The 72,089-nt window shown below is 38.5% G+C and overlaps 1 protein-coding gene across 3 annotated transcripts; it reads left to right on the forward strand.

Moving 5' to 3' along the window:
- The first annotated feature begins 8,327 nt into the window (after positions 1 to 8,327).
- On the forward strand, positions 8,328 to 48,468 carry GYPA (glycophorin A (MNS blood group)). Of its 3 annotated transcripts, XM_021938826.2 has the most exons (8): positions 8,328 to 8,517; positions 26,459 to 26,582; positions 30,472 to 30,570; positions 31,275 to 31,370; positions 32,304 to 32,342; positions 34,130 to 34,215; positions 36,289 to 36,367; positions 46,360 to 48,468. In XM_021938826.2, the coding sequence occupies exons 2-8, from the start codon at positions 26,573 to 26,575 to the stop codon at positions 46,410 to 46,412; spliced, it is 462 nt and encodes a 153-aa protein (XP_021794518.1). In that variant the 5' UTR covers positions 8,328 to 8,517; positions 26,459 to 26,572; the 3' UTR covers positions 46,413 to 48,468. The 3 variants fall into 3 exon arrangements, with proteins under 3 accessions (XP_021794518.1, XP_021794517.1, XP_021794519.1); XM_021938825.2 differs by lacking the exon at positions 26,459 to 26,582 and having other exon boundaries at positions 8,333 to 8,517; XM_021938827.2 differs by lacking the exons at positions 26,459 to 26,582; positions 31,275 to 31,370 and having other exon boundaries at positions 8,338 to 8,517.
- Positions 48,469 to 72,089: the final 23,621 nt, after the last annotated feature.

A 72,089-nucleotide genomic window follows, 5' to 3' on the forward strand; every position in this document is an offset into this window, starting at 1 on the left:
TGATGGACATTTGGGTTGATTCCATGTCTTTGCTATTGTGAATAGTGCTGCAATAAACATACGTGTGCATGTGTCTTTATAGCAGCATGATTTATAATCCTTTGGGTATATCCCCAGTAATGGGATGGCTGGGTCATATGGTACATCTAGTTCTAGATCCTTGAGGAATCGCCATACTGTTTTCCATAATGGTTGAACTAGTTTACAATCCCACCAACAGTGTAAAAGTGTTCCTATTTCTCCACATCCTCTCCAGCACCTGTTGTTTCCTGACTTTTTAATGATCGCCATTCTAACTGGTGTGAGATGGTATCTCATTGTGGTTTTGATTTGCATTTCTCTGATGGCCAGTGATGATGAGCATTTTTTCATGTGTTTGTTGGCTGTATGAATGTCTTCTTTTGAGAAATGTCTATTCATATCCTTTGCCCACTTTTTGATGGGGTTGTTTGTTTTTTTCTTGTAAATTTGTTTGAGTTCTTTGTAGGTTCTGGATATTAGCCCTTTGTCAGATGAGTAGATTGCAAAAATTTTCTCCCATTCTGTAGGTTGCCTGTTCACTCTGATGGTAGTTTCTTTTGCTGTGCAGAAGCTCTTTAGTTTAATGAGATCCCATTTGTCAATTTTGGCTTTTGCTGCCGTTGCTTTTGGTGTTTTAGACATGAAGTCTTTGCCCATGCCTATGTCCTGAATGGTACTACCTAGGTTTTCCTCTAGGATTTTTATGGTATTAGGTCTAACATTTAAGTCTCTAATCCATCTTGAATTAATTTTCGTATAAGGAGTAAGGAAAGGATCCAGTTTCAGCTTTCTACTTATGGCTAGCCAATTTTCCCAGTACCATTTATTAAATAGGGAATCCTTTCCCCATTTCTTGTTTTTCTCAAGTTTGTCAAAGATCAGATGGCTGTAGATGTGTGGTATTATTTCTGAGGACTCTGTTCTGTTCCATTGGTCTATATCTCTGTTTTGGTACCAGTACCATGCTGTTTTGGTTACTGTAGCCTTGTAGTATAGTTTGAAGTCAGGTAGCGTGATGCCTCCAGCTTTGTTCTTTTGACTTAGGATTGTCTTGGAGATGCGGGCTCTTTTTTGGTTCCATATGAACTTTAAAGCAGTTTTTTCCAATTCTGTGAAGAAACTCATTGGTAGCTTGATGGGGATGGCATTGAATCTATAAATTACCTTGGGCAGTATGGCCATTTTCACGATATTGATTCTTCCTATCCATGAGCATGGTATGTTCTTCCATTTGTTTGTGTCCTCTTTTATTTCACTGAGCAGTGGTTTGTAGTTCTCCTTGAAGAGGTCCTTTACATCCCTTGTAAGTTGGATTCCTAGGTATTTGATTCTCTTTGAAGCAATTGTGAATGGAAGTTCATTCATGATTTGGCTCTGTGTTTGTCTGTTATTGGTGTATAAGAATGCTTGTGATTTTTGCACATTAATTTTGTATCCTGAGACTTTGCTGAAGTTGCTTATCAGCTTAAGGAGATTTTGGGCTGAGACGATGGGGTTTTCTAAATATACAATCATGTCATCTGCAAACAGGGACAATTTGACTTCTTCTTTTCCTAACTGAATACCCTTGATTTCTTTCTCTTGCCTGATTGCCCTAGCCAGAACTTCCAACACTATGTTGAATAGGAGTGGTGAGAGAGGGCATCCCTGTCTTGTGCCAGTTTTCAAAGGGAATTTTTCCAGTTTTTGCCCATTCAGTATGATATTGGCTGTGGGTTTGTCATAAATAGCTCTTATTATTTTGAGGTACGTTCCATCAATACCGAATTTATTGAGCGTTTTTAGCATGAAGGGCTGTTGAATTTTGTCAAAAGCCTTTTCTGCATCTATTGAGATAATCATGTGGTTCTTGTCTTTGGTTCTGTTTATATGCTGGATTATGTTTATTGATTTGCGAATGTTGAACCAGCCTTGCATCCCAGGGATGAAGCCCACTTGATCATGGTGGATAAGCTTTTTGATGTGTTGTTGAATCCGGTTTGCCAGTATTTTATTGAGGATTTTTGCATCGATGTTCATCAGGGATATTGGTCTAAAATTCTCTTTTTTTGTTGTGTCTCTGCCAGGCTTTGGTATCAGGATGATGTTGGCCCATAAAATGAGTTAGGGAGGATTCCCTCTTTTTCTATTGATTGGAATAGTTTCAGAAGGAATGGTACCAACTCCTCCTTATACCTCTGGTAGAATTCAGCTGTGAATCCATCTGGTCCTGGACTTTTTTTGGTTGGTAGGCTATTAATTATTGCCTCAATTTCAGAGCCTACTATTGGTCTATTCAGGGATTCAACTTCTTCCTGCTTTAGTCTTGGAAGACTGTAAGTGTCCAGGAAATTATCCATTTCTTCTAGGTTTTCCAGTTTATTTGCGTAGAGGTGTTTATAGTATTCTCTGATGGTAGTTTGTATTTCTGTGGGGTCGGTGGTGATATCCCCTTTATCATTTTTAATTGCGTCGATTTGATTCTTCTCTCTTTTCTTCTTTATTAGTCTTGCTAGTGGTCTGTCAATTTTGTTGATCTTTTCAAAAAACCAACTCCTGGATTCATTGATTTTTTGGAGGGTTTTTTGTGTCTCTATCTCCTTCAGTTCTGCTCTGATCTTAGTTATTTCTTGCCTTCTGCTAGCTTTGGAATGTGTTTGCTCTTGCTTCTCTAGTTCTTTTAATTGCGATGTTAGACTGTCAATTTTTGATCTTTCCTGCTTTCTCTTGTGGGCATTTAGTGCTATAAATTTCCCTCTACACACTGCTTTAAATGTGTCCCAGAGATTCTGGTATGTTGTATCTTTGTTCTCATTGGTTTCAAAGAACATCTTTATTTCTGCCTTCATTTCGTTATGTACCCAGTAGTCATTCAGGAGCAGGTTGTTCAGTTTCCATGTAGTGGAGCGGTTTTGATTGAGTTTCTTAGTCCTGAGTTCTAGTTTGATTGCACTGTGGTCTGAGAGACAGTTTGTTATAATTTCTGTTCTTGTACATTTGCTGAGGAGTGCTTTACTTCCAATTATATGGTCAATTTTGGAGTAAGTACGATGTGGTGCTGAGAAGAATGTATATTCTGTTGCTTTGGGGTGGAGAGTTCTATAGATGTCTATTAGGTCTGCTTGCTGCAGAGATGAGTTCAATTCCTGGATATCCTTGTTAACTTTCTGTCTTGTTGATCTGTCTAATGTTGACAGTGGAGTGTTGAAGTCTCCCATTATTATTGTATGGGAGTCTAAGTCTCTTTGTAAGTCTCTAAGGACTTGCTTTATGAATCTGGGTGCTCCTGTATTGGGTGCATATATATTTAGGATAGTTAGCTCTTCCTGTTGAATTGATCCCTTGACCATTATGTAATGGCCTTCTTTGTCTCTTTTGATCTTTGATGGTTTAAAGTCTGTTTTATCAGAGACTAGTATTGCAACCCCTGCTTTTTTTTGTTCTCCATTTGCTTGGTAAATCTTCCTCCATCCCTTTATTTTGAGCCTATGTATGTCTCTGCGTGTGAGATGGGTCTCCTGAATACAGCAGACTGATGGGTCTTGACTCTTTATCCAGTTTGCCAGTCTGTGTCTTTTAATTGGGGCATTTAGTCCATTTACATTTAAGGTTAAGATTGTTATGTGTGAACTTGATCCTGCCATTATGATATTAACTGGTTATTTTGCTCGTTAGTTGATGCAGTTTCTTCCTAGCCTCGATGGTCTTTACATTTTGGCATGTTTTTGCAATGGCTGGTACCGGTTGTTCCTTTCCATGTTGAGTGCTTCCTTCAGGGTCTCTTGTAAGGCAGGCCTGGTGGTGACAAAATCTCTAAGCATTTGCATATCTGTAAAGCATTTTATTTCTCCTTCACTTATGAAACTTAGTTTGGCTGGATATGAAATTCTGGGTTTAAAATTCTTTTCTTTAAGAATGTTGAATATTGGCCCCCACTCTCTTCTGGCTTGTAGAGTTTCTGCCGAGAGATCTGCTGTGAGTCTGATGGGCTTCCCTTTGTGGGTAACCCGACCTTTCTCTCTGGCTGCCCTTAAGATTTTTTCCTTCATTTCAACTTTGGTGAATCTGGCAATTATGTGTCTTGGAGTTGCTCTTCTCGAGGAGTATCTTTGTGGCGTTCTCTGTATTTCCTGGATTTGAATGTTGGCCTGCCCTACTAGGTTGGGGAAGTTCTCCTGGATGATATCCTGAAGAGTGTTTTCCAACTTGGTTCCATTTTCCCCCTCACTTTCAGGCACCCCAATCAGACGTAGATTGGGTCTTTTTACATAATCCCATACTTCTTGCAGGCTTTGTTCATTTCTTTTTCTTCTTTTTTCTTTTGGTTTCTCTTCTCGCTTCATTTCATTCATTTGATCCTCAATCGCTGATACTCTTTCTTCCAGTTGATCGAGTCGGTTACTGAAGCTTGTGCATTTGTCACGTATTTCTCGTGTCATGCTTTTCATCTCTTTCATTTCGTTTATGACCTTCTCTGCATTAATTAGTCTAGCCGTCAATTCTTCCACTTTTTTTTCAAGATTTTTAGTTTCTTTGCGCTGGGTACGTAATTCCTCCTTTAGCTCTGAGAAATTTGATGGACTGAAGCCTTCTTCTCTCATCTCGTCAAAGTCATTCTCCATCCAGCTTTGATCCGTTGCTGGCGATGAGCTGCGCTCCTTTGCCGGGGGAGATGCGCTCTTATTTTTTGAATTTCCAGCTTTTCTGCCCTGCTTTTTCCCCATCTTTGTGGTTTTATCTGCCTCTGGTCTTTGATGATGGTGATGTACTGATGGGGTTTTGGTGTAGGTGTCCTTCCTGTTTGATAGTTTTCCTTCTAACAGTCAGGACCCTCAGCTGTAGGTCTGTTGGAGATTGCTTGAGGTCCACTCCAGACCCTGTTTGCCTGGGTGTCAGCAGCAGAGGCTGCAGAAGATAGAATATTTCTGAACAGCGAGTGTACCTGTCTGACTCTTGCTTTGGAAGCTTCCTCTCAGGGGTGTACTCCACCCTGTGAGGTGTGGGGTGTCAGACTGCCCCTAGTGGGGGATGTCTCCCAGTTAGGCTACTCAGGGGTCAGGGACCCACTTGAGCAGGCAGTCTGTCCCTTCTCAGATCTCAACCTCCGTGTTGGGAGATCCACTGCTCTCTTCAAAGCTGTCAGACAGAGTCGTTTGCGTCTGCAGAGGTATCTGCTGCTTTTTTGTTGTTGTTGTTGTTGTTGTGTAGCTGTGCCCTGTCCCAAGAGGTGGAGTCTACAGAGACAGGCAGGTTTCCTTGAGCTGCTGTGAGCTCCACCCAGTTGGAGCTTCCCAGCAGCTTTGTTTACCTACTTAAGCCTCAGCAATGGCGGGCGCCCCTCCCCCAGCCTCGCTGCTGCCTTGCCGGTAGATCACAGACTGCTGTGCTAGCAATGAGGGAGGCTCCGTGGGCGTGGGACCCTCCCGGCCAGGTGTGGGATATGATCTCCTGGTGTGCCTGTTTGCTTAAAGCGCAATATTGGGGTGGGAGTTACCCGATTTTCCAGGTGTTGTGTGTCTCAGTTCCCCTGGCTAGGAAAAGGGATTCCCTTCCCCCTTGCGCTTCCCAGGTGAGGCGATGCCTCGCCCTGCTTCAGCTCTCGCTGGTCGGGCTGCAGCAGCTGACCAGCACCGATCGTCCGGCACTCCCCAGTGAGATGAACCCAGTACCTCAGTTGAAAATGCAGAAATCACCGGTCTTCTGTGTCGCTCGCGCTGGGAGTTGGAGACTGGAGCTGTTCCTATTCGGCCATCTTGCTCCGCCCAAAATTCTTAAAAGATGTGGAGTTGTCTAATAATTTGCATGATATAGCTCGTAGGTAGAATTTTATGATAACTCTGAATGTGTATTTAAGTAAAAATATTTTTGAAAAATTTAAAGAAGATTGGGGAATGCCTGAAAGAGAAAAATGTAATCTGATGTATTTTTTTTTCTGTTGCATTTTCAGGGCTCACATTTTCCCTTCCATTATGCAGATATGCCACTAGAGGGCACTGTAAGGCGCTGCTTCCTTACACCCTGTGTGAGATGCTGAATCTGACCTCTAATTTCCCCATTGAGAACCCTCCAGGTTTTGCCTTATTTTAATAGGGCCAGGTACTCTGTAGGGCATTGTGCCAGGTGCTAGAAACAGAACAACAGAGACAGGACCCACAAATACAAAGGAACGGATTGTTCAGAACAACCTGAGACAGGTGTTAATAAACAGGCATGTGTCAGCACTATAGGAATTTAGAGAATAGCGTTATAACGATGTGATTCTGCAGAAAGGGAAAGTGGGAGGTCATAGAAGAGAAAGCACTCTCAGACTCTGACCAGTTCAGGCTGAAGAAGGTATGAAAGCTGAATTTTCCTTTTCCTTTTCCCCTTCCTGCCTTAGCAAGGGACCTCCATACTGGAGGGAACCTGAAGTTAGGATATGACATAGGTTACCCACAGTATATATAAAAAATGATCAGCCTATACACCCCAGGACTGCCATGGGAAGTTGCTTTCCTCTGCACTGCAAAATTCATTTATCATTTATTGATTTGAGAAATATTTATTGCCAAGTGTGCCCTAAGCACTCATTGGGAAACAAGATAGCCATAGTCAGAGTGTGCCCACTTAAAAACTGTAGTCCAGTGGAGACACAATGACTGCAATGTAGTGTAACAAGTCCTATGATAAGGGAAGAAGACGGAACCATACACATATAGAGCAGGGGCACCTGACAAAGACAGGAAGTCAGGGAAGGCTTCGTGGAGGAAGTACTATTCAATTGAGACCCTAAGCAGAATTGGAGGCCACCTAAAAAGGAGTGGGTGTAATCCAGGTGAAGGTAGCACAACCCAGAGGAAAAAATAATCAAATAGGATTTTATTTGTGTATATACAATTTTGAGATCTTGCTGTTTTCCATTTTATCCTGAGTTTCCATATCTTTAACTATTTTTGAAAATATGGTTTTAATAGTTGCTCCAATAGTCCATTGTAAGAATGGTGACATTTATTTACCCATTTTTAGAAATAGCATTTTTAAGACTCATGCTAATTGCTCTCCCTTTGTCAATATAAAGCCATATGAAATAATTCTTACTGCTTATATGAATATCAACAACATTCCTTTAGTTGGCTGACTCTTGAGCACAATTCCTGCAACACAACCTGATATCCAGCCATAACAAACACTGAATTTATGGAAGGTATTAATTTATTGCCTATTGTTTAATTTTAACTTTTTTATAAAATGTGCTGCCGTTGTTTTACGTGAATTGGCAGGGCTTTGAGAGGCACTCTGGATCCTTGTCCTGCTTCTCAGATTACCCCCTCTGTGTCATTCATTGTTCCGTCTCCCCCAAGTCTGCATCTCCGCTCCCTCCATCCACTAGTCCCTCAACCTCAGGCTCCTCCCTCTCTGGGATGCTCTGCAGATACTTATCTCCATCTTTTCTCCAGTAAATAATTTTTTTTTTTCTCTGTGGCCCAGTTTCCTGAAGCTGCAAACATTAACTTCCTAAATGATTTTTTTAAACCACACTTTGGGTAAATATGTATGATATACGTGGCAAATTGCTCCCATAGCAAATTGATTTTCTGGGTCAGGCAGGAAAGACTTTCACAAAAATCTTACAGGAAGTAAGATTATTTAGATGGAGTATCCAATCACCTTCTGTTGAACCATTTCAGACCTAATTTATATTTTTTGTTCTGCCTCCCTTTAAAATTGAGCTTCCTCACGTTTCCATAGCCTTCACTTTAACCTACTTTAATGATAGGGTTTTTGGTGTGTTGGGTTTTGTTTCTGACTGTTTGCATTTATTGTCTTGGTATTCACTTATGCTTACTTAGCAAGGTATATTTCAGAGAGGAACAGCTCACTGGCTTCATAGCTGTGCAGGCACTAGCTCTTCAGTTCAAATTCTATTTTCAATGAAAGATTTGTTGCATCTCACATCTCTTACATTGCTGTGTGACTCACCATGAGTTTGGGAGTCTTTCAGAACCTCAGAACACTCAAATGATTTAAATTTCTCAAACATGTTCATTTCACGTATAGGAAGTCACTTTTGTTTGGATCACAGGGTCTCGACATTAGAAATGAGAAGCTCCATGGCTCCACAACAGCTGCCTCAGCCTGGCACGTGCCCTGGCCTCAGAGATTCACAGTCCAGTTCTTTGTCCAGTTGGGTGGCACCTGTCTACCACCTTGCCATGCCCACTTAACTTATGCAAAGTTAATATCACAAGTAGAAGCCTGTTCCTTGCAGTGAAAATTTTACTTGCCACTTTCATAGCCCCAAGATATCCGTGTATCTTTATTAACAGGCGCTTAACAACTTGCGTCATTTAAAATGCCTCCCCTGCCTATCAGCTGATGATGGCCGCAGGAAGGTGGACCTGGAAGATAACAGCTAGCAGGCTAAGGCCAGACACTGACACTTGCAGTTGTCTTTGGTAGTTTTTTTGCACTAACTTTAGGAGCCAGCTCATGATCTCAGGATGTATGGAAAAATAATCTTTGTATTACTATTGTCAGGTAAGTGACTTTATTTCATCTTGGTTCTGTTATATTGGGTATAAGATCATAGAATAAAAATATAAACTACGCTATTTTAGTTCTATCTTATTTAAATGAATGAATGAGTAGTATTTCCTATTCCAGTCTGGTGGATGGATTTTACTGGAACTCAGCTACCAATGTGGGGAACATGACACAAGGGAGCCCGGTATTTACGGCTGAATCCAGTTGTCTAGTATGAGAAGTTTACTTCAATTCTAAGTCTAGCTAGAATGAAAATAATTTTATCAAATGCTTTGAGAAATACCTCTGTGTGAATAAATGTATTGCTTTGTTTGAGTGGTAAGGAGATTCATTTCCAAACTAAAGAGTTATTAATGAAGGTGTTGGTAGCTATATGGCTTTTAGTTTTCAAAAGGTGTAATTTCCTCCTTCTGCCCAATGGTGAGAAGCCAAAAGCATGAACACTGAAACCATGGGGAATTGTTCGCTTCTCTGTGGGTCCATTACTAAAGTGTCACATAGGAAGAAAAACAAAAACAAACACAATTCTTACTGTCTTAGGTGTCACGTGAGTTTTGGGAGAAATCTAAATCCATTAAAATAAAGAAATATCCTAGGGTTATTATTAAATTGTATTAATTCAATAATTTGAATTTAATTTAAATTTAATTATTAATTTAGTGTATTAAATTAACATGATTTGGGCCTCTTTCTGAGAATATTATAGTTAAACCTCCTCTCAAGTGCAGTGTTTATGTGTTAGCAATACTAGTGCCCACCCAGCGCACAGGGGTCAGGCAGTTGCTTGAAACATTCTGAGTCCATTAGACATTGTTGTAACCCAAGTTAGAGCAAGCATCAAGGATCTACTGAGCACTCTGTAGCATACAGGGTAGAGAGGTCGGCATTTTCTCAGATACCCCAGGGGAGGATAAAATAGTGTAATAGTTAAGAGCACAGGCATGAGGAACAGACAGAACTGGGTTCAAATCTAGTTTTACTTCTCAAAGCTGGGGAACATTAAGGCAAATGATATGCCCTCATTTTTATGTGTCCTCATCTGTAAAATGCAGGCAATGCTGGTACTTGCCTCATGTAATAAAGACTAAACAAAGTATTTAATGGAATACACTTACTGATGCCTGAAACAAAGTAAAATGTTAAGCTTACTGTGCATTTTCTATGATTAGAATTAACTATCATGATTAGTAAGTATTAATAATATAAATGGTATTAAAATAAGTAGTAGCTACCGATAATTATAGACTAGGGAACAAACCTACGTATGTGATTGGTGATTTTTGAAAAGTCAGAGAGAAAAGAAAATTACAGAAAAAAAAAAAAACCCAGAAAACAAACATAGTTACTCTAATTTTTTAATCAGAAAAGTATGAAAATATTTAGTTTGAAGAAAAGAAAACAAGTGAAAGGGATGTAGTATAATATTTGTATATATATTAATATATTTATAGTGCTATTACACTAGCACTATAAAAGAGATGTATTCTTTGTGTTGCTCCATGGGGCAAACCATACTGGGTGTAACTCAAACAAAATTGAACACTGCATACTCTACTGGGGGTGTGCCCAGTATTTGGGAAAATTCTGTGTGACTTACAAGTGCCCTAAATTTGGAAAGGGTTCCTGGCAAAGAAATGATTTTTTTTTTTTTTAATTTCTACAACTACGCAAGCAGATAGTGTGAATTAAAGCCTTAAATGGCACTTGATGAAGAGGTCATTGGGGCAAGATGACCCTGAAGGCTACAGTGGTCTCCAGTACCCAAGCTGTTATCATCTTCGTAGCGTCGGAAACCCTCCAAGGAAACTCTCTTAATGTGGCTACTTTATAGTATAACAGAAAGGTCTAAGAGCAAGTTTTTCCCCCATACTCATTAGCTGAAGAGAAAACATACATGGTGTGGTCTTTTTCCTTTTTTTTTTCTTTCTTTCTTTTTTTTTTTTTTTTTGCTATGAAAAAAAGATGATTGCCTTGCTTTCTCTAGGAATCTTAAGAATAAAGCCAATATTTCTAATTCTAAACTTACCAGAGATCTTCTTCCAAATGGAGAATCCATTTTTTCTAATATGACTTGATTCCCAGTCCCTGAATTCCTGCACTCATTTGATGATTCAGTCATTACATGTCAGATTGTGAACCAGGCACTGAGCCCACAGCAGGAAGACAAATGGGCTCCAATGGAGGATACTTGGAGGGTGGGCACAGTGGGTGGTGGGAGGGAACACAGATAGTAAACAGAACAACAACTATCTTATTAAAATAAGATAAAAACAGTCAAAAATAACACAAAGCATATAAAACCAGGTAAGATGATAAACATGAATGCCGAAAACTGCTTAAGAAAAGGGTAGCAGGGAATTATTTTCTGAGTAGATGATATTTATGCTAAATGTAGAACAAGGAGACAGAGCTAATCCCGAAAATTTTGGGAAAAGAGGACAGATGGCAGAGGGAAGAGCAAGAGCAAAAATTCTGAGACAGGAGGTAAGTTAGTGTTTTCAAGGAAAAGCTGGAGCTTTTATCTGAAAATCAGATTCTGAAGCTAAGAACCAATTTGAAAATACAGTACTATATCACTTCAACTAGGAAATTATGGCATAAACCAGGAGTCTCCAAAAGTTTTGGTTTTACTTAAAAATTCATACAAAATTTGCATTCTAGATCATAATATACTAATTTAATGGGAGGAAACAAAGGGACTGGTATGATATCATCATGCCTACTTTATTCATCCGTGTATCCCCAGAATCTAGCACAGTTCCCGATTAGGACTTATAGTAGCATATTGGTTGAGTAAGCAAGGAAGGAAGTGAAGGGAGGGAGAAGGAGAGATAAGCAGAGAGGGAGAGGAAGGAAGAAAGAAAAGAAGGAAAAAAAGAAGGAAGGAAAGAAGAGAGGAGGGAGAGAGAGAGGGAGGCAAGAAGGGAGAAGAGAGAAGGGAAGGAAAGAGACAGAAGGAAGGGGAGGAGGAAAGGAAAGAGGAAATACTTGTTTTCATCTGGTTAGACACAGTGAGTGCTCCGCACAGACAGATCATTATTACCCTGTGCATCTGATTCACACCCCTGCAGGTACATCAGTCTAAAAAGCACATGTTAAATGAAGAAACAAGGTGTCTCTCTTTTTTTTTTTTTTTCAGGGATCCAAGAAGAGAGCCTTGCTAGCCTGTCTATTTAATTGGTACAGGAAAGAGTTACAGGAACTGTATGCCAGGGAATACATGACTATAAATTCTTTAAAAGAAAAACCTGTGTCTTCACTTATGTGTCCCACACATTGTCAGCCACATAGTAGACAGTCAATATCAACTACTCAAAATGACAAATGGCAAATGACCAGAATTTTGTGGCAGACTAGCTTGGCCATGAAAAATCATTTAACACTTGTGGACCTCAGTTTTCTTATGCCTATTTTATAAAGCACCGAGTAGATGGTATCTGCAATCATTTTTCATCTGTAAACCCCAACAAATCCCCAAAATTCAGCCTGAGATGAGCTGGACTAGTTGCCAAACCTATAAATATCTTTTGTATGGTGTGAAATAGGGTTTTTAGAAAGAAACGGACACCCACTGTGAACTCCTTTGCAGACAAGGTCTGAATAGAGGAGAAAGTAGGGATGGCATCTCAAACTTACTTTACAGTTATTTTAAATTAGGAAATTTAGCTTAACATTCTTGTGATAAATTTCTTTTCACCTTGGTTTCTAGAAGATTATTCAAAACAGCTGTGAGCCTATTTGAGCAGTATATTTTTGAGGAATTTCCCCCAAGTTATCTTTGTAGGTTATATTTTGACACCAACTGCAAATGTAATATCTTTTGCCCAAAAAAAAACCCAAACCTACTTACGTGGTGCTGACAAAATCAGGCTGGACCTACCTTTTTACATCATAGATTTCCAGCCATTATTATCATATCCACATCTCTAGTAAGTACCTATCTGTGTAGTTTTCTGTGATAAATGAGCTAGACTAAAACTAAGCAAAAATGTTGAAAAAAAAATTCCGGGTTTATCTCTGGGTGTTGGGATTGTAAGGTATTTTTTTCTTATTTTAAATACTTTCTAAATTTTCTGCAAAGAGAACCATACAATATAATCAGGACAAGTTTCAATATGTTTTAAAAAGTAAACTGAACAAACACAATCTCTGCTTTCTAAGAAGTCTTTAATTTTTGTACATTGGTCATAGACTATGACCTATACAATTTATTTGGGATATTTATTAAAATTTCTGTCTAGCCCAAATTATTATATAGAAGCACTAGAAAAATGATGTCATCTTTGTTTGTAGTGTACAAAGTTCTATAAATAGCTATTTAATCAACTTTGGTATTTCCATCCCTGGATTTATATACAGCAGGTTGGATTCCATACATAGGCAGGTTCTGAGTAATAATAACCAACACTGATATAGCACTTACTTTGTGCCATGCACTGTTCTAAGTAATGTACATACACTTAATTTTTAAAACTGGAGTAAAATACACATAATATAAATTTACCATTTAAACCATTTTGAAGTGTACAATCGGTAGCATTTAATGCATTCAAAATGATGCACACCCATCATCATTATCTAGTTCCAGAACATTTTCATCACTCCAAAAGGAAACCTCTTACCCATTAGCAGCCACTTCCTCCAGCCCTTGGAAACCACTAATTTGTTTTCTACCTCTACAGATTTATCAATTTTAGATATTTCATATAAATGGAATCATATAATAGGTAACCTTTTGTGTATGGCTTCTTTCACTTAAAATAATGTGTTTAAATTTCATCCATATTGTAGCGTGTATCAGTATTTCATTCCTTTTATAATGAATATTATTCCATTGTGTTGGTATATCACATTTTGTTTATCCATCCATCATTTGATTAAAATTTGGGTTGGTATGTCACATTTTGCTTATCCATCCATCATTTGATTAAAATTTGTGTTATTTCCACCTTTTGGCTGTTGTGAATAGTGCTGCTGTAAATATTCCTGTACTAGTTTTGTTTGAAAGCATTTTTAATACTCAAAGATGTATAGGGGTAGAATTGCTGGGTCATGGTAATTTTATGTTTAACTTATTAAGGAACTGCTAAACTCTTTTCCACAGGAGCTGCACCTTTTCACCAGGGCGTATGAGGTGCCAGTTTCTCCAAAATCTTGCAGAAATTGTACTTTGTCATCTTTTTAATTATAGCCATTTCAGAGGGTATAAAACGGTTTGTTGCATTTTCCTAATAACTAATGATGCTGAGAATATTCTCATGTAGCTGTTGGTAATTTGCATTTTGCATATCTTTGGAGAAATGTTGGTTCTAGTCCTTCACCCATTTTTAAATTTATTTTTGTCTTTTTATTGCTAAGTTGTAAGAGTTTTTTCTGTGTTCTGGATATAGAGTTTTATCAGATATACTATTTGTAAATATTTTCCTTCATTCTGTGGATTTTTGTTTTTACTCTTGATAGTGTCCTTTGATGCACAAATGTTTTTCATTTTCAAGTCCAATTTATTTTTTTCTTTTGTTGCTTACACTTTTGATATCATATCTAAAAATAATTGCCAAATTTAAAGTCATAAAAATTTCTCCCTATGTTTTCTTCTAAGAGTTTTGTAGTTCTTCTCTTATGTTTAGATCTTTGGTTTATTATCAGTTAATTTTTCTATATGATGTATGATAAGAGTCCACCTTTGTTATTTTCAGTTGTCCCAGCACTATTTGTTGAAGAGACTATCCTTTTCCCATTGAAGGGTCTTGACACCCTTCTTGAAAGTTAATTGGCCATGGATATATGAGTTTATTTCTGGAGTCTCAATTCTATCCTAAGAATATGTCTGTTCTTGGAGCAAAATCACACAGTTTTTATTGCTGTTGCTTGGTTATAAGTTTTGAATTCATGAAGTGTGATTCACCAAACTGTATTCTTCTTCAAGATTGTTTTGGCTATTAAGATCCCTAACAATTTCATAGAAATTTTAGGATTAGGTTTTCCATTCTTGCAAAAAACAAATTATGTGCATTTTAACTTAATCTGTTCAACAACTCTGTAAGGTAGAGACTAGCCCATTGTATAATGGTGGAACAAAAATATAGACATTAAGTCAATTTTGCAAGGTCTCAGGCAGTTGCTAGAGGAATTAGTTTGAGTCTAGGCAGTTCCACTGCAGAATATGTGCACTTAGAGAATACGTTATGTTGCCTGTACCATACCTAGTGATGTTCTAGGATTGACTCCGTTACTCTTACAATGTTGTCACTCAGTGTTCTGCTTGTGCTTTAACCAAGCTGAAGACCTTAATGAAGGTTGATGGTCTGTCTTCCTCATGTGGTGCAGCTAAGGAACTCTGTGTGGCTGTCATGTTAGCCTTTTGCTCCTTTTTATACAGGCTATGGAAAATGTTTTTAAATTCTGGAGGCCTCCTTTTGATGTTATCATTTATTTCCCAGTCATAATTATATTTTTAGAAACCAAAATAGAAGGAAATAAATAAAAAACATAAAACATGAATAGTACAGCTATTTGAGGCAACCGAGAATGTAGATCATGGCACTGAAATTGCACTTTGCTAGGTAAAAGACCACAGAAGTTCTCCCCTTGCTACCTTTCCTGAACTATTCTGTTAGATTCAGACCTCAAAAACATTTTATCAGGAAATACAGAAATGTTCTTTCAAAATAAGTGTATGGGAATGTGGGAATGCCTAATAAAATCTGTCCTCATTGGTTCATTAGCAAAATATCCTATAGATCAATAGCTTGTGATTGCAGGAAGATATATTTCAGATCCTTGCTGTGTTTGTTTTTGCTTTCTTGATGTACCACAATTGGAGAAAACTTAAAATTTCTCAGTGGTATTGTATTCTTGCCAATTTGTTATTCTGCTTTATATTTCTCGTTGCTATGTTATTGGGTCATAACGGTCCATAATTACTTCAGAATCATTGTGAAATATATTGCTTATGGCACAAGTAAATCTTTTTCATTGTTTGTAATGTTTTAGCTCTTAATTCTACTTTGCCTAAGATTAATGCTGTTATTCCTGTTGAGTTTTACATGTATTTATTTATTTATTTTGAAGATGGAGTCTCATTCTGTCACCCAGGCTGGAGTGCAGTGGCACGATCTCGGCTCATTGCAACCTCCGCCCCCCGGGCTCTGGCAATTCTCCTGCCTCAGCCTCCCGAGTAGCTGGGACTACAGGTGCACAACGCCATGCCCAGTTACTTTTTTGTATTTTAGTAGAGACGGGGTTTCACCGTGTTGCCCAGGCTGGTTCCCAACTCCTGAGCTCAGGCAATCCACCTGCCTCGGCCTCCCAAAGTGTTGGGATTACAGGCGTGAGCCATTGCACCAGTCCTAACCTATCTCTTTTGACTCAATCTAAAAGTCTTTGTCTTTTAATACAAAACCATAATCCATATGCATTCACAACTGACATTTAGTATCTTATTTCTGTTACCTTATTTCATATTTTATGATTCCTTGTTTCTGCTCTTTTGATATATATACTATGTTTTATTTGCCCTTATCTTCTTATGTGTTTCTAAAGGTATATAGTCTACTTGTAAGTGTCCCATTAGCTAACTTTATGGTTTTGAAAGCATTTTCTTTCAGAATTCCCATTTTAGTGGTGCAGCACACATAGAAAATCTAAGTGCTTTCTGGAGCTAGATAAGCTGGATAAAGGTGTGCATGAGCCACTGGTCAATGGCTTGTGCAGGCCGTGAGTGCATTTCAGGTATGTCATAGGCTATTGATTGCCTCAGCCCCTTTGGCAGCCAGGTATTCAGATAGGGTATAACCTGGTTCATCAGGCTCAAAATATACTCAAGTATTATTGAGACATAGTTAATGTGCACTACCACTCATAGCACACAGACTCACACACACATTTGTCTGAAATAAAATTCCACAAAATAATGCCTTCCCTTATTATGTGTGATATACTTTGATATATTCTCTTCCATTTTATACAACTTAGTGTTTTTTTAGAGACAAGATTTTGCTCTGTGGCGTAAGCTGGACTGCAGTGGCACAGTCATAGGTTACTTCAGTCTTGAACTGCTGGATTCAAGTGATTCTCCAGCTTCTGCATCTCAAGTAGCTGAGACTCCAGGTGCACATAACCACACCTAACTAACTTTTTTGTCATTTAATTTGTAAATATGGGGTCTTGCTATGTTGCCCAGGCTGGTCTCAAGCTCCTGGCCTCAAGTGATCCTCCTGCCTTGGCCTCCCAAAGCACTGGGATTACAGGCATGAGCCACCACACCCAAACTACAACATAATTTTTTAGTGCCAGTGACCACCCACTGGACTGATTTCATAGCCCATTAGTAGAGGAATGCACCATCTTGACTGCATGTTGGAATTGTCTCAGAGAATCTATGTAGCACTGATGATTGGGTTTCACATCCAGAGATTCTAATTATGCTAATACATGGGCCAAGCAAACTATAGCCTGTGAATGGCTGGCCCCCTAGTTTTGTACACCTTACAAGTTAAGAATGATTTTTACTTTTTTAAGTGCTTAAAAAAATCAAAATAGGCTGGGCGTGGTGGCTCAAGCCTGTAATCCCATCACTTCGGGAGGCCGAGGTGGGCGGATCACGAGGTCAGGAGATCGAGACCATCCTGGCTAACACGGTGAAACCCCATCTCTACTAAAAATACAAAAAATTAGCTGGGCATGGTGGCAGGCACCTGTAGTCCCAGCTACTTGGGAAGCTGAGGCAGGAGAATGGTGCAAACCTAGGAGGCAGAGCTTGCAGTGAGCAGAGATCGCGCCACTGCACTCCAGCCTGGGCAACAGCACAAGACTCTGTCTCAATAAAATACAAAAGACAAGAATCAAAATAATAATAATAATATGTGAATATTTTACGAAATTCAAATTCTACTGTCCACAAATCATTATTGGAACATAGTCATACTCATTTATTCATGCTTTGGTTTACATATTGTCTGTGGCTGCTTGTGCACAGTGACAGAGCTGAATATTTATAATAGATGGTCCACAAAGCCTAAAGTAGTTATGGCCCACAAATCCTAAAGTAGTTACTCTCTCTCCCTTTACACAGGAAGTTTACTAACACTTGTGCTAAGGGATCCCCACAGACAATTTGATAAACTTAAGTTTTAGACTCAAGATTTCCAATCTAAATTCCTGTGGAGCTTTCTGAAGCTGCCAGGTGGAGATGGGCACAGGATGTGAGGCTCCAGGCCAAACACTCAGACTGGCTTCCACCAAGCAGTTCAACTCTGTCTGTTTCACACACTGAGGAGCTTATCCTTGGAAAGTGATTAAAGTAAAATTAAATGCGATGTGAGGGAGGAAGTGGGGGGGATTGTGGCTCTAAAACAAAATCCTAAGAAACACCAACATTTAAGATGGCAAATAATGTTATTTCTAAAGTCGTTCAGGCTAATATCCCATACTGTAGCTGTTCACGTTATAGATAAAGGTGACGCTAGAACCATAGAAAATGTAAGAATGGACCTCAAAACTCAGGAAAATGAAGTTTACATATATTAATCATATTACCGACTGGAGCAGTTGTTCTCACTGCTGGCCGCACATCAGAATCCAATGCCTGGATACCACAGATGATTCTACCATGCAGTCAAGGATGAGAACGAACTAGTTTCATTTCTGCTGTTTTTTATTATTCAACCAGTGAAAGGAAGTACCAGTGGTGCGAAAACTTTTGGATAAAGTTTTTGTTTTTAATTAAAATTATTTTCATCCCGCCCAACTTCCTTAAGCCCAAAGTTAATGTATGTGAAGTTCAGCAACAGAAATACCAATATCTTAGACTAAAGTGGACACAGGTAAAGTATGTGAAACCCCCTTTTGTTCTGAGGATTCTTTAGTAGGCAGGAGTGACCAGACTGGAATATGCTTGGCTGGAAAGATTAAGATTCAAGTTAACAAACTGTTAATAACCAGAACCATCTGCTCTTCCGTAATGTGGATTTGCCACTGCAGGTCACCCTACAATGCTATGTTAGACATACAATACTCCTACCCTCAGGCTATGAACAAGGTGAATTATTATTTTTATAGATCTTCATTTAGCCCTGATTTGTTGAAGTGAAGGCTTGCTTGAGAGTTAGCTGCATCATAATTTGGTGAGAATTTAATCTCTCAATGACACTTATTTGATTCTCTCATTCTCTTTCTGCTACATAGATCACAGTAGACCTTGGCAGACAGTTCTGTAGTTACACAGGTCTGAATTCAAACTCCAGGTCTGCCACTTAGCGGCTGTGTGAACTTGGGCAAGTTAGGCAGTGTTTCTGATGTTTTTTTGTTCCTCTTCCACAAAGAATAATTAATATATAACAATAGGGTCTCAGCTAGTTGTTTTAAAAATGGTTAGAGAGATGTGTGGAATGAAGTAGGTGTACAGTAAGTGTTAACTACAAATATTATTATCTTAGACATACAGATTTCCATGATTCATGAATGGTGAAGCATTTTAGAAGACATCTATTCCAGGCCGGGCATGGCGGTGAGCACCTATAGTCCCAGTTGCTCAAGAGAATGAGGCAGGAGAATTGCTTGAGCCTAGGAGTTTGAGGCTAGTATGGGCAATATGGTGAGACTCTATCTCAAGAAAAATGCAAAACTTTTTTTAAAGTTTAAAAAGAGAAACATCTGTTCCAGTACCCTCATCTTAGAGGCCAGAAAACTGAGGCTCAGATAATTTCAGAGACTTGTACAGATCCCCCAACCATTTGGTGGCAAAGCCAGGAATAGAACTCTGCTCTCGTCTCCCAGTGGGACAGTGGACAGAAATTCATCTTGCTTTCCATCTGTCCAGGCTGAAGAATGTGCACTGGCCGGGATGACAGAGTGACTGATTTTTTTCTCCACCTCTGCTGTCTCAGCAATGGTTTGGTACAGTGTGGATGACCAGAAGCTGGATAGTACAGAGCCAGGCTAAAAAGTTCAGGCTTCCTGAAGGGAAGCTGCAGCCTCCTAGGCCACGACACCTTTGAGACAGAATAGATAAAGCACCCTTCTCTACCAAGTCAGGAAAGGAAGAAGTGTAACCAATTAGCTGCATGGGGACTGCCAAAGCACGCCAGTCTGAAGATGAGCAGAGACTGCGTCATTCCATTTAGCACCGAGCACACTAACTGTACCAGTTAATAGGCCATGCTTTTCTCCAGAGCCATTGGCTGAAGAGTTCAAACAAAAAGTATTGAGAATAGGCTATCCAAAACAGTAGGCTCAGACGCTATCACACAAAGCACTTTATCCTTAAGTTCAATTTTTCTAAATTGTAGTTGGCTGCTTTGGCTTAATAAAAACCTTCCAAAAAAGGAAAATGAATGGCCACAGACAGTATGGGTGTCTAACTATATTATCACAACTTGACCAAGATTGAACTTGTCAATCCTTTGGTTCAAGAGCAAAACAAAATCGTTCCCTTAAAATATTGCTTCGTGGGAACCGTCTTCTTCAAACAGCTTTTAGCACAGTCAAGATTCCCATTTATACATTCATTCTGTCCAAGACAGTGAGATCTGGCAGACAAGGCATTGAGTTGGAAGTCAATGGATATGAATTTTTGTCCCAGTTTTACCACAAATTAGCTGAGCATGACTTCTACAGATGCATTTATCAAGCAGTTTTCATGGTCATTGCAATGCCAAAAAACTGTAGCATTTAGAAAATTTAGTTTTCAGACTTGGAAACTATTTAAGGCATTGCATATGAAGGGTGTGTCCTTGTAAGAGTTTGCTTATGCAAGATAAGGATTCTTTCAGCTGCAAGTCAGGAGGGAACCAAAACTCAAACCAGCAGCTGCATGAACTGACTTTATCACATCTTGACAAGAGCTCAGCCACTGGAAGTTTTGGCATACAGAAAAACTCAAGGGTACTTGTACAATATCACGTTTTATTTTTATTGTGTCTAATAGCATTTCATGTTAGAAATGTCATTTATTTGGAAAAACTGAGTGGTTTGATGGATAAAGCATAAAGCAGAGCGCTAGGAGGCTGGCTATTTCCAGTTGTATTCCTAACATGTCTTGGGCCCCCACGTCACCCCACCTCCTTGGTACAATGAGAACAGTGACAGAAGTCCATGCTCTCTCCCCCAACACATGGGGATAAAAGACAAGAGAGGTGAAATGTTCTGGAACATATCCAATGTTATACAAGTATAAGCTGTGAGATGATCCAAACACAAATTTTGCGTATTTCATTTTCTAGAAAGTATACCAATTCATTCCACCCTTCAAACCTAAATTATACAATTCAATTCAGGTCACACAGACTTACTTTGTACTAAGTACCATAGCAAATGCCATTTCAGTGCCTGAAAACTGAAAAACATTTAAAGCAGGAGTTTGAGGCCTTGCTAATATGACAAAACATACTATTATATTTTATTTTGCACTAATTTGCCACTTAAACATTAAACTCTTTTCAATCTGAGAGATTTGCCAACACTTGCCTGCTAGGTGCCCTAAGCCTCCACATCAATGCACGTTATACTCCCCTTTCTCCATATGTTAGCCCATGCTATTTCTTTATCCCTCCTCCTCTGCATCTTCACCTAAAACTCTGCCCATCCTTCAGGGTTCATCCAGTGATTCATTTGCAAGTAGGCATGGAGTAAGGTCTTGACAGTATGTTTTTCAGAGGCCCATGCAGCGAGAAAATGTGCAGTACTAGCACAAGGTCTGTCCATTCCTGGGTAGCCAGATGCTGGACACATCTTTCCTAACACCACAAGGTAAATATGCTTCACTTGGAGAGAGCGCTGAAATTTTTCAGGTATAGACTGGATGTGTTCCTGCCAGAAGATGTGAAGGGATTAAGAAACTGACTCTCATCCCAGTATTGCTAGAGCAAAACACAGTTTCTCTCAGTGGCTACAGTATAAGGACAGTGAGGGCTAACAGATATAATCTAAGTAATATAATAAATTAGTGTGGAAAAAATCATCAAAATGAAGACTACATGGTTTTTTATTAAAATTCTAGCTTTTAGGATATCCAGGGAGCTCAGGAATTTAGTTGTCCTTTGTTGTATGTACAATGTGCCCCAATGCTTGCTGACTAATGTAATAAAACATCAGAGAAATCTCGCCAGATCTCAACCAAGCAGTGAGATCTGGAAGGTGAGAATAACATCGGGGGTCAGCAGAATTAAGTCTCAGTTCTGTCTCTTACCAGATATGCTCATCTGAGCTAGTCATTTAATTTTTGTGAGACCAAATGTCTTATCTGTAAAGTCGGCAAGTTGGATTAGATGTTCTACAACGGTTTTCTAGCTTAAATGTACCTGAACTCAACAGGACAATACTTAAACTGGCCTTTAATCTAGGAATGACACAAGTAGATTTTTGAAAGCTAATTTAGCTATAGAAAGCTGAGAGCTCCAAAGGCAAAGAGATAAAAATAACTGGAGAGCCATCTCTGAATCCAGTCCCTAAGCAGTTTTGGCAAACTAAAGTTTGCTGTTCAATGGTTACGAGTTTGCTTAAACGCTTTCTACCCAGTTTACTGAACTAAATATGCTATAGTAAAAAGTCCTATTCAAACACCATCTTCTTGCAGATATTTTGCAGGTTTTCAGAATTGAATATGTCCACAGATATCTATTAGCTGGTTAGGGTCTTAGGAATCTAGGAGAGCCAAGTAGCTGTACAAGCTGTTACTGTCAAGTGTAGTTTTGAACATTCTTGGTGACTTTAAGGGATCGTATTGTGGAAATTTGGTTTCCTTACCTTGAATTTTGAATGAAGCTTTAGCATTTGAGGATGTTTCTTTTGTTTCTCCTTCCAGGTAAGTGATTTTTTTTTTCAACCAGATACTGGTTTATTTAATTTGAAGCTATTGATGAAATTCTTTAAAATGCCCCCATGTGATTCTACTCCGGAATAACTAACAAATTATTTAAAAGTTAATTAATACTAGAAAATATGAAAACTCATTTTTTATGAGAATTATTGTTCTTTCAAGATGACACTGTTTTGTAAACGATAGACTTCCAATAACAAGACCCTGTGCCTTCCTCTTACCACTAAGCAAGCATGGGTATTAATTCCTATTGAAAGGCTTATGTTATCTTTTTTCCAGAAATGGAAGAAAAATGAACTATTAAAAAGGTCATTTTATAGGTCAGCTACCATTATTAGATTGTTGAGGAAATGATATTAAAAAACAATTTTTATCAAATTATCTTTAGGGCATTTATATGTTTATTTTCTTACTGTGTTGACTTAAGTGACTATAAGAAGTTGTATCAGAGCAACTGATTCTGGAGAACTAAAGCAAGTATTTCTAAGAACATAAGTGGCAACTCTCAGTCTCAAATCAATTTGGCCACCAATCAGTTTTTGTAAGGGTACAAATAGGACATAACATGCTCAGATGGGACGTGGATAAAGTGTATACAATTTTACATTGAGGAAAGTGTGTCAATGTGTTACCTTCAATGTTAGAAATTCCCAAGTTCTGACAGTAGTTCAGAGCCTTGTTAAAAGCCAGAGTGGAGGCATATAGATCCAGCTGGAAAGAGAGGCATTGTGGTCTAACTTAGGACAAATTTTAAAGCCAGTGTTAGGGTCTGAGTCCAGCTTTGTAAACTTGAGTACAGTATTTGATCTCTGGGGTTTCAGCCTTGACTTCAGAACAAAATTTCCACCAAGTGCTCTTTTACCGTGAGGAGTGGCTGTTGAAGAAGAAAGAAGTCTAGCTATTTGCTAGAGTGTTAAAATTGTTTTCATTAAGCTCAAAACTTATGTAAATAAGTTCTCTCTCCCTAAGCATGTTTTCATTTTTATAAAAAAGTTACATATACTTTGCTTGTCAATTTAAAATACTTTTCACCTTCTCTGACTTCATTTAAAATTAAAATAATTAAAGTGCCAATTTTAAGAGATGTTAGCTCCCATTGCTCGTTCTTTGCCATGTTCTTTTTACAGCCTGCTATAATTTTCTGCCCTCTTTAAAGCCTCAGGCTACAGGCCTTCTCCACCAAAGGAATGTTAAGGAGTGATAAGGACCTTCTGTGAGCAGGAGTGGCTTGTTTGCAAAGGGATTGCTTATCTTGGCCACTCTTGAACACAAGAGGGACCCTCTACTGCAAAGCTCCGGCATGTTTTCTTCCCCCAAGTTATCCTCCACACTACTGACAGTGATTTTCCCTAAGTAAAAAACTGCTTCAAACCCTTCATTGTCTTTCCACTGCCTTAAAGATAAAGTCCAAATTCTAGAGTGTGACTCACAACATTTGGTGCCTTACCACCTCTTCAGCCTCTCATTTGCTGTTCACCCATTTCTCTATCCATCTCCTTCTCACACCTTGTGCTGCAGCCACATAGATAACCTGCAGTTTTTCTAACTTGCAATGATGTCTCAAATTCCAAGGCCTTGCTGGTACCACACAGCTTGCCTGGTAAAATCCTAGACTTCTTTCCAGATAAATTCAAAAACACCTCCATGAGGTCTTTCTACCTCTCCAAGTAGAATTGACCACTGTCTCCTTTGTGCCCCCACTTCCACCACCATCCTAAAATACCTATTATACTTAGATTAATAAATGTCACTCTTACTGTACTGGAATTTCCCTGAAAGGAAAAGCCATGAAGTACTTATCATTATATTCCTAGTACATAGTCCACAGCACATACCCCTCACCCCAAAAAAAACCTTTTGTAAATAATTGAATAAATTAATAAACACCCAAGGCCCCCAGTAAACATCAAGGCCTAAGGAATGCATATCTGGATTCTAAACAATCATAAGGTTTTACAACACCATGTTAAGCACCAGGGACTTCAGAGAGCTTTTAGTCTAAATCTTATTAGAGAGGCCAACGAAGACCTCCCAGAGGAAGTGGCATTGAACTGAGACTTGACAAGCCAGTACTTAGGCAAGATAGGGAGGGAAATATTTCAGATGAAGGCAGGAGCTGGCACAAGGTTTAGGACATGGAAAAGGTTATGGTGCATTCATAGAGTGAAGAGATATGCAGAGTGGCTGGAGCCCCAAGAGGGAAGGGAAGGGTGAAGCTGTAAAGATGGGAGGCAAGCAGGACTGGACCATGCAGAGTCTTGCAGGTGTTCACAAAGAAAATTACAGCACCCTCCCATAGACTGAACACACCTCTCTACCTGAACCCCTGGAATTCTGACTCAGGCAGTTCCTAACATCCTGCTGAACAGTTGGGAAACTTGTACTCATAGTCAAAACTACTAGATGGCATTTACAGACTGTTTTGTGTAATTTTTTTTTTTTACTTTTTTTTTCTTCTTTTAGCAAAAGTATGCTTGCTATTGAAATGTTGAAAATATTTTGTTGATCTGAAAATGATGCTTATTTTTCCAGATGCTTGCATTCATTCTGCATGTGCTGTTTTGTCATTTGGCTTGTTTAATTTATTATGTTCACATTCAGATGCAATCTGAAAACCCATTGTGTTAGTTTGTTTTCACACTGCTATAAAGAAATAACTGAGACTGGGTAATTTATAAAGAAAAGAGGTTTAATTGCCTCATGGTTCTGCAGGCTATACAAGCAGCATAGTGCTTCTGCTTCTGGGGAGGCCTCAGGAAACAATCATGGCACAAGGGAAAGTAGTCATGTCTTACATGGTTGGAACAAGAGCAAGAGAAAGAGTGGGGAGAGAGAGAGTTGGAGCAAGAACAAGAGAGAGTGGGGAGGTGCCACACACTTTTAAACAACCAGATCTCATGAGAAATCACTATCTCCACGACAGCATCAAAGGGGATGGTGTTAAGCAATGAGAAACCAGCCCCATGATCCAATTACCTACCTCCAACATTGGGGATTACATTTCCACATGAGATTTGGATGATGACACAGATCCAAACCATACCACTCACCTAATTCTTTCTCTGTAAGAATTTGACCAAGCATTTATAACAATTAACATTTCATTTAACATCTTTTATGAACAAAGCACAATTCTCGTGCTGAGAAGATTCAAAATAATGGGATATTGAAGTCCTAGGAACAAGTTTTATGTTTCAGAAGAGCCCATTCAGTATCCACAGGGATAAGAAATGTGCACCCTAAATGTAAGTGGATTACACCGAACTGAAAAGTGTAAAGAAGGAGTGGAGGATTAAAGGGAGAAGTGTGGAGAGGACGAAAGTTAGGAATGGAAGTGATGAGCACACCTGAGTGAAGGATGAGAGCTCTAGCTGCCTTTTGCAGTTGTATTCCCGTGCCGCTGAGTCAAAGGCTGATCTCACGTTTATTGTTACATGCCCATTTAAGGCTTCTGGCCATTAACACTTTTGATTTTTTTGGCTTGTTATTTTATTAGCTATTTTCATAACAGTTTCATAGCTAAACCTATTTTACTCAGATTGTATGCCTTTTCAAAAATACAATAGATGGTCCATATTCCATTATCTAGGAATAAGCTGAAGCTCATATCTAACATTTATTAAGAGAGATGGATTATTTTTGTTCATGAATTATCTTTGTAAATAATTTTTACATACTTTCATTGACTCATAAAGATGTTTCTTTCTGTAATTTTAATCTTAATATTTGTTGAACTTCAAAATCCCTATCACCAGGTTATTGTTTAAAAGCATTGTTTTTTATGTTATCTTAAAAGCCATTATGACCGAGTGCTGAACAACTTAGAAACATTCAGTAATTGTTTTGCATGCTATTTAGTGAATTCATATGGCAGTCGTTTATACACACATGACGGAATCAAGTGGCAGGCCAAGTTAAAGAGCAAGGCCAGAAAAGGACTTAAAAGAGAGGAGAAAACATAGACAGTTTGGGAACAATAGATCATGTCTTCTCCATGATTTGGGGGTAAACTGATTACCTATCAGCTGATAAACAGAGGCAGGTTTTAGAAGTCTTCCCTCCGGTAGACTAATGAGAGGTGTCAAAGAAGATGTTTTCTGTTGTTTGTGGGTTCTCCAGGAAACTTTGAGCATTCAGCTGAGAGGCCAAGTTGGCTGCCTCTGAGAAGAAGCCCTTCCACCTCCACTGCATTGCACTTGGGTGCCATTCCCCTCATTTGAATGTCTCAAAGATATGAGCAAAGGTACATCTACAAAGTTCAGGGTACTGACGTTTATCATAATGATTTGTAACTCTGAGAAGAGTGAAAAATACATGAATGCACAGAATAGCAGATTGAAATATAAACCACAGAACACTCCTACAATAGAATACTATGCAGTCATTAAAAATCTTCTCATAGAAGAATATTTGACAGGATAGAGGTATCTGCGGCATATTAAGTAGAAAGTCATACTTGTAAACATTATATACATATTCATGTATATTTAAACACCATGATCCCAGATTTAGATATAACAACTAAAAGTTCAGATGGCTATATATCAAAATGTGTCAAATGTTCAACCTTGCATAGGCTGACTGTAGATGAATTTTATATTATTCTTTGTGCTTTCTTGTAGTTCCCAAATTTTCTTTATTGAATCTATATTACTTTTGCAAATTAAAGAATCTAATTTATAAAATTTTATAAAATAACTTATAAATTTGAAATGTGTTGCATTTAAGAATAAAAACAGTGTTTAATGACAAAAATAATTCACAATTTATCTAATGAGATTTTAAAAGGATGTGTGTGAGTCTACATTCTGATTTCATGTTTGTGTGCATGTTTTTATATTAGAGAGCGGCAGTGACCTAGAATTCATTCCACTGCCTGGTTATCTGACTCTTTAGTCAGTATCTTAGGCTGGAGCCAGCATTGCCTATAATTCCATCACAACTCTGAGCATCCACTTTCGAAAGAAGAAAAAAAAAAAGGCGTGGGAGGGGAAACTTAGAATTGACTCAACCTCTATTGAACTATAGGAACATTAAATGCAATAGTGTTTTATTATTGTTTCAATTTTTACTGAAGAGGTAAGATTGTCCCTAGTAGATGGAGACACTGAGACATGGGATAGAACTTTTGTTCTATATAATTATTATGCGCTTCCACTTTTCTTAGCATAGACAGTTTTCCAAATGCATCTTCAAGTTACCCCTTTATAAGAATTATAATAATAATACCCAACGTATATGTAATTCTCTTTATGTGTAACTGCTATACTAACACGTACATACACATACACATCACATACAAAGACACCACATATGCACACATACCACATACGCACATATGCACATCACATACACACACATACCACATACACACACACAACATACACACACATACACATCACATACACACACATACCATATATGCACACATACCACATACACACACATACACATCACATACACACACATACCACATATGCACACATACACATCACACAATAATAACAACATATACACAACACCACACAATAATAACACGCACACATCACATACACACACATACCACCAATAATAATAATAACAATATACATATCACATACACATACCACATACACATAACAACCACACAATAATAACCACACAATAATCAATAACAACCAATACAATAACACACACACCACACACCACATATGCACACACACCACATATGCACACATATCACATACACACACATACCAAATATGCACACATACCACATAAGCACACATACACATCACATACACACACATACCACATACGCGACATGTACACATCACATACGCACACATACACATCACACATGCACACATACCACATACGCACACATACACATCACATACACACACCACAAACATACACATACCACATACGCACACAACACATCACATGCACACGCATACCACATATGCACACATACCACATACACATATACACACACACCAAATATGCACACATACCACATATGCACACATACACATCACATACACACATACCACATACACATACACATCACATACACACCACATACGCACACATACCACATACGCACACATACACATCACATACACACAAACCACATACGTACACATACCACATATGCACACATACCACATAAGCACACATAAACATCACATACACATCACATACACACACACCACATACGCACAACTACCAAATACACACACATACACATCACATACGCACACACCACACACACACACACCACATACGCACACATACACATATGCACACATACCACATACGCACACGTACACATCACATACGCACACATACACATCCCACATGCACACATACCACATATGCACACATACCACATACACACACATACACATCACATACACACACCACAAACATACACATACCACATACGCACACAACACATCATATGCACACGCGATACCACATATGCACACACACCACATACACACACATGTACACACACACCAAATACACAAATACCACATACGCACACATACACACATCACATACACACACCACACACACACACCACATAAGCACACATACACATCACATACACACACACCACATACACACACATACCACATACGCACATGTACACATCATGTATGCACACATACACATCACACACACACATACCACATACGCACACATATCACATACGCACACATACACATCATATACACACACACCACATACGCACACATACCACATACACATCCACATCACATACACATACACCACACAGGCACACACTACATACGCACACATGCACATCAGATACACACACACCACACACACACACATAACCGCATACACACACACTCATTACTTACACACACATACCACATATGCACACTTACCACGTACACACACATACACATCACATACACACACATACCACATACGCACACATACCACATATGCACACATACCCATCACATACACACACATACCATATGCTCACCCATACCACATACGCACACATACACATCACATACACACACACCATACACACAAATACCACATAGACACACATATACATCACATACACACACATACCACATACGCACACATACACGCCACAGAGGCACACATACCACATACGCACACACATCACATGCGCACACATACAAACCACATATGCGCATCGTACCATATACGCACACATACACATCACATATGCACACACCACACACGCACACATACCACATATGCACACATACACATCACATACATACACATACCACATATGCACACATACCAGATATGCACACATAAACATCACACACACACATCCCACATATGCACAAATACCACATACACACACACCACATATGCACACATACCACATACACACACATACACATCACAATACACACACACCACATACACACAAATACCACATACACACACCACATATGCACACATACCACATACACACACATACACATCACATACACACACATACCACACACATGTGCACATCGCATATGCACACATACACATCACATACACATACATACCACATACGCACACATACCACATATGCACACATACCACATATACACACATACACATCACATACACATACATACCACATACGCACACATACCACATACGCACACATACCACATATGCACACATATCACATATGCACACATACACATCACATACACACACACCACATATGCACACATACCACATATGCACACATACCACATATGCACCCATACCACATACGCACACATACCACATACACACACATATTTAAACTAATTTCGTTCTCACAATGACATTTCAAGGCAGGAATTATTATTGTACAGAGGAGAAAACCAAGGTACACTTTATTTATCTGTAAACCTCTGCTATGCAGAAATTCTGGAGGAGCTTCCGGACCCTTAATTTTAAAATAAGGCCAATAATACAATACTTACCACATAGCAATTCTCTAAAGATTATGTAAGATGTATACAAAAGCGCTTAGCTCAGGCACTGGAGGGATGTGAGAGAAATCTGTCCTTTGTGGTATGCTTTATGGTCCGCTCAGTCACCTCATTCTTAATCCCTTTCTCAACTTCTATTTTATACAGAAATTGTGAGAATATCAGCATCAAGTACCACTGTTCCGGCAACGCACACTTCCACCTCTTCTTTGGTCCCAGAGAGTTATGTCTCATCACAGTCAAATGGTTTGTTTCTATTGTTTATTTTTAAATGGTGGCTCCACAATCATTTTTGTGATGTAACCCTATTTTAGGGGACCTGTCACTGCCGGGAAACGGACAAACACTGAGAAATGCGAGCTAAGTAGACACAGCCTACTAAGTAGACACAATTCCTACTGCAGAGGAATTCTTGCCTCTGAAATATCTTACAGAAATAATACTGTGAGTTAAAGAAAGTAAAACAATGTGGCAAAGCACAGAAATGATGCGTGTGACCATGACATCGTGGACCAGGTAAAGGGGACCTAATAGTGCAGCGTCACGGAGGGTCTGCGGGCAAACTGAGTTCAGCTCAGACCTGGGCTCAGCTCTATCCCAGCTGCTGACCCAGGGTGAGTTGCCCTGCAGGGTTTCTATCCCATTAATTTTAAAATGGGGCCAATAACACAGTACTTATCTCACAGCGTTTCTCTAAAGGCTAAATAAGAAGATGTATCTAAAAGTGCTTAGATCAGAGCCTCACACATTCTCAGTGGCTGATAAACAATAAGCAAAGCTGGGTGCTGGGATAAGAGTAATCTGGTGGTAGTCTCTCTTGTTAGTTTTCAGGGGAGAAGAAATTCTGGAGCTGCTGGCAGGGATGTGGAAGAATTTGTCTTTCATGATACGCTTTATGTCCACGTGGTCGCCTCATTCTTGATCCCTTTCTCAACTTATCTTGTATGCAGATAAGCACACATCGGACACATATCCAACCACTCCTAGTGCTCATGAAGTTTCGGGATTTTCTGGTAGAACCCATTACCCTCCAGAAGAGGACAACAGTAGGTTCTTAGTTTTAAAGAGTTGCTCTGGAATCATTGTTGTGATTGAACTATATTTACACAAGCTGTAACTCATGAAAGTTCTCAAACTTTTGTGACAGAAAACCCATCTGTTTTACCCCAATAGCACCCACAACTATTAACTGTGACCAAGAAAGAGAAGGCAAGCCCCAATTAACCTTTGTACATAAAGCCTAAAGAATAAAAAAAAAAAATACCTGAATCCTCAATCATGTGATACAACATAGTATATACTATGTAATTTGTAATAATTAAACTCTAGAAAATTGTGTGGCTTTGGGAGTAAGAGAGCTTCAAGACATAAAATGGCAAGTGGAGACAGAGACAAAAGTAAGATGTGGACTGACAGGGAAGGTTAGCACAGGTGGAACAGTAAGACAACCGTGTTATCCATTGCTACTGACATAGAATCCAGAGAGACTATTGGCAAAAGCTCAGACGAGGTACAGTAACAGTTTAGATTCAGACAGTGACCGTGGCATAAATCTGGAAAATTGATAGCCACATGACCCCTCTTTGCATGGGACTGGCATCCGTGTGGAGTAATGGCTCCATATGTCTCCTTTCTTCTCATTATTCTTACATTTTTTAAAAAAATATATTGCTTCTTGTGTAAGTCAATAAGTGATTCTTCCAATACTTTCTCATTCCTTTCCCCTCAGTTATGAGATAATTTGCTTATTTCTCATCCATGAATACTTGTTGGGTCTTTAAAAGTAGATACTGAAATTATTAATGGTAAGACTGACACATTACATCATAAAATTTACTAACTAGATGTTGAAAGTTGACCAACAACTCTCAAAATGTGATTAAGAAACGGAAACCCACAAAACAGTTTAATTCCAAAATGATTTTTTTTTTGCATATACCTTACTTGTTTGGACTTAACATTGAAATTTTGCTTTATAGGAGAACGGGTACAACTTGTCCATGAATTCTCTGAACTAGGTATGTTAATATTTGACAAATAATAAAAGTCATTCCATTTTAAACTATCCATTGCTTGTTTCAAATGCCTAAGAAAATGTGTCAATCTTAAAACAGAAGAGCGTATGTTGTTTACTTTATTCATACAAAATTGTAAAGGCAAAGAAAATATTCTCTTTTTAAAATTAAATTAGGAATTTCTTATTTTAAAAAACATTTGGGGGGCCAGGAGCAGTGGCTCACGCCTGTAATCCCAGAGCTTTGGGAGGCCGAGCCTGGCTAATCACTTGAGCCCAGGAATTTGAGAACAGCCTGGGCAATATGGCAAAATCTGTCTCTACAAAAAATACAAAATTAGCTGGGATGGGGCACGCACCTGTAGTCCCAGCTACTTGGGAGGCTGGCTGAGGTGGGAGGATCGATTGCCTGAGCCTGGGAGTTTGAGGCTGCAGTGAGCTCTGACTGTACCACTGTACTCTAGTCTTGGTGACCGAGTAAGACCCTGTCTCAGAAACAAATACATAAGTAAATAAAAATAAATAAAAACATTTTGGAAATAGAAATACATAATTTGGTAATAGTTTTTCTCTTAAGTTAGATGTTTTACCTTTCTAACCAACCCTGAGTACTTGAAAAATGCTCATAAGAGCTTATAAAACAAATGAACTTCCCTCTTCCTTACTGTAAAGAGCCAGGCATTTAAAATCATCTAATTAACTGGTACTGTATTTCAAAGTTAAATCTCAGCCTTGATTCATTTTTGGCCCAATGCAACCACTTAGGGGCCATCTTGACAACCTCTGCTGAAGGGACATCCCTTCCCCTCACTTGAGTATCACTGTGTGTGCTCATTTGCTATTCTGCATTCTAACCCTCCCTTGACACTTGGCTGTGTCCACAGCTCACAGGATAAAAAGCACATCATAGAACTTCATCACTATCACATACATTCAAGCTAAGTGGTCAAGAAAGCTGGGCAACACCAGCAAGAGGAAATGCTACTTTTACTTTTTATCAATAATAGGGCTTTTAAATATTAATTAGGCAAATAAATGAGCCATTTTACCTTTGTGTCTAGCCTTCCATTCTGTTTACTTCATCGGGAAGCACTACAAATATGCTATAAATATGGAACTATCTCTAAATTAATTTATTTCAATTGTTTCATTCCCAAATATAAAAGACTGAAAAAGCATTTTAGCGACTATATTAGAGACTATGCATAAGAATACTGTGGAAGGAATAAAACTTAGAATATAGATGACCTGCATTATAGTTATAATTCTAGTTTTAACTAGTTGTCTGACCAAGGCTAAGTTAACCTTATTCAGCTTCTTTTCTTCATTTGTAAACTGTTTATACCAGTTTCTTTCCAAAAGTATGATTCTATGATCTGTTCAATGTTCTTTTATACATCAAGACATTATTTTCTCTCATAACTTCCAAATTATGAGAGAATTTGTGTTTTTTCCCCCATATCTGAGTAGAAGGTCCACTGAGTTCTTATCTACAGTTACACTAGTGAAGAACGCTGGGTCTGGAATCAGAAGCCTCAGGTCTTAGTTCTGTCATCAACTAGTTGTGCGACCTTCAAAAGACTTGATCACTCACAGTCCCAGTTTCCCACATGGTTACTGTAAAGCACACAATTTTTAAAAAGACAAAATATACATAATAGTATATTAATTGTACTTTCTATTAAAAGGCAAGGTGAAGTTACCCTGATTTTATCTGTCTTATTTTTCAATTGCTATGTGGTCATTTATTTCAGGCTTTCATAATTTTGCTGCTCTCTTTATCTCCTGTAGTGATAGCACTCATTATTTTTGGGGTGATGGCTGGTGTCATTGGAACGATCCTCTTTATTTCTTACTGTATTCGCCGACTGAGAAAGGTGAGAATTCAGTTTTTAATGTTGCTCTAAATACCAGTGTGAACAGCTCTAGGAGGGTTTATTCCTCTGAGTTCAGTTAAACTCAAAAGAGAAACAGAACTGCATAAAATTCCATCTTTTTCAACTGGACACATAGAAGTCACTGTGTTACTCTAGCAGAATTTATTTTTTATGCATTTGCCCAATTAAAGGGAACCTCTAAATATAAATCTATCCCCAATTTTCCCAATGAAAGTTCTCCCTAAGTTTTTGTCTAACTTGCTTTCACATAGTTTGATGGATATTGAGGAAATATTAAGATTCTACTTATAGTATTTACCCTATTTGTGTATAAAATATTTAAAAGAATATATTTACATATGTTTAAAACTTTGGGGGAAGTTAAGGCAGGAGGATTGCTTAAGCTCAGGAGTTTGAGACCAGCCTGAGCAACAAGGTGAAACCTAGTCTATACAAAAAATATGAAAATTAGAAAGGCGTGGTGGTGCACATGTGTAGTATCGGCTACTCAGGGGACTGAAGTGGGAGGATTCGTTGAGCCTGGGAAATCAAGGCTGCAGTGAGCTGTGATCATGCTACTGCACTCCAGCCTGGGCAACACAGTGAGACCCTGTCTCAATAAATACATAAATAAATAAATAAAAATAAACAAAATAAAACTTTTGCTTTTCTTAATTCTCACGTATTCTGAAACAAATTTTTCAAATTTCCACCCATGAATTCTTAACATCAGTGATTTATTTTGAATCACTAATGCTTTTTTTTAAATACATATTTTTTTGAGACAGAGTTTCCCTCTGTCACCCAGGCTCGAGGGCAAAGTAGCGCAATCTCTGCTCACTGCAGCCTCCGCCTCCCGGGTTCAAGTGATTCTCGTGCTTCAGCCTCTGCAGTAGTTGGGACTACAGTTGCAGGCCACCATGCCTGGTTAATTTTTGTATTTTTTTAATAGTAGAGATGGGGTTTCACTGTGTTAGCCAGACTGGTTTCAAACTCCTGACTTCAAGTGATCCACCTGCCTTGGTCTCCAAAGTGCTGGGATTACAGGCACGAGCCACCACGCCCAGCCCACTAATGCTATTTTTAAATACATACAACATAGCTTATCGAAGTGTATAACTTTTGCTATCACTTTCTATTCACAATATTTAAGACACAATGTGTGTGTGTATTTATGATGCTGTCACTGTCTCTGTAATCCTAGATCAGAAGTACTTAAGTCGCATGAGATTGGTACAGTTGTGTTTTCATTCATCCTCTATTCTTAATCTCTCTTTGTGACTTTTGAGACCATAACCACTATATAATTCTTTTAAAAGGCTGAGAGGTGTAACAACACTGCAATTGTGGGGCCATCAGAAGAATGATAGTAATACCTACATTAAGTTCCTTTGCCTCTTTTCTTTTTTTAACTGCTTCTAACAGTTAACTTGTACAATCATCCAATCCTATAATTGATTTTCATTGTTATATGTAAATACATCTTCCTTAAATAATGCTTTTTGTTAATCAAAGAAAAATAACTGAGAATGCCTACTCTTGTATGAGATTTTTCGTAAGGACTTTAATATAAGATAACTTCTCTTGCCTGGAATATAAAAGAGAAAAATCATCTTCTTACATGGGCATGTATGGCAAAGTGGGTTGTCTTCTCTCTTGGTCAATGTTCTAAAACCTGAAAAAGTCAAGGAAATATTTAGTTGAGAAAATGCAGAGAATTTTCTAAATGTATATGGATGAATTTTGTCCTGGTCAACGTGATGCAAAGATCACACACTTTATTTTTAGTTTCACTTTCACTATTTATTACAACAGGGAAATCTGTAGTATCAGTGTTTGAGGTGATATTTCTCCTACTGAAATACCAAATACCATAGAAGAAACAAATACAAGTTTAAATCAATGCTTATAAATACTAGTAACTAGTAACAACAACAAAATATCTGCAAAGGGGATTTCAACCAAAAGAAAAAAAATTTAGAAAAAAATATTTTTAAGCTGAAGCATTTTACTTTTTACTGTCTTAAGGTGAGAAAATTGTGTTATTAATATTTTTCTGGTATTTCTTCATAGAAAAGCCCATCTGATGTACAACCTCTCCCCCCACCTGACGCAGAGGTGCCTTTAAGCTCTGTTGAAATAGAAAATCCAGGTTGGTGTTAATATTTGCAGTTCCTTTTGCCTTTTAGGAAAAACAAACAAACTAGTGAGTTACTTCTTTCTGATTTGAGGGAGGGGAAAACTAGTTATGATTCATTTCTATTCTATTTCATTAATTCTACTTCTGATTTTTTAGAAATGTAAGAGTTTGTCTGCAGCATAGTGAGATTCTCTTTTAGACACATGTTTTGTGTTTTTTTTTTAAAAAAAGACTCAATCAAATAGTAAAAGCAAAAGAGAAAACCAAGTGTACTTCTTATTTCCCAAACTGCAAAGTTCTGTGTGTAGGAGACTCTATGGTCAGTATGGTGTAGTGTAGTGTAATAGCCCCAGATCTGAAATCAGACTTGGATTTGAATCCATGCTCCAACACCTATTAGCTGTGTAACCCTGAGCAAGCTACTAAACCTCTGTTAATATGGAGATAATGATAGTGTCAATCTCACAGAGTTTAATGAGAATTAAATGAGCTACAACCGGTAAAGCATTTAAAACCATTCATGGTGGCCATGATAAGTCCTCACGCCTGTTAGCTGTTATCAATGTAGCAGGTGTCATTCCCAAATGACCTCCTGTGCACACTGGCAAGCCGTCTGGCACATGCTTTCATCTCCACTCCCAGGTGCTAAGTAGATACAAAACATGTGAAAGGCTGTAGATATATTTTGTTTATCCAGAACAGTACTGAACCACATAGAGCTTTTTGAAAAGAATATTTATTGTCAACCTTTAAAAGTGGGAAATTGTTACATTTTATTTTATTTATTATACTTTAAGTTCTAGGGTACATGTGCACAACATGCAGGTTTGTTACATATATATACATGTGCCATGTTGGTGTGCTGCACCCATTAACTCGTCATTTACATTAGGTATACCTCCTAATGCTATCCCTCACCCCTCCCCCCAGCCCACGACAGGCGCCATTGTGTGATGTTCCCCACCCTGTGTCCAAGTGTTCTCATTGTTCAATTCCCACCTGCGAGTGAGAACATGTGGTGTTTGATTTTCTGTCCTTGTGACAGTTTGCTCAGAATGATGGTTTCCAGCTTCATCCACGTCCCTACAAAGGACATGAGCTCATCCTTTTTTATGGCTGCATAGTATTCCATGGTGTATATGTGCCACATTTTCTTCATCCAATCTGTCACTGATAGACATTTGGGTTGGTTCCAAGTCTTTGCTATTGTGAATAGTGCTGCGATAAACATACGTGTGCATGTGTCTTTATAGCAGCATGATTTATAATCCTTTGGGTATATACCCAGTAATGGGATGGCTGGATCAAATGGTATTTCTAGTTCTAGATCCTTGAGGAATCGCCACACTGTCTTCCACAATAGTTGAACTAGTTTATGGTTGCACCAATAGTGTAAAAGTGTACCTATTTCTCCACATCCTCTCCAGCACCTGTTGTTTCCTTTTTAATGATCGCCATTCTAACTGGTGTGAGATGGTATCTCATTGTGGTTTTGATTTACATTTCTCTGATGGCCAGTGATGATGAACATTTTTTCATATGTCTGTTGGCTGCATAAATGTCTTCTTTTCTGAAGTGTCTGTTCATATCCTTTGCCCACTTTTTGATGGGGTTGTTTGATTTTTTCTTGTAAATTTAAGTTCTTTGTAGATTCTGGATATTAGTCCTTTGTCGGATGGATACGTTGTAAAAATTTTCTCCCGTTCTGTAGGCTGCCTGTTCACTCTGATGGTAGTTTCTTTTGCTGTGTGGAAGCTCTTTAGTTTAATTAGATCCCATTTGTCAATTTTGACTTTTGTTGCCATTGCTTTTTGTGTTTTAGTCATGAAGTCCTTGGCCATGCCTATGTCCTGAATGGTATTGCCTAGGTTTTCTTCTAGGGTTTTTATGATTTTAGGTCTAACATTTAAGTCTTTAATCGATCTTGAATTAATTTTTATATGGTGTAAGGAAGGGATCCAGTTTCAGCTTTCTACTTATGGCTAGCCAGTTTTCCCAGCACCATTTGTTATATAGGGAATCCTTTTCCCATTGCTTGTTTTTGTCAGGTTTGTCAAAGATCAGATGGTTGTAGATGTGTGGTGGTATTTCTGAGGCCTCTGTTCTGTTCCATTGGTCTCTATCTCTGTTTTGGTACCAGTACTATGCTGTTTTGGTTACTGTAGCCTTACAGTATAATTTGAAGTCATGTAGCCATGATGTCTCCAGCTTTGTTCTTTTGGCTTAGGATTGTCTTGGCAATGCAGGATCTTTTTTGGTTCCATATGAACTTTAAAGTAGTTTTTCCAATTCTGTGAAGAAAGTCATTGGTAGCTTGACGGGGATGGCAGCAGATCTATAAATTACCTCGGGCAGTATGGCCATTTTCACAATATTGATTCTTCCTATCCATGAGCATGGTATGTTCTTCCATTTGTTTGTGTCCTCTTTTATTTCACTGAGCAGTGGTTTGTAGTTCTCCTTGAAGAGGTCCTTCACATCCCTTGTGAGTGGGATTCCTAGGTATTTTATTCTCGTTGAAGCAATTGTGAATGGAAGTGCACTCATAATTTGGCTCTCTGTTTGCCTGTTATTGGTGTAGAGAATGCTTGTGATTTTTGCACATTGATTTTGTATCCTGAGACTTTGCTGAAGTTGCTCATCAGCTTAGGAGATTTTGGGCTGAGACGATGGGGTTTTCTAAATATATAATCATGTCATCTGCAAACAGGGACAGTTTGACTTCCTCTTTTCCTAACTGAATACCCTTTATTTCTTTCTCCTGCCTCATTGCCCTGGCCAGAACTTCCAATACCATGTTGAATAGGAGTGGTGAGAGAGGGCATCCCTGTCTTGTGCCAGTTTTCAAAGGGAATGGTTCCAGTTTTTGCCCATTCAGTATGATATTGGCTGTGGGTTTGTCATAAATAGCTCTTATGATTTTGAGATACGTCCCATCAATTAGTAGTTTATCAAGAGTTTTCAGCATGAAGGGCTGTTGAATTTTGTCAAAGGCGTTTTTTGCATCTATTGAGATAATCATATGGTTTTTGTCTTTGGTTCTGTTTATATGATGGATTACGTTTATTGATTTGCCAATATTGGACCAGTCTTGCATTCCAGCCATGATGCCAACTTGATCATAGTGGATAAGCTTTTTGATGTGCTGCTGGATTTGGTTTGCCAGTATATTGAGGATTTTTGCATCAATGTCCATCAGGGATATTGGTCTAAAATTCTGTTTTGTGTATGTGTGTGTCTTTGTTACCAGGCTTTGGTATCAGGATGATGCTGGCCTCATCAAATGAGTTAGGGAGGATTTCCTCTTTTTCTATTGATTGGAATAGTTTCAGAAGGAATGCTACCAGCTCCTCTTTGTACCACTGGTAGAATTCCACTGTGAATCTGTCTGGTCCTGGATGGATTAATTATTAATTAGGCTATTAGTTATTAATTATTGCCTCAATTTCAGAGCCTGCTATTGGTCTATTCAGGGATTCAACTTCTTCCTGGTTTGGTCTTGGAAGGGTGTATGTGTCCATGAATTTATCCATTTCTTCTAGATTTTCTAGTTTATTTGCATATAGGTGTTTATAGTATTCTCTGATGGTAGTTTGTATTTTTGTGGGATCGGTGGTGATATCCCCTTTATCATTTTTTATTGCGTCTGTTTGATTCTTCTCTCTTTTCTTCTTTATTAGTCTTGCTAGTGGTCTATCCATTTTGCTGATCTTTTCAAAAAACCAGTTCCTGGATTCACTGATTTTTTTGAAGTGTTTTTTGTCTTTATCTCCTTCAATTCTACTCTGATCTTAGTTATTTCTTGCCTTCTGCTAGCTTTCGAATGTGTTTGCTCTTGCTTCTCTAGCTCTTTTAATTGTGATGTTAGGGTGTCAATTTTAGATCTTTCCTGCTTTCTCTTGTGGGCATTTAGTGCTATAAATTTCCCTCTACACACTGCTTTAAATGTGTCCCAGAGATTCTGGTATGTTGTGTCTTTGTTCTCATTGATTTCAAAGAACATCTTTATTTCTGCCTTCATTTCATTATGTACCCAGTAGTCATTCAGGAGCAGATTGTTCAGTTTCCATGTAGTTGAGCAGTTTTGAGTGAGTTTCTTAATCCTGAGCTCTAGTTTGATTGCACTGTGGTCTGAGAGACAGTCTGTTATAATCTCTGTTCTTTTACATTTGCTGAAGAGGGCTTTACTTCCAACTATGTTGTCAATTTTGGAATAAGTGCAATATGGTGCTGAGAAGAATGTATATTCTGTTGATTTGTCTATCTGTTAATAGACATCTATTAGATCCACTTGGTACAGAGCTGACTTCAATTCCTGGATATCCTTGTTAACTTTCTGTCTCGTTGATCTGTCTAATGTTGACAGTGGGGTGTTATGGTCTCTCATTATTATTGTGTGGGAGTCTAAATCTGTTTGGAGGCCTCTAAGGACTTGCTTTATGAATCTGGGTGATCCTGTATTAGGTGCATATATATTTAGAATAGTTAGCTCTTCTTGTTGAATTGATCCCTTTACCATTATGTAATGGCCTTCTATGTCTCTTTTGATCTTTGTTGGTTTAAAGTCTGTTTTATCAGAGACTAGGATTGCAACCCCTGCTTTTTGTTTTCCATTTGCTTGGTAGATCTTCCTCCATCCCTTTATTTTGAGCCTATGTGTGTCTCGGCACATGAGATGGGTCTCCTGAATACAGCACACTGATGGATCTTGACTCTATCCAATTTGCCAGTCTGAGTCTTTTAATTGGAGTATTTAGCCCATTTACATTTAAGGTTAATATTGTTATGTTTGAATTTGATCCTGTCATTATGATGTTAGCTCATTATTTTGCTTGTTACTTGATGCAGTTTCTTCCTAGAATTGATGGTCTTTACAATTTGACATGTTTTTGCAGTGGCTGGTACCGGTTGTTCCTTTCCATGTTTACTGCTTCCTTCAGGAGCTCTTGTAAGGCAGGCCTGGTGGTGACAAAATCTCTCAGCATTTGTTTGTCTGTACAGGATTTTATTTCTTCTTCTCTTATGAAGCTTAGTTTGGCTGGATATGAAATTCTGAGTTGAAAATTATTTTAAGAATGTTGAATATTGGCCCCCACTCTCTTCTGGTTTGTAGAGTTTCTGCCTAGAGATTTGCTGTTAGTCTGATGGGCTTCCCTTTGTGGGTAACCCGACCTTTCTCTCTGGCTCCTCTTAACGTTTTTTTCTTCTTTTCAACTTGGGTGAATCTGACAATTATGTGTCTTAGAGTTGCTCTTCTCAAGGAGTATCTTTGTGGTGTCTTCTGTATTTCCTGAACTTGAATGTTGGCCTGCCTTGCTAGGTTAGGGAAGTTCTCCTGGATAATATCCTGAAGAGTGCTTTCCAACTTAGTTCCATTCTCCCCATCACTTTCAGGTACACCAGTCAGATGTAGATTTGGTCTTTTCACATAGTCCCCTATTTCTTGGAGGATTTGTTCATTTCTTTTTACTCTTTTTCCACTAAACTTCTCTTCTCACTTGATTTCATTCATTTGATCTTCAATCACTGATACCCTTTCTTCCACTTGATCAAATCGGCTACGGAAGCTTGTGCATGCATCGCGTAGTTCTCGTGGCATGGTTTTCAGCTCCATCAGGTCATTTAAGGTCTTCTCTACACCATTTATTCTAGTTAGCCATTTGTCTAATCTTTTTTTCAAGGTTTTTAGCTTCTTTGTGATGGGTTTGAACATCTTCCTTTAGCTAGGAAAAGTTTGTTATTACTAATCATCTGAAGCCTTCTTCTCTCAACTCGTCAAAGTCATTCTCCATGCAGCTTTCTTCCGTTGCTGGCAAGGAGCTGCATTCCTTTGGAGGAGAAGAGGCACTCTGATTTTTAGAATTTTCAGCTTTTCTGCCCTGGTTTCTTCCCATCTTTGTGGTTTTATCTACCTTTGGTCTTTGATGATGGTGTTTTGGTGTGGATGTCCTTTCTGTTTGTTAGTTTTCCTTCTAACAGTCAGGACCCTCAGCTGCAGGTCTGTTTGAGTTTGCTGGAGGTCCACTCCAGACCATGTTTGCACGGGTATCACCAGCAGAGGCTGCAGAACAGCAAATATTGCAGAATAGCAAATGTTGCTGCCTGATCCTTCCTCTGGAAGCTTTGTCTCAGAGGGGCACCCAGTTGTATGAGGTGTCTCCCAGTTAGGCTACTCGGGGGTCAGGGACCCACTTAAGGAGACAGTCTGTCTGTTCTCAAATCTCAAACTCCATGCTAGGAGAACCACTACTCTCTTCAAAGCTCTCAGACAGGGACATTTAAGTCTGCAGAAGTTTCTGCTGCCTTTTGTTCAGCTATGCCCTGCCCCCAGAGTTGGAGTCTACAGAGGCAGGCAGGCCTCCTTGAGCTGTGGTGGGCTCCACCCAGTTCAAGCTTCCCAGCTGCTTTGTTTACCTACTCAAGCCTCAGCAATGGTGGACGCCCCTCCCTCTGCCTCACTGCTGCTTTGCAGTTCAATCTCAGACTGCTGTGCTAGCAGTGAGCAATGCTCCATGGGTGTGGGACCCTCGGAGCCAGGAGTGGGATATAATCTCCTGGGGTGCTGTTTGCTAAGACCATTGGAAAAGCACAGTATTAGGGTGGGAGTGTCCCGATTTTCCAGGTACCATCTGTCATGGCTTCCCTTGGCTAGGAAAGGGAATTCCCTTACCCCTTGTGCTTCCCGGGTGAAGGGATGCCCACCCTGCTCCATGGGTTGCACCCACTGCCCTACAAGCCCCAGTGAGATGAACCTGGTACCTCAGTTGGAAATGCAGAAATCACCCATCTTCTGCATCACTCAGGCTGGGAGCTGCAGACTGGAGCTGTTCCTATTCGGCCATCTTGGAACCTCCCTCCTGAAATTGTTACATTTTAAAAATCAGGTATTACTATTCCTTTGGGGAAAAATGTAACTCCCAAAATGCTGAGAGCCTTCACACCATCATGAGACCAATTCCTAAGAGCTGAGTCGTGGCTGCTACCTCTACTGTTGGCTAAATACCTAGCCAATTGCATTTGTTTTATTCACTATGGCCCCTAGTATTAACTATATACAGAAAGTATATAGTTCCTATTAAACTTTGCCAGAAGCATAAATCCAAATGACGTCTATTTTGGGAAATAGTCACCAAGAACAAGTCTCTGTAATGAGCTTTATTCCTTAAGCAAAAGAGATTTCATTCTGACTTCTACAAAATCAATTGGTTTTCTCCCATAATTTTCAAAACTCATGACAGATCAGAGGTCCTGTACACTTCTGGATTTCAATTTTAACCCTGGACCAGTCTAGGTTTTCTAGACTTTAAAGAGTCACAGAACACAGAGTTTTAAAGATTCATCACAGCTACACAGGTTATATGCAGGATTTGCCACATCACATTATCATGTGAATTCTTAAAGCTTAACAATAATTGTTACATAAGTTTATAATCCTAAGAAGTTCCTGCTGTGTGGAAATGAATGGCATAGATATGATTCTCAGGCAAAAGGATTAATAAAATCCAATCTGCAGGTACTTGAAACAACAAAAGTTTTTAAGTCATATACCAGATTCACTTCATTTACTAAGGTTATCTTGTTATTGGACTGGCAGCTGGAACAAGTATCTATAAAATATTCATTTTATCTGCATTCTGTCTGTTCCACAAAAAAAGTCTTGATGCAGTTTTTTAAATGGAGCAATTACAACCTAAAGCCTATTTTTTTAAACTTAAATTTATATACATTTTTTTGCTAGTTATTTATTCTAGTGACAAATTTAGTGTTTAGTGTTTCCCCTGCCATTTTTTTTTCACACAATCTTAAGCATCTCAAATGTTGGGGACAATTTAATACACCACAGTGCTTTAAGATATCCTTGTAGTTAGAACAGAAAACCAAACACCACATGTTCTCACTCATAGGTGGGAATCGAACAATGAGATCACTTGGACTTGTGAAGGGGAACATCACACACTGGGGTCTATTATGGGGAGGGGGGAGGCGAGAGGGATGGCATTGGGAGTTATACCTGATGTAAATAATGAGTTGATGGGTGCTGACGAGTTGATGCGTGCAACACACCAACATGGCACAAGTATACATATGTAACAAACCTGCACTTTGGGCACATGTACCCTAGAATTTAAAGTATAATAATAAAAAAATTAAAAAATAAAAATAAAAAATAAAATAAACCTAAAAGATATCCTTGTAGATTAATTCAGTTAAGTGCAACAAACATTTGCTAAATGCGTACAGTGGGGTAGGCACCACACTCACATTAGATATACCAATGTGAGTCTCCGTCCTTTAGAAGCTGAGAGACTAATGGAAAAACAGAATGTCATTGCAGTGAACAAGTTCTACAGTAGTGGAGGCAATAGCTCTACTTGTCCCAGAGATTGAGACAGGTATCAAAGGCTTCTGGAGATGAAATCACCTGGGATTAGCCTTAAAAGACAGATGAGGCCGGGTGTGGTGGCTCATGCCTGTAATCCCAGCACTTTGGGAGGCCGAGGCGGGCAGATCACAAGGTCAGGAGATTGAGACCATCCTGGCTAACAGAGTGAAACCCCGTCTCTATAAAAATACAAAAAATGAGCCTGGCGTGATGGTGGGTGCCTGTAGTCCCAGCTACTCTGGAGGCAGAGGCAGGAGAATGGCGTGAACCCCAGAGGCGGAACTTGCAGTGAGCCGAGGTCACGCCACTGCACTCCAGCCTGGGAGACAGAGCGAAACTCCGTCTCAAAAAAAACAAAAAACAAAAAACAAAAAAAAAAACAGACAGATGAATATTACCTAGGGCAGGGTTTTAGCAGAAGGACAGCCTGAGCGAGTACAGGCATGGAAGACAGAATATGTTTACTTAAAGAATTGTATGCATTTCCACATTAGCAGGATTGCTGCTTTGATTCTCTGTTCATGTTTCAAATATGTGTAATGACAGTGGAAAGTCTGAAGAACCAAACTTTAGGCTCACTTTATTTCCCCACATTTGTGCAAGTGAAGTTATTAAATGTCTTAGTATGTTAGTGAAACAGGTTATGAAATCTGCCTGCACCTCACAGCAAACATAGGAAAACACATTATTAAAGATTATTTAAAATGCTTTAGTCCTACTTTTATAGAATACGGCTCTAAATTAGTTTATAAGCCAAAGGCATAAGAGGTTAAAATGACAGTGCCATCTCAACAAGAACTAATGATGTTAAGGAGTAATTAAAGTATAAATTGTTTTAACCTTCTAAAAGTGCACGTGATCTGTGATTGGCGAAAAATGAGAATAAGTGAATCTGGGTCAGCTGCCGACTGTGGCATCCACATGTGACCCACCAGCCTATTTCTCACAGGAGGATGTTTGAGATGCACAGTTCCCATGGTGCCCAAATAGAAGAAGACTGGAAAAGCTCTGCTTCTGTAAGAGCAAGGGCTCCCCTCTCCCTTTCATGCACTTTCTAGGAACAACATAAATTCAACTTTCCAACCAGGAAAAGTGGAGCATCGGGTTTACTGGAGAAAACTAGCCCAGTGCCCTTCTTTCATACCCTAGAACCAGAGAGTAACTTGACGATAAACCTTTGTGCAGACTTCTCCTTGGGAGGGGGGGGGGAAAGTCATTATTAAAAAAGACATGACAGACTTAGAAACATACCTTAAATTTTAACATGCATGTGTGATTCAACTTATCATTTACTGGCTTCACATTACATCTTACCTCTATACAAGTTTGGCTATTAGTTTCTTATCTCTGTAGAAACTAGGAGCAGAGCAATTATATTTATTCTTTACCTAAGTCTTTTAGAATAGATATTCTAAGAAATTCTGTATTTTTCTTTACACGAAACTTCAATAGAGCTAATATTAAGGAAAGTCCTTTCGTTTCCTACTAATTACACTCAAAGACAACTCTGCAAGAATGTAGAATCCTAAAATTTATACTGTGCATTAATTTCCTATTGTGCTTAAACATAACTATGTCTCATATTTCGGTCTTGTATTTTTTTTTACTGTAATCCTTCTAGAGGAAACTGATCAATCGAATCTGTTCACCAAACCAAATGAGGAAGGAACATAAAGAAGACATAAGACTTCAGTCAAGTGAAAAATTAACATGTGGATTGGACACTCCAATAAATTATATACCTGCCTAAGTTGTACAAGTTCAGAATGCAATTTTCATTTTAATGAGTTCCAATGACTCAATGATGGGGAAAAAATCTCTGCTCATTAATATTTCAAGGTAAAGAACAAATGTTTCTTTGAATGCTTGCTTTTGTGTGTTAGTATAATTTTTAGAATTGATTGAGAATTCTGTTCCAAAACTTTAGTTGAATTCATCTACATTTGTTTAATACTAACTTAATCTATTCTATTGTATTATAATGATGGTTCTGTCAAATGAAAGGGTGAAATACCTAGATGAAGTTTAGGTTTTCTTCCTATTGTAAACTTTTGAATCTGGTTTCATTGTTTTAAATAAATTAAGGGGACACTAAAGTCCTATCATTCATTTGCTTCATTGCTGAACAGGTAAGATATAATATTACATGAATGATTACTATATTTTGTTCACACTAATAAAGCTTGTGCTCAGAAATGCCATACACACACACATACACATCTGCACACAAACACACACATTATCATTTAATGCATAAATCAATGCAAAAGGTTTTCCCATTAATATGAAATGTTTCATATATATAAATGCCATATTTAAAATAATTTGTCTAACAGTAGAACTTTGTCAGAGCACTCACTGAAGCTTGCATTCCACTGAAAGAGTTATTTGTGTAAGTAGAGTATCCTGAGAAGGAAAAGAACTTACGACCTTTCTTTATAACAGAAACTCAACTCTAAATTCAATAAGATGTGCAAACTGGACATGCAGGTGAATATTTTAATAGGTTACTATATGTTCTCAATTAAATTCTTTAATCTGTCCAGTCCCAGTTTCTCTTATTAATAAAACTTTGGAAATTTCTTTAAACCATTTACAGGAAATTTCTAGATATAGAGACTAAGGACTGTGACTATACAGCTGTCACTCTTAAGTTTAGTGAAACTTAAACAGCAAAAACAAAAAACAAAAAAGACCTTCCTGTGATACTTTATTTCCAAACTAATAAAAATCTATATGACTTTTTATTGTTGTGTGATAACAAAGTAAGTTTTTTGTATTTTGTATACTTTCAGGCCTGACAACTGAAATTTACCTTTTAATAAATTTAAAAATCTAAATTTTAACCTACTTGTATGCTCAGAGAGTGTTTTTGTATTAAAGTGACTACTTAAAATAAAGAACAAGACTAAGAAGGGAACATTTCTGTTGATACATGTGTTTTAAAAGTAATTTTAAGAGCATTATTAGGTTAATTTAATCCAATTAATGACCCAAATGCCAAGGTAATTTTAAATTTACATTTTTAATAAAAGCAACATGTTGAAACAAGAGAGGGTGAGATTAACCTTTTCGCTCAAGTAATTTACAAGTCAAAGACAAGAAGAGATCAGAGTGAATGTGCCATCTTAACCAGAGCTACAGAATTTAGTGAATAATTAAAGTACAAATTGCTTTAACCTCCTTGAACTTTTCCAAGCAATTTCTCTGTACTTCTATATATGAATGTCTTCGTTAATTTTCTGCTACTATAACAGAATACCACAGACTGAGTAATTTAGAAGAAAAGAAATTTATTTTCTTCCTAGTTCTGGAGGCCTGGGAAGGCCAAGGGCATGGCATTGACATCTGCCTTGTATCTGATGAGGACCTTCTTACTGCATGATAACAAAGCAGAAAGGCAAGCAAAAGCGTAAGATGAAGAGAGAGGAAACAAAACCAAACACATCCTTTCATCAGAAGCCCATTCCCTCTATAAGGCATTATTCCATTTATGAGAATGGAGCCCTCATGACCTAATCATGACCTTAAAGGCCCCTCCCAACACTGTTACAATGGCAATTAAATCTCAACAACGTTTCCAGAGGTGACATTTGAATCATAGCAATGAATTTTTCATAGTTATATTTGGTATTCGTGAGGGAAGAAATGACCATTTCCCTTGTATTTTTATAATTAAATCAGCAAAATATTGTAGTAAAGAAATCTTTCCTGTGAAGATACCATGACCCCATGGATGGCTCATGTTGGATTTCTTGAAATTGGGGCTGGGATGGGAAGGTGTGATGATGCTGATTATGGAATTTAACTCTCCAGCCCTGGGTGTTCGCTTGTGTAGTTGTGAGCAAAAGGTCTAAATGAGGGACAAAATGAATGGAGAAGGCTGAGAGTCATTGTGAAGAAAGAATGACCTTTTCTTGCAATAGAAATTTAATTCTGAAAACAACTCTGAATGGAGAGCCCAAAAACAGCATGGGCAAAGGGGTATTTTGGTGATATTGATATACAGTGATTGAAGAATAGCATTCTGGTTTATTCTAAACATTTATCCTATCAAATGTAGCAAGTTTCTTAGAAGAAATTCCCAAAAGCCAAATGTTATTTAAATAAAAATAAATAAAAACCGTGATGCATAGACCTGTTATTGTGTCAACCAGTTCTAATGCATTTATGCCCTCAGATGTATTTAGGGGGTATGTGCATTGCCACCTGCTAACCCACTTTCAGCATCTAGATGTAAACATGTCCTCTGAATGCTCACAGCACTTATACATATTTTGTAGCATTACTATGATCTGAATTCCATACCCTACTTAACTATGATTCATTAAGATCAAGAACTTTAATTCGTTTTTGTACCTCCTGAGAGGCTTAACAAAATTTGCTTCTATTTCATGAAGCTTTTATGAATATTTAAAATGGCATGATACACAGTGACATCTTAAAGGTTGAGAGTCTGGCATGGCGTGGTCAGAGAATCAGGTTTGGAGCCAGGATTTGAACTCTCACTATTTATTCATATAACTTTGATTTCTTTATCTGAAATATGAATATTAGAATAACTGCCTTGTGGAAATGTCACAAGATTTATATATTTATATATATTTATACAGAAAAATGAAAAACAAGGAGAAACTATTAATGTCAATCCAAAAGGGAAAAAATGTACTACATCTCTCATGTAGTTAGAGATAATCCTCATGTTAGTCATGTGCAACTTTTGCAATTCTCTCCCATATCTTCTTAAACCTGAAAAGTGTCTGGTTTATTCACATGTTGATGTAATGCGTAGAGTGATATTCTCCACAATTATTTCCCTCAGACTAAAGCCCCTGGATTTTTTTAAATTTTGCATAGAAACTAAATCAAGATTAACACATAAGGAGGAAGCGCACAAATGTTTTTTGATGGAAAGAGGAATATTACAGCAAAAGATGATTCAAACATGATTATAAACACAATCTGCTTTTGTATGGGAAAATAAGCAGCTTTTCAGAATTAGTCCTAGTTTATCTTTAAAGAATGTGGAAGTGCTTATATTGAATTTGTATATAGCTGTAGAGCTTAGTATTAAGCCATAATTAATATAAGAGAAAGAAAAATAAAAGGATAAGCACAGTTACATTTTATGAGTTTACCTCCAAGGAACTATGTTACTTGTCTGCAAAAGACACAACAGGTAGATTCTCAAAACAGAAAATAAATCCAGCCGGGTGCAGTGGCTCATACCTGTAATCCCAGCACTCTGGTAAGCTGAGGAGGGTAGATCATCTGAGTTCCAGACCAGTCTGGCCAACATGGTGAAACCCCATCTCTACTAAAAATACAAAAATTAGCTGGGCATGGTGGCGCACACCTGTAATCCTAGCTGCTCAGGAGGCTGAGGCAGAAGAATTGTTTGAACCTGGGAGGTGGAGGTTGCCGTGAGCCAAGATCGTGCCACAAACTCCAGCCTGTGTGCCACAGCAGGACTCTGACTCAAAAAAAAAAAAGAGAGAGAAAGAAAATAAATCCAATTATGGAAAAAAATACAGTCATAGTTTTGTACCCTGAGTTGTGATTATTCATTTTTAAAAATATATTTATTATTTCCTAATATCTTATTTACCCATGAAAAGAATGAATTCTTAAGAGGTCTGATAATATTTCTTCTTAAATCTACACTTAAAATGTCAAAAGTGTGACCATAGAATGAGGGATCTTAGAATTGACAACTGGCTGAGCAGCCTGGGGTGAGAATGGTGTAAAATTCTTGGACACTGGTATCACAGCCAGGCCAGGGAATCATGGGAAAGGGAAGGTGAGAGTGCTCATCATCTGACTGATTATGGAATTTATTATGCTTATGGTTCCAAATTTGAACACTGGAAAGTGATGTAGACCACCTGGGATCATTTGGAAGACGGAAAGCAGACTAGGCTGGATGCATCAACATACCCTATCTGAACATACAGTCAGCACATGAAGGACAGCTGGAGGAGAGAGGGAGAGGAATGGAAGAAGAATGAGAAAGTGAGCTAGGTCCTGAAGAGCTGCGCATCCAGCTGTGCCTAAGCAGACACAACCTCTTCTCAGTTATAGGAGCCAATAAGTCCCCTCTTTGCTTAAGCTGATTTTTTAAAATTAGGCTTTTTGTCATTTATAACAGAAAGTCTTAACTAAAGTAACAGAAACTTAAATTAGATGATTGGGCTGACACCTTATATCCAATAAAGACTGCATTCCAGGTATAAGACTTAATACAGAATTTACAAAGGAAATGTCTAAAGATAGCACAATTCTAAAACTCTCACCAACAGCAAAGGTATAAAAGTGTAAGGAGGCCGGATGTGGTGGCTCAAGCCTGTAATCCCGGCACTTTGGGAGGCCGAGATGGGCGGATCACGAGGTCAGGAGATCGAGACCATCCTGGCTAATATGGTGAAACTCCATCTCTACTAAAAAATACAAAAAACTAGCCGGGCGAGGTGGCGGGCGCCTGTAGTCCCAGCTACTCGGGAGGCTGAGACAGGAGAATGGCGTAAACCTGGGAGGCGGAGCTTGCAGTGAGCTGAGATCCGGCCACTGCACTCCAGCCTGGGCGACAGAGCGAGACTCCGTCTCAAAAAAAAAAAAAAAAAAAAAAATTTAAGGAGTTGGTGACTGAAAGGGAGTGTAGATAAGAGAGCTGTTTGTGTGTCTTCAATATCTATCCTAAGGAGGAGAGGTGAGGGGTTCTCCTCTCTTCACTTTGTCAAGAGCTCTAGAGGGTCTTGGGAGAACTTGAATGTGTCCTTGGAATGTCATAGAATTATGACTCTCACTTGAGAAATCTAAAGGGCAAACAAATGGCCCCAGTGCTGCCTTGAAAGTATATTGAGGAGAGATTGGAAAACTAGGGATGACAAGCATTCCTACAGTTTTAAGAGGCAGTGAAAAATGAGTTTCTTGTGGGCTGTATACACACCAACTGGAAAAAAAAAAAAATGTTCCTGTGGGTTATCTTTGGTCATGTTGGAAATGACTTCCTAGAGAGGCCAATAGCTTTTAAGAGAAAGAAAGTGGAAGTGTTGCCAGACATCTGATACTTTGTTTGCCCATGAGGGAGGGAAGAAGGATGCAGGCAAACAACTAAAACAGACATGGATTTATATAAGCCAAGAGAATAGTAGATGAAAAGTCCCAAGTGATGGGAAAATTCTGAAGAACCCACAAGAGCACATACAAGAGAAAGGTTCCAATGTAAATCTCTGCCGGGAGAAAATGTGGGACACTGTAAAATACTGGTCTAGTCAGAACTTTCCTACTCCTTTACCTCGGTTTTTCCTTCCTGTTTTCCAATGCTAGAGGGTTTGGAAACTGAGTAGCAAGATGGAAGAAAAGCAATAAATGCTCCAGTTTGGGGTTGGTGAGGAGATGTTGACCACATATTCCTTTCCTGAATCCAGGGAAGAAAAGGAATATAAACATTAATTTTAAATCAGAAGGGAAATATTGATTACTGCATTGGTATAGATATTTTGATTACAAACTGGAGAGCCATTTGCATTACCTAATGGTGACCAGAAGAGTAATAGAATGTTTGGCCAGAGGAAGAGTGCAAGGACCAATTCTACAGAAGACATTTAATAGGACACAGGAGACATGACTCAAATCATTTCTCATTGAATTCTATGAGTCTTGTTTACTTAACACAACCATTATACAGATAGAATTATTAATGTAGCAAAAGCATTTGTTGATGACTTAGATAAGGCATAATGAGAAAAAAGACTTATACATTATTAGTAACTGTAAATTGACTCAGAAACAATAGAGCAATGTATTCCAAAATTCACAAATTTGCCTATATATTTTTGACCCAGTATTTCCATTTTGAAGAATGTGCTCCAGTAAAATTACAAAAAAGTGTAAATTATTATTTTGTAATTAACTTTACATATTAATTGCATCAACGAATAGCAAAAAGAAAATAGCCCAAATGTTCACTAATTTAGTAATGTCTATGTGTCAGTCATAATTTACATATTAGCATATTAACAAAATAATTATGTAGCCAATTAAAAAGTACGTGTACACTTTTTCTACAAGTGAAAATGGGTGTAGAATTTTTAATGAAAAAATAGAAAACATAGTATGATTATTCTGAACTAAAAAAAATATGGTGCATACATTTTAAAGCTCAAAAAGAAAAACTTCAACACTCAGTAGTTTCTTTCTTGTTTTTCTTTTTTTTTTAATTATTATTATACTTTAAGTTCTAGGGCACATGTGCATAACGTGCAGGTTTGTTACATATGTATACTTGTGCCATGTTGCTGTGCTGCACCCATCAACTCGTCAGCACCCAACAACTCGTCATTTACATCAGGTATAACTCCCAATGCAATCCCTCCCCCCTCCCCCTCCCCATGATTCTTGTTTTTGTTCAAGAACTAGTGGTACTGATTTACAATGCAGTACTAACATTTCTGGCTCCTGTTGAATATTTTTCTAAGTTAGAGCTCTATTTCAAAACTGAAGACCAGAGACATCTTGGTACTGCCCCATGTTCATATCTCATGAAACATGTTTTTTGGGGTGTACTTAAACTGTGCCATGACTCTGCAAAAATAAGCCTTGAAAGCTGAAGGAGAAATGTTTCAAAGAGAAGGAAAGCCAGAAATATCTCTGTTTCCTAACTCAACAATAAGATAACTTAGTTTATATACCTTGGAAGGAATGTGATTCCATTTTTTAAATGTGAAGTGTTTCTAAAACTTTTTTTATATTAAAACATATTAGAAAGACAAATATCACATGTTCTCACTCATATGTGGGAGCTAAACATGTGGAATTCATGAAGAAAGAAAGTAGATTGGGTAGATAGGCAGTCACCAGAGGGTGGGAAGGAGAGTGGGGAGGGGATGATGAAGGCAAAATAAAGAACACAATTGTGTTTATTACCATTGAGGTGTATATGTAAAATGGTAAAGATGGCAAATTATACACGTATATTTTACCTCAATAAAAATATAAACGGGGTTTAAAACCTAGATGACGGGTTGATAGGGGCAGCAAACCACCATGGCACATGTATACCTATGTAACAAACCAGCACATTCTGCACATGTATCCTGGAACTCAAAGTAAATAAATTAATTAATTAAATAAAATGAAACAGACATATATGTATGTCAAATATATCAGTTTGACATAATATTAGGAGCAAGTGTGTATATAATCCTTCATCAGGTTAATACATTTTAATTCATCATTCAAATCCTAGTTTGAAAAATCGGGCTACTTCTCCATTTTAGCGCCTAAGGAAGCAACAAGAGAGTATACTCCTAGCAACAGAAGGCAGAAAATTGTGCCTCTGTTGTTTCTCCCTCAAAATAAGTCTGCTCTAGGAAAGAGTTTACTTCTAGAACTGTAGTAGTCATCCTATATAGCAATGACCACGGTTCCCACCAGGGCTTACGATGTGGTTTGGCTATGTCCTCACTCAAATCTCATCTTGAATTGTAGTTCCCATAATCCCCATATGTCGTGGAAGGGACCCTGTGGGACGTAATTTAGTCATGAAGGTGGTTACCCTCATGCTGCTCATGCTGTTCTCATAATAGTGAGTTCTCACAAGATCTGCTGGTTTTATAAGTGGCTTCTTCCTTTGCTTGGCACTCATTCTCTCTCCTGCCACCCTGTGAAGAGGTGACTTCCGCCATGATTGTAAGTTTTCTGAAGCCTCCCCAGCCATGGGGAACGGTAAGTCAATTAAACCTATTTCCTTTATAAACTACCCAGTCTCAGGCAGTTCTTTATAGCAGCGTGAGAATGGATTAATACAACTTACAAAGAAAACCTGAAAGAAAAGCAAATGAAGGCCTCATCTCTCACTGGGACCATCTGAGCAAAAGATATAGGACCTATAAGTTGCCCACATTCTCTGACACATATAACTCTTCACTTCTAAAGCCAAACAGAATCCTCTAAAACATGATAACCATGTAATCAATTGTTTTTTTGAAAAACCTTTAAGAATTCGTTTTTATTTACTTACCTCAAAGTTTTTACAAAACTTCCAATATATGGAAGATCCAGGTTCCCAGCTTTCTTCCCTTATTCTTGTTAAATACAGGTACACAGCACGACCTCAAGTATCATGCAATTTGTTCACGCTTCTCTTTCTTCCAGTGTACCGTGAAAGCCTTGACTGAGGCGGTGACAGAACACCTTCACATCTCACTCCTTCACTGTGTCTAGAATAGAGTCCACCGAAGTGATTATTGCATAGACCAGTTTACTCCTTTTGAAACCAAAACTAGGACAGACTTAGAGATTTTTCTCAAGGATTTTGCAGACAGGGAAGTAAAAATAGTTTTCTTGATACTTTGAAGTTTCTTGAAGCAAAGTGATCAATGTTGATTTTTGCATTTCTAGGAATGACTTTTCCCACAATTTCTCTACCAGGGTTGAAAACTGGACTCGAAACCTAACTCTTCTATCTGGTTTCTAGTCACTTGACTACCCCTGTTTTTGTAAGCAGATACTTTGCTGTATCCTCAAGCCTTGATTTGCTCCCGATTCCACACCTACCCAGCCTATTTGCTGCTACCCATTTGAGTTTGAGTATTTTCACAACCTGAGATTATTATTACTTTATCCTACCTAATTGATTGTATATAGTATTAACTAGGGCAATGTAAGACCCAAAGTATAATTTTGCTTACACACAAGAAGTTTATTTCTTTCTCAGGTAATGGTACAGGAATAGTACACTAGACCTGTGGGAAAAGTGATTATCCTTTATATCATCATTTATGGATCTAAACTGATAGCATGTAGCCCAAAGCCAAGAATTTTGGGGGATGTACTGTTTTCTCACTAGGTTGAAATGCAGTTTCCCATGGCCAGACAACCAATAAACTAAGAAAAGTAAAGTAATCTGCCCACTACCATACCCAAAACACATTGGTAGAGCTGGGTTAAGATATGGGCAATAAAAATTACCATTCAAAAGAGAGATTAATGTGAAACCCACATCAGTCATAGGTCCATAGCAATGAGAGAATCTACTGGGCAAACATTGTGAAGACTCCTTCCCAGGAAGTAGAAGAAATGTCATTGTTCACCATGGCTCTTGGCTTTGCACTTGGAAAGTTTCTTCCTTGGTCATTTAATCCTATGGCCACATTTAAGTGAGTGTTAGGAAGTGTGGGCTCACTGCAAGCTGTTCAGATTTCACAACACGTTGTCTTATGATGCTAGGTTTGTTTTAGAGCGGAAATAGGCAAAGGCTTTTCAAGCCAGTCTCATGGTTACTTTGGTAATACTCTTCCCTTAGAAATCTGTGATTTCTAATCAATTTGCTGATTTCCAATCAATTTCACTGAGCTCCATTTGCCTGACTACACCCAAAATTATTTCAGAGACATAGTTTTAAATCTCTTTATTTTTCTGAGCACTTGCCTTTAACTTAATGGCAGCTTCTTTGATGCATGTGAAATAATGGGCGAAGATGAAAGTCATATTCTTGTTGTGATCTTAGCCACAGGGCTGAGTTCCTTTGGTTAATGAGAAGCATTGATATGTATTTTGCCTCTAAGCCTTTTTCAGTCTTATCTCCTACAGTTTTAGGACTGGAAGTATCTGGCTTTTCTAACACTTTGAAATCTTTAATTTTTCTAACACTTTGAAATCTTTAATTTCTTCTGGAAAATCAGCCAACACCTTCCTGAACTTATTTTTTCTTACAATATTGCTAAAAGCAGTAACAGTCAACAAACAATAAAATGTGGGCTCTTTCTAAGCTTTCCTAAACTACAGATGCAGAAGATACATAGTATTTTTTTAGTTATTGTAACAAAACTTATTAAATAACTTACCTCAGCATAGCATAAATATGCTGCTTTCTAGCATTTATTATCTAATTCTTTATCTCCTGACACCCAAATACTAACTTAATGCCATATATGTCAGGATTTTGTTACGGCACCTGATTTCAAACTGCATGTTCTTTTTCCACTGCAAAAGGATCTGCTAATACTCATAAGAAGCATCTTGGGGAGCCAAGGCAGGAGGATCAGTTGAGCCAAGGAGTTCGCGACCAGTCTGGGCAACATGGCGAAACCCCATCTCTACTACAAATACAAAAATTAGCAAGGCATGGTGGCATATGACGGTAGTCCCAGCTATGTCGGAGGCTGAGGTGGGAAAGACCATCTGAGCCAGGGAAGTGGAGGTTGCAGTGAGGTGAAATTATACCACTGAACTCCAGCCTGGACCACCCAGTGAGACCATGTCTCAAAAAATAAATAAATAAATAGAAATTATGATAATAAAACAGAAAACATGACACACATCACTGGTTAGGTACCACCCAGTCCTCTAGCAGTTGAGCTGAGGAAGAGAGATCATATTCAGCTATGGGTTTCAGGAGGACTTAAAGGGTTAGAGATTAGAGGGAAGCACTCAGACCCAGGGAAATGTGAAGCGTACACTAGAAACATACATTAAAACATATGGGGCTCAAAAGTAGGAGCCAAGTTTGAGAAAGCAGGCTCAGGTCAGGTCACAAGTCACACCTGATGGACTCTAGGGCAAATCATACTCCTCTACATCTGGAGTATCTCCCTTTTAGATCAAGATGGCAAAATGATCATGTGAGTTTATATTCTCTCTTTTCTAAGACTCCATCTAAATTACAAAAACAAAATGAAATTAACAGAAGGGAAAATAACAACAGATGAGTAATTTTAATAAATATTTGGAAAACTGAAAGCAAATGAAAGAATTCTGACTGATGAAGTAGAAAGGGGCAAAAAGATGATTTGTACAATAAGGTTTCCCCCCAAGATTGAATGAGCTACCTGGAAAACACCAAGACCGCCTGTGTGAGTGTTAGCTTCTAGGGCATAAGATGAACAGTGGGGAGAGGTTGGAAGAGAAAATTGTTGCAGAATATCATAGTGGTTAAAAGCATAGTTTTTATGCCAGAGTACATGGGTGTAATCCAAGTTCTGCCACTTACTAGTTGTGAGGTCTTGGACTAGTTAATTAATCTCTCTGGGACTTTTCTTATGTGTAAAATGTACTGACGATAACACTTGTACCTTCTGAAAGAGCAATAGTGAGGACTGAGTTAATACCAATCATTTAGAATGGTACTTGGTGCACTGTTAGTGATTAATTAATGTTCGTTAATAATTTTTATTATAATTGCTTATAACTTTGATTTCACAAATATTTACAAATTTCCTTTCCCCATCTACCCTACCCCAGCAGCCTCTGGTAACCACTGTTACCCGATAGAGTTGTCCAGGTTCTTGGCGTGTTGAACAAAGAATTGAACAAAATGCACAAAGTAACAAAAGAACAAAGCAATGAAAGACAAAGCAACAGAAGAATGGAGTAAGGAAAGCACAGATTTGTTGAAGACCATTCACAGACTGGAAGCGGTCTTAAGCAAGGGGTTCAAAGCCTCTCCAATTGGGGTTTTCTGGTTTTGGGGAATTTTTTTTTTTTTTTTTTTTTAGAAAAAGTCTCACTCTCTCATTCAGGCTGGAGTGCAATGGCATGATCTCTGCTCACTGCAACCTCTGCCTCTGGGGTTCAAGCAATTCTCCTGTCTCAGTCTCTCAAGTAGCTAGGATTACAGGCGCCCACCACCACGCCCGGCTAATTTTTGTTTGTTTGTTTGTTGGATTTTTAATAGAGACGGAGTTTCGCCATGTTGGCCAGGCTGGTCTCAAACTCCCAACCTCAAGTGATCCACCTGCCTCAGCCTCCCAGAGTGCTGGGATTACAGGTGTGAGCCACTGCGCCTGGCCCCAGTTAGGGTTTTTATGAAGCCAAGAGAACCTGGCAACGCTCCTCGGTACCCTTTAGAAGCCTCCAATTGGCTACACCCTATGAAGGATTAGCCTGCAACCAATCAAAGGCTGAAGTGGAGGCTTAGCTCATGGTCAAGCAGAGGCTGAAGTGGAAACTTCTGTCTTTTTATCACAGGAGTGAGGATGTGGCCTGCATGCTGCCCAGTCTTGCCTAGAACTCACTGCACCTGCTGTTCTCTTGCTTATGCAAACTGACTGCACCTGCTATTCCTTTGCTTATGCCCCAACCCTTGGCTATCGTAATTCCCTATTCTCCTGCCTCACTATTACTGCATTCTCTACTTCTAAATAAAAATAAAATAAAATACAAACCATTTGCATGTATTATAGTCATGATTTGTTATTTCAAGCTATGTTTAAAACGTAAAGCCCATTACAGTAGGATAGATGAGAAGAAAGAAGGGTCTGAACAAAGTCAACAGCAGAGAATATGCAGAAGGGGAATGAAGACTTCAGCCTGGACTCTCATTAGGTGGTTGTCCAGGATAACATAAAGTCTCGTGTGAAATATGTTGGAAAAGAACAAGATTCAGTCAAGTACCCAAGGTGCCTGACTGCTGAAACTGCACTGTAATTTACAAAGCAAAGACAAGTTTATCATACTGTGAGATCCTTGACGGCAAGGACCAAGTTCTATTCAAATCTTTGTCAAAAACCAGATTTTTGATAGGCTTACTTTAGTGTCCATTGATCTTAACTATCGTTCACCTGTCAGGAGTTAAGATCCCTCCTCAACAGCAAAGAGAATGATAGGCACAGGGGTAGGAGCACATAGAGAAGGGCCTGACTTTCAAATGAACTCCGGAGAGCACTCGTAACCTCCAGGACACAGCAGATCCTACTGAAATGGCTGGGTCAGAAATCTCTGAGGGACTGCAGGATGCCCACGCCTCAGAAAGGACAGGTAAAACCAAAGGACCTGGGGCCCCAATGTGCAGCATGTTTCCTCTTCTGGTACACACCAGACACATTCTGACTGCCTTACCCTTGGAGTCAGAAGGAGGAGTGTCTGAGGTCTGTTTTCTCCCATCCTAAAAACAGGGAGTACAGCAGGCCTTGGCCATATGCTATATGCCTCCCCTAAGTGAGCATTAAGAAGATTGTCACAAATCTGCTATGGTCAGCATCTGCATTTGAATAAATGAATGTTATTACCTCTCAAGGTGACTGCTTTGAATGTATAAATTCTAAAGTATTTCAGAAACCTCAGACATTACTTTACAGTCACACCATGATAAAATCTGGTAGGTCTGATGACAAGGAATGGTGTTTGTTGCATATTTTAAAGATTACAGACAGTTCTATATTAAAAGTTCTTTCTGCCGGGCGCGGTGGCTCAAGCCTGTAATCCCAGCACTTTGGGAGGCCGAGACGGGCGGATCACGAGGTCAGGAGATCGAGACCATCCTGGCGAACACGGTGAAACCCCGTCTCTATTAAGAAATACAAAAAACTAGCCGGGCGAGGTGGCGGGCGCCTGTAGTCCCAGCTACTCGGGAGGCTGAGGCCGGAGAATGGCGTGAACCCGGGAGGCGGAGCTTGCAGTGAGCTGAGATCCGGCCACTGCACTCCAGCCTGGGCGACAGAGCGAGACTCCGTCTCAAAAAAACAAAAACAAAAACAAACAAAAAAAAAAGTTCTTTCTGCGGGTGAGGGGGCTGTGGGATGGGGGAGATGCCAGGATATTTATAGAGCTTAATTTCACTTGGTGGGATTATAGCTAATTTTTGTCTCTTTCTTCATACCTTTTTTCTAGCTTCTTAATTTTCTGTAACAAAACTATATTATATTTTTAAAGAGACAATAACAAAAGCCATTAACTTTTTCAAAATTAAATATATATACACATATATACATATAGTTATATATTTACATATATACATATAGTCATACACACATACACACACACACACACATAGTGACAAGACAGTTGCTAGTACACATCCCCCTAACAGAGTTACATTAGTCTGTATGGGGTTTTACTTATAATTGACATAAATAGTTATCCTAAGCTATGAGTCCTTTGACTATGTTGCATGTCTAACATGTTCCAGTGACCATTCAATTGTGGATTACAGAGACTATCATTGTCCAAATTAGAGTCAAGAATTTCAGTCCTGTGGGAAGCATCCAAAAAGTTCTTCAGCACAGACAGGTTTAGGAATAAAACTGGAGATATTTTGAGTGGTTCTCATTTTTATAAGCTTGGTCCTGAACTTATCTGCCCCTTAGAGTTATTCTTAGAATTGATTTCATGCTCAGGTCAATCATTTCACAGTGAAGAATATACAATTTCTCAAACTGCCTTCTTTCCCAATTTTATGACTAGGGTTCAGCCTGAGTTCACATAATCAGCTGATGAACATCACTCAATGGAGCATATTAACTAGAATTGTTGTCTCCATCTGGGTCTCTTCCAAATGGTCTTGTCAAATGCTATCAGAGCATCATATATTAGAGAATATGTTATATCAGCCTCCACTTAAGTTACTCATAGATTGTTCTTGACCCTTCTCACAGCTCTTCTCTCTTGTAGGTGGTGTTATTGGTAACATAATTTGCTCTGACAAAAGCAAATAAAGGAAATTGTAGACCTTTATTATTCAACTGGATAAAACTGAAGTTGAGAAATGATTGCAAATATTGCCAACCAGGTGAAAATTATTTCCATTCTCAGCTGAATGCTATTACCTTTAAATCAAAAGTAATCAGTTTAATGTAAGTCTTACCTAAGTCTATTAAACTTTTTCTAGGCCTACCAAAGCATAAAAATGCTGAATATTTTAATGTCCTCAGATTAAAGTATCCACATCTCTGAATATTCTGAAATTTTAAAACGAAATCACTAAAAGGTGATCAGCAGCATTTATTCATACTAAAAAGAATGGATGAGATGGCATGGAATATAGTAACAGCCCCACAGCTTGTCTCCGTGTCTCTCCTCCTGTTTTTTATATTCCCTCCTTCACAGAGCAATTTTTTAAACTATAAATTAGATCATGTATTTCTCCTACTTAAAATCTCCAGTAGGTTTTTCACTGCACCAGAATAAAATCACCACTTGTTAGTATGCTCTCTGAAGTTCTGACCTGTCCACATGCTCAGCTCACCTGGCCTGACCCCTCAACCCTCTCCTACTCTCTCCTGTCATTAGGTTGCAGCCACTGAATTTTTCCCCAAAACTCCAACATACTAAGCTTGCTCCTTTCTTACGAACTTTGTTCTAATTTTTTCTCCTTTTTTTGCTTCATATCTTTGCTTGACTGCCTCCATATTATTCCTGTCTCACACCTTCAAAGATTTCTGATAACTGTATTTTTCATCTTCTTTGTTTACTATGTATCCTCAGAGCCCAGAATAATGGCTAGAACATAGGAAAACTCAGTAAAATCTCATTGAATGAAATAAGTCTTCCCTGCCTACCCAAAGCAAAGCAGCTTGTAGTCTCCTTCCCATTAATTTCTCTTTCATTTTCTTCCTATATTTGTTTCATAGCACTCGGTGCCCAGGACTACTCTCCTTATTTGTATGACTGATTATTGGCAAGTCTCAATTCAGCAGGGTAAAAAAAATTAGTTTTAAAAATTTGCTTATACTGTATGGAATATACTTTTCCTATTTCCTGTTCCTATTCCCTAGAAACATCTTGGGAAGATAGGAAACTTTCTGGTCTTTTTTGTTATTAAAATTTCAAAACACCAATCATATATCTAAATGAAAGCTCTATAGCTACCTTCTTTTTTCTAGGTTTTTGTGCCTCTGGGATTGGGATTAGAGGAAGAAAGCAGAGAAAGGACATCTTTTTACTTCACCATTCATGGTGTATAGCTACTAACCTGGCTTACATGGACTGGCCACTAAGGGACTCAAGGGGTCAGAATCTAAATGCTGAGTCTCTCAAGGGCATAGAGAGAATTTCAGAGGGCCTTACCATGACGTAGGGATTAAACTCCAGTTCTGCCCAGTTCTCATCACCAAATCCTTATCCCATGCCTCTTTGTGTTCAGTGTCCCCTTGCCTAGGGGACTGTCCTCCTGGGTAAGATCAGCAAGATAACTCTTCAGTCACATTCCATTTGATCCTTTGAATACTCTGGGGTCCTTCCTCACCAAATGGATGGAGTTCAGCTGCTCAATCACTGCCTTTCCCAGAGCTCTGCTGTCCAACCACAATTCCCTTTCCCCTACTCACAGAGGGCTATATTGGCAAAATGCTGCCTGAACAGCCTGCTGCTAATAGTAAACAAAATACTAGTTTCTCTCACCTTCTTGAAGGCATTTACAGTCTTTGTAAGCTTTTCTCCTAGATTTTCCCTTTCCTGTTCCTGCTTAGATTCTAAGAATGAAGCGCATCCTTCTCCTTTTCTTCATTAGGTGAAGTGGGATTTACCCATTACCATATATTCACCACCAGGTCACTGACAAGAGACTCCAGTGAATCTCTTTCCCTCTGCATTCCTCTCCTTGTACAGACTAGAAGGTCACATTGTGTAAAGCCTAAAATAGCCCTGCAAAGAGATCTGGCCCTAGCAGTGAGCACAAACTCAGTAATTCTCCTTAGAGTGAGGTGGTACTCAGTGCCTCTTGGTTTCAGCCATGGTCCTAGTGGCTAATTATGGAAGAGTAGGAATAGTCTCACAACATCCTGTAACATTGGCTTACCTGTATATTATATGCCACCCATAACCATAAAGACGCCAGAATTTAGGTTCCTTGAAGGTAATGACTATGGGTCCCTCTCTGTGGAAGAATAGTGAATAGAAGAGAGAAATCACTCAATATGTGGAATGACGGATATGGTTTGGCTGTGTCCCCACCCAAATCTCATCTTGAATTGTAGTTCCAATAATCCCCACATGTCATGGGAGGAACCCAGTGGAAGGTACTTGAATCATTTCGGTGGTTTCCCCTATGCTATTCTCATGATAGTGAGTAAATTCTCACATAATCTGATAGTTTTATAAAGGAGCTTCCCCCTTCACTTAGCTCTCATTCTTCTCCTTCCTGCCACTATGTAAGAAAGATGTGTTTGTTTCCCCTTTGGATCATGATTGTAAGTATCCTGAGACCTTCCCAGCCATGTAAAACTATAGATCAATTAAACCTCTTTCCTTTATAAACTACACAGTCTTGGGCAGTTTTTTATAGCAGCATGAGAACAGACTAACACAGTAAGTTGGTACTAGAGGTGGGGTGCTGCTATAAGGATACCTAAAAATGCAGAAATGACTTTGGAACTGGATAACAGACAGCCTGTGAAAGCAGCCAAGGCAGGGACTATACCATGCAAAGCCACAGAAGTGGAGCTTCCCAAGACTGGGAGCCCACCTCTTGCGTCAGCATTACCTGGATGTGAGACATGGAGTCAAAAGAGATTATTTAGGTGCTTTAAGATTTAATTACTGCCTCGCTGGATTTCAGATTTGCATGGGCCTGTAGCCCTTGTTTTTGGCCAATTTCTCCTATTTAGAATGGGTGCATTTACCCAATGCCTATACCCTCATTGTATCTAGGAAGTAATTAACTTGCTTTTGATTTTACAGGTTCATAGGTGGAAGGGACTTGCCTTGTCTCAGATGAAACTTTGGACTTGGACTTTTGAGTTAATGCTGGACTGAGTTAAGACTTTGGGGGACTGTTTGAAAGGTATGATTGTGTTTTGAAATGTGAGGACATGAGATTTGGGAGAGGTCAGGGGCATAGTGATGTAGTTTGACTGTGTCCCCACCCAAACCTCATCTTGAATTGTAGTTCCCACAATCCCCACGTGTTGTGGGAGGAATGTAGTGGGAGGTAATTGAATCATTGTGGCTGTTTCCCCTGTGCTATTTTCATGATAGTAAGCAAACTCTCATGAGATCTGGTGGTTTTATAAGGGGCTTCTCCATTTACTTCTGCCATCATGTGAAAAAGGATGTGTTTGCTTCCCCTTCTGCCACGATTGTAAGTTTCCTGAAACCTTCTCAGCCACACAGAATTGTGAGTCAATTAAACTTCTTTCCTTTATAAATTACCCAGTCTCAGGCAATTCTTTATAGCAGCATGAGAATGAACTAATACAATGACTGACTAACTGGAAAAGTTCAAACATTTTCTTATGACCAATACAATTTGCTAGAGTGATTAGAAGATCACACCTCAAAAATATTCAGTACATTCATGCTGTTTTTCCAAACATTTAACTTGTTCAAAAGTCATTCCACCTTCTGACCGATAAACTTCTATTCAACTTCTTATGCACATGCATTTCCAATTGCATCATTTTCAACCTCACTACTTTTAAAATGGAAATTAAAACAACAGAAAATTTATTTATTCATTATCTATGAAACCTACAAAGTGGTATTGTTTAATATAATATCCAATATGCTAAGGCTGCAGTAAATTCTTATTGCTGTTATGGTAATGTAACTTGGCACAATCTTTCAGAAGGAAATTTGCATGTATATTCCAGCACCTCCAAGATATTCATAGAAACTAAAACTCTAACAAGTATTAAAAGCATAGCAGGCAGACATATGCTGTTATATACTGGTTGTTTCTTCCTATATCACACACTCCCACACACGCTCATTTGAACTTCTTTATTATATAAGACTGATACATTTTTCCCTATTACTTATACCAGCAACTACAAGAAAATTGAATCTACAGACAAGCTGAAAATAAAGTTACATTTATAAAACCATGTTAAACATTTGGATGGGTCAAATAGAATGAAATGAAATTAATAACTGCTGCTGAAAATATAAAGAAAAAGTGACTAAAAGCAAAATGGCCTTGAAGGAAAACTTTGAAAGAGATTTATAGCAAGACCTCAGCTTTTGCCTGTATCGTCCTACCATGTGAAGATTGATTTAAGCAATGCTTCATAAACAAAGTTTTATGGCAGATAGAGGGGACTCTATGGTGCACATATTGGCCCCAGGCAAGAAAACATCATCTGGAGAGATCCATTCTCCTCAGATACTATGAAATTTTTAGTGGCTTATTCTACAAACTTCAAGTGTGAAGAAAAAGGGGCAATAGTGTGTTTATATATCAAGTACTTGAGACTGGTTGCTAGAGGCAATCACAGTTCTTATAAAAAGAGCTGTTTGCAGTTTAACTGTAAGGAGAGAAGTGGCAGTTATTTTACTTTAGTTGTTTGTGTTAAACACTAAGGAAAGTGTCATGAGCCTGTAAGAAGCCAAAACAATTGAATGAAATATAAAAATTACAGTCCATTCTTGCAACAGTTCCTCATTTATTTCTAACAAAATAGCTCCTATCAATCTCAAACTCACCATTAACACCTCTTACCTAATAAAAAGGATAAAATAATAAATCACTTGTAAATATCAAACAATAGCAGAGCAATTAAAAACAGATAAGTGAAAATGGTAATATAAATATTTCTTAAAGAAATTTTAAAAGTCTACAGAAGATGGAGGCTTGAGAAAATATTTACAAATTCCATCTATTTGAAATCTGCTTAAATGAAGAAAGACAATGAAGAAAAGTATAGAATAAACAATAATCTACTCTGAGATTTAAGAAACAACCCAACCTCATACAAGAAACTCTGCAGAATATCTGCTTTGGGCCAAAAAGAAAGAAGGTACTGGAGAGTTGACATAGTGTTCCCACCTGAGGGCACGAAACAGAGCTACAGAAAGAAAGCAGAGGAAATTAGAAGGATCCCACTACTGATTTTTATTTATCCAGTCCAAAATATCAATAATGCCAAGGTTGAACAGCCCCCATCTAGAAGAATAAATGTGTGTTAATAGTCAGAAAAATTAAGGAAATGAAGAATAATGAGTGCGAACTTCTTCAGCCAGGAATTATAATATAGAGTTACATTAAGCATTAATTAAAAGAACATTCTGGGTAAAGAAATATATATTCAGATAAGTGAAATATAACAATTCATTTGTAAATTCTAATACATGTAATAACTTAGTGTCATGAAGAAAGCAGCTTTCAAATCAATATAAAAAGATTGTTCACTGTATTCAGAAAACTTGTCAGATAGGAAGAAAAAAATAGATCTTTACTACTCATTCTTTACAACACAAAACATTTCACATAATTAAGGTTAAGATACTAAAATAAAAACAGGAAAGCACTAAAAGAAAATATGGATAGAGTCTTTTAGTATTAGTAATTAAAAACTCCCTTGGCAGACACAGAAATTCCAAATAAATATAGTAAGTCTACTTTTATTTGAGGGGAAAATAGGAATGGAGGATGTTGTTGATACTTAGTGGCTTGGATTGTAATGTAACAATCAGTCAATCAATGTACTGTAACTTTACTGAAAGTCACATACTGTTTGAAAGTAAATTCTTTAAAACATAAATAAGTTGAAAGTAAGGGATGGAAAAAAGGATGTCTGAGGAAAATACCAACTGAAATAAAGCTAGTAACTTCCTTTCATGCTGGCAATATTCTTTATCTTGATCTGGGTGGTGGGTACATGTCTGTATACATTAGAAAAAAATTATCAAACTCTGTTCTTAAGATCAGTGCCTTACATGCTCTTTATTGTATGGGTATGATATGTCAATAAATAGGTAAAGAGGCTGTAAAAATACAAAAATTTCTTGTAGCTATATTAATATCAAATAAACCAGATGATAGATAAAGCATTTTCAAAGACAAAAATCATTACTGCGTAATGACAAAAAGGAATCATCTTGGAAGTAATGTCAGAGGCATTTGAACCAGAGTGCCTCCATCTTGGATAGGGGCTTGGAAAAATAAGGCTGAGACCTGCTGGACTGCATTCCCAGGCATTAAGGAATTCTAAGTCACAAGATGAGATAGGAGGTTGGCACAAGATACAGGTTATAAAGACCCTGCTGATAAAACAAATTGCAGTAAAGAAGCTGGCCAAAGCCCACCAAACCAAGATGATGATCTGACCTCTGGTTGTCCTAACAGCTACACTCCCAAGAGCACCATGACAGTTTACAAATGCCATGGCAATGTACAGAAGTTACGCTATATGGTCTAAAAAGGGGAGGCATGAATAATCTACCCCTTGTTTAACATGTTGAAACAGGAGAGTTCCCTGACCCCCGACTCACAGGATGTGCAACAGGGGTGTGGCTTGAGCCACCATGAACTCAAACCCCTTATGCGAGGGAGAGCATGCAGATAGGCAGGTGCAGGACCTGGGGAAAGTGCTTTTGGGCTCCAGCCCCATGGTAGCACCTCAGGGTGGGTGCCTGCAACTCCCAAAGCCCCAGTGCACATGTTATAGTGCCTCTTAGCTCTACTGTCCACAGATGGCTTTAGTGTTAATCAACTCAGTGACCTCTTCATATCCGGGTCCTTGTCCAGTGTCCAGGAAGAATCAGGTCACACACAGACTTGAAAGATGATGAATGCAGGGGTTTTATTGAGTGGTGGAGGTGGCTGTCAGTGGGATGGATGGGGAGCTGGAAAGGGGATGGAGTGGGAAGATGATCTTCCCCTGGAGTTTGGCTGTCCCACGACCTATCTCCTCTCTGACTGTCCCCAGCTGAACTCCTCTTGACATTTAGACGTTCCTTCTCTTCTCTCCTTCTCTGCTGCACCACTCTTCTGTTCCTCTGATCTTCTGCTATGGAGCCTGAGGTTTACGGTTTACATGGGTATAGGATGGGGGGTGTGGTGGGCCAAAAGGCAACATTAAGGTGTGAAAACAGAAATGCCTGTTCACATTTAAGGCCATGGATTTCCAAGCTTGAGAGTGGTGTCTTTGCCAGGGAACTACCCTCTTCTACCCAATATTTCCTTGCCTCCTGTTCATATCAATATAATCAAGAAATAATCATAAAAAGAGGCAACCAGTAGCCCTCGAGGCTTCCCTGCCTGTGGAGTAGCCATTCTTCATCCTTTACTTTCTTAATAAACTTGCTTTCACTTTACTTTATGGACTCACCCTTTCTTTCTTGTGCAAGATCCAAGAATCCTCTTTTGGGGTCTGGATCGGGCCCCTTTCCAGTAGCAGTAACAGTTCAGAACATGGATTAGTTTAATAAATAGCCTAAAAAATAAAGTAACACAAAGTGAAAACTTCAAAACATTCAGTAATTGACTTAGAAAGACTAAAAGCTAATTAACTTAACTCAAGATGTTAGAAAAAGAACAAGAAGAATAACCCCCCCCAAAAAAAGTAGACAAAAGGCATAATAAAAAGCAGAAATCATTAAAATTGAAAATGAAGTGAAGTGAGCTGCCTGTATGGGAAGCTGTTGGAGGGCAGATGGAACAACAGGAGCCAGATTTACCCTTCTGCAGGAAATGACAACAAGCAAACAAACAAAAGAATATGAAAAAAATGAATTTCAGACACTGGACATCAGTAGCACAGAAGAGTGGTTGCCAAGAGAGAGGAAACAACCAAAATGGAGGTGAGCTCCATTGTCCAGCTCACAGCCTGGAGGATTCCCAGGACCCACTGTAGGGTCTCTCTGAGATGAGGAGGCAGAGCTGAGGCTAAGGAAAGCCTGCTGGTTTGAGTTTGCAAGTCAGAGAACCCAAGAGGAAAAAGTTGCACAAAGAACTCTAGAAATTTGCAGAGGTCTCCCCTGAAGTCTTTGGCTGAGGTCTAACCAGCACATAGATGTGAGAAAACAAGACATATATTTCAAAACTTCTTTAATATCATAACGACCAATGAAAAACTCTTGATCTTATTCTGGGTCTTAATTTTCTCTTTTATACTATAAGGGGTGCAAGAGAGAGTGATGTTAGGTGTCATTTAGCACTAAAATACTCTGACCTTTCTACAACCTAACCCTTTCATTGGATCCTTTTTTTGTCCTTTTGGGGAATATACATGAATATTTTTTGTTCTTGACTCAGGTAAAAGAAAAAGGAACTCAGGCTGTTTCAAGATGGCTTTCATTGTAATGCTGCAGCTCTTCCATCTTACATGAGTAATTCTGGATAACATCAAACCTTCCAATCATGACAGAAAAGTGAGGCTTGGCAGAGCCTTAGCAAAGTTTTCTTTCTCCTGGAATCAAAAGAATTTAAAGTCAATAGCAAAGAGTACAAAGAAAAGGCAAAGTAAATGTAGATACCATTTTCAGTGACTTAACTTTTCTTTCAGCCTGCTTTTTACTCGAAGCAACAAGCCCTGAGGTCTCAGACTTTCTTCTAACTATTTTCTAGAAATGTAAGAAGGTTCAGGAAAAAGGGAGAAATTTTAGATGATAAAATATTAACTCATTTGTCTTAATTATTTTATTACTGTCATTAGTGACAAAGGTGAGAATCTCAGGTATACGTAAGAATATATATAAACCACAAATCGGTCTTACTTAATTTCCCTGACTGATTTTCAGCCTGTTCTAGAAGTCACTATCAAAAAAAAAAAAAAAAAGCTGTACGTGTAGATACAATATTTTACAGACTAACACTTTAAAATTGCTCTGAACATAGAGGACAAACAAAATTTTGAAGGCACTTATAAAGCAAGTTAACTTTGATAATGTCCTATAATATTTTTATATTTTTAATATCACCCTCAAGTCAAAGAATGTTAAATGAAACAAGAAAGCCAGTGGAACTTCCACCTTCCTGACAATGCTGATATTACTATTTATATCCAAGTGTTCTTGGGTCAGTGTTGAAAAAAACAAACAAACAAACAAAAAACCACAATTGCCTTTAAAGAATACATAGAGTCAAATCTGCTTTAGAGAGGTCATCTTTAAGTAATCAGTCCTGTGACGTCTTTGCAGCATGAATGGGGCCATAGAAGGGGAGAGAGATGGATTGCAAGAACTGAAGGCTGCTTAACTCAGCTCAGGATCTGCGAGGAGGGCATAAGAAGTTGTTCTCTCCTGGGTGTTGGGTGGTAGGAGTTGGTACTTTTGGAGAGCTCCCCATTGTCACTACTCAAGCTTGCAGCCAGCTCTGATCAGAGATACCAGCCCACTCCTCGAGGCAGGCTTTACCTAAATCTTTTCATGCTGGGAGCCCATTGTTAGCAATGAAAACCTCTCCCACAACTGAGTTGCCATTGACACATGTGTTTTCTACATAGCAGGCCAATGTTGTTTATAGACCCTTATGAATTTAACCCCATCTGACAATGTAAGAGGTCACTAAACAAACCTTGGTTTCGTTTCCAGAGCCACTTATCTCACCTGTTTTGCCCACCTCTCTTCCACACACCCCATCCCACCCCAATTCAAAGAAAGCTTCATTTTCACTTTGCTTTACTAACCTGCTATTCCCTATTTATTCATATACCTGGTTTCTTCTTTGTTTGGCTTAGTGTTTCCCTGCTGCACCTTCCTTACCTCGTTTAACTACACTGGGCCACTGTTTACACTGTATTTTTAATTGCCTGTTTCATTTGTCAGTCTCCCCACCTTAACAGTTTCAAACCCAGGGACTAACTCATCCTGCTCACCATGGTGTACATTGCACCTCGCATAGTAACTGACATACAGTGGGCATTTATAAACATTCACTGTGTGACTGAATGAATAAGTAAATTAACTAATTAGCTGATTAATGCTCTAGTAAGATCTTGTGAAAGATTTACGTCAGTTCCTAAAGCAAAGTTTGCAATTACATGGTAAAAATGACATTATCGTTGTTATTACTATTATTACTACTTCCATGATAAGCACAACTGGAAAAGCAATAGATGAGCATAGACATTACTCATATAGATAATCCATATGAAAAATCCAAAGAAGTTCAAAATTATCTTCCTCAGAAATATTTTCCCCCAGATATCTATCTACTTGCTATCCCCCAGATTTCATGAAGTTCCTCCCTCATGTCCTTCACATTTACTCCCAAAATGTTTTCAGAGAGGGTCCCTTGACATCCTTTAAAAAAAGCAATCTCACCTCCTGCCTCCCAGACACACACACACACACACACACACCACACACACACACATCCCAGTAATCAACAATCAACATAGTGCTACCGGCTGGAAGCTCACTACTATCAGCCCTCTCTGGGAATTTCCCTCAATAGAGGAAAGTCATGTCACCAAGGTCACAGAACCCTTCTCAGGGGACAATTTGCATCCAATTTCTGGTCACTGCAGGAATATAAAGGCCTGGCCTCCATACCCAAGTCAAGGCAATCGGAAGGTCCATCCCTGCTTTCCAGTTCCCCATGGAGTTGGCAGAGGCCCAACTGTGCCTGCTTCAGAGCCCATCTTCTCTCTCTACCCAACCCTGCTTCCTTCCTCAGAAGACTTTGAATCAACTTCCTGCACTTCAGTCTTATCTCAGATTCTGCTGCCTGCACATCTGACCTATAGAACTTTTCCTTTATTCTGCTTTATTTTTTATCCATAGCAGTTACTACATTTATTGCTCTGTCACATATTCACATATTACATATTCATTATTGACCTACTATATATTCATTTTCTACTGTATTATTGACCTTCTCCCTTCTCCTGTTAGATTGTAAGTTCCGGTGGGGCAGGAATTTTGTTTTACTTGCTGCTGTAACTACAGGACTTGGAACACTGAAAGCACTGT

The sequence above is a fragment of the Papio anubis genome, chromosome 3 (assembly GCF_008728515.1).
Source record: "Papio anubis isolate 15944 chromosome 3, Panubis1.0, whole genome shotgun sequence".
In the NCBI taxonomy this organism is placed as follows: Eukaryota; Metazoa; Chordata; class Mammalia; order Primates; family Cercopithecidae; genus Papio; species Papio anubis.

What these genes read in the sequence shown, in the direction of transcription:
- GYPA (XM_021938825.2), top strand. Translation starts at nt 8,481, where the DNA reads ATGTATGGAAAAATAATCTTTGTATTACTATTGTCAG. An exon ending in TGTCTCATCACAGTCAAATG is followed by an intron (nt 30,571 to 31,274) that starts GTTTGTTTCTAT and finishes TCTTGTATGCAG; the next exon opens with ATAAGCACACATCGGACACA. An exon ending in CCCTCCAGAAGAGGACAACA is followed by an intron (nt 31,371 to 32,303) that starts GTAGGTTCTTAG and finishes TTTGCTTTATAG; the next exon opens with GAGAACGGGTACAACTTGTC.